We start from the raw sequence: 71,454 nt of genomic DNA, 5'->3' as shown, positions 1-71,454 counted from the left end.
TTACAGTCTTGAGAATGGCATGCACTGTACAAAGGTCATAGATCACTTAATTTGGCCAACTCACAACTTTCAACACCGTCCAAAAATGAAATATGGTGCTACCCTGACTAATGTCTTTAGCTCAAATGGTAAAGTGTGGCACTAGTAGCGGCGCAAAGGTCTATTCCCAGTTATTCAGTTTCCAAAAATGCATGAGCTGATCATTTTTATTTGAATCCAAAGTAGCTTTGGGCTACTTAGAATGAATTTTGATTTTACTGTCAACCCTATAAAACAGAAATTGCAGTTTAACTGGATTTTATTTATAAATAAATTCACGTTAGTTTCTCCATGATTGCAACTAGAACTGTTAATACTCGTGTCTCAACAAGCTTGTGTGTCTCATTAAAGGATTAAAAGAAACTACTTAAAAAGTGTTTTTTGTTAAAAATAAAAATAATTATAATAGCATGCTGCAGGGATGCCGCATTTTTGCAATGCCAAAACTCGCAAATGAGCTAGCATTTTAACATTTCAGATCCATCATCAAAGTCAATGCGTTTTTAAATGGGTTTTTGGTTAAATGCGTTTTTAAATGGGTTTTTGGTTAAATGTCTAAAATAATGCCTGTGGTTAACACAATAACAAACTACTTTCACAATTTATTCTACAACATAAAATACATCACTAATACCCCTGCTTTTACAGCCTTAAAGACTGAAAGAGATGGTGACGTTTGAAGTCATGCGACCATAGTCTTGTTCGCTTAAACAGTTTAGCTTTTTACTTCTGCCAATTTTATTTAGGCTTTAAAATTCATAAAAGTTGTGTTCATTTGTGAAGATTATCATGATGAGCAAATTGTGTAAGAATCATACATTTTTGTTGGTCAACTTATTTTATGCAATAACCCAAAAGCTAATGGAATATTGGGTTTTTGTCCAGGAAATCAGGGTGATCCCAACTTCCGGGATGGCCTTAAAAAATTGTCACACGACACGTCTGTTTTGGTGTTAATGAAGCCTTTGAGCCTTTCTGATGGGACAAATAAAACTGACAAGGTAGGGAAACACTGAAATAGAATTGAGGATGCTGCCCTCTTGTGGTAATGTGATGTCACTTGTATGTGGGTTCCCAAATGCCAATCTATGCCTTGCATTATAGGATGGCGTAAAGCTAACTATGAAAACCATTTAATTTAAAGAGACTCACAGATATTATGTGTCCTTTCAGTCCATGGGCCGAGTCAGCACACTCAATAACAGCACTCAGTTGAGGATAACCCACACCGGTCTTAATGCGTGTGGTGCACACAGAACCTACAGATCACAGTTTTCAAACTTTTAACATGCTCCAGATACCGCAAGGAATGCTATTTAATATGAAGGACGATTACCTGGCCCAATGCCCACTTTTATAATATCAGCTCCAGACAGAATGAGTTCCTCCACCATCTCTCCAGTCACCACATTTCCTGCCTAAATGATCAAGATCCTTTTGTTATATGACATTTGTTGTTCAACAAATACAAATAGATAGCCTATACTTATATGATGCTTGTTATTATGTTTGGGCATAAATCTTACCATGATGGTGTGCTTCGGAAACTTTTCCCGGACTTTTTTGACAAACTCCACAAAGTGTTCTGAGTAGCCATTGGCCACGTCCAGGCAGATGTACTGGATGAGAGGAATGGCCTCCAGGATGCTGGACAGTTTTTCCAGATCCGCCACTCCACTTCCTGAGCTGGCTGCGACATGCTGAGGACGAAACGGTAGATATTTGTTTGTATATAAATGTGTCTTTGCAGTGCGTGGACACAACCACCATGAAATTTAAAAAATCCATTCACCCCTTTTTTTTAATCCTCAAAAAGCCTAAACACTCTCAATAATCAAGCCATTTGAATTTTCTGAGCAATATGATGTCATATTACTCATGCTCCGCCCACGACCACTGACGAACTGTCCCGTATTAGCATATTTCCAAGGCAGCACTTGTGTGGACAAGCCCCAGGGAAGAAAGAGGTGGGGTGAGCAGTTGCTCATTATCATTTAAAGAGACATGCACCGAAATGGGTTGCTGTGAACAGAGCTGTTTTTGAGGAGGAAAAAAAGGTGTTGTTTTACACAACCATTGAGAAATTTTAACTGAAGTATGTTACAAACTTTACATGAAGACCCTAAAGAATCATACCAACTTGTGGAAAATGGGCATCCGATGACGCCTTTAAGGCTTCATTGATTCACTGCAGGAACTTTGTGGAGAAATAAGAAAGTTTCAGTCTAGAAAGCTAAATGTGCTAAGTTACATGTGTGTTAATATGGAAGGTTGTTTCCGCCATGGAATAGAAACATTTAAAAGATGATTGCGACTTTATAACTCACAATTCTGATGACTTTCCCCCCCTCAGAATTGTGAGATATAAATTGCCAAGATATAAATCACAATTGCCAGTTATAATGTCAGAATTGCGAGTTTATATCTCGCAATTCCGACATTAAAACTGGCACACAAAAAAAAATTTCCCCTCGCAATTTCGAGTTTATATCTCCAATTCTGTCAATTGTTTAGTCAGTGGCAGAACAACCGTCCATAGTCTGTTGAGGTTATTATAGACAGATTTGAAGTCTGAAAGAATATGCCTTGTTATTGTTTCTAATGTTTTCTGTGTCTGCTATGAAGAGATGTAAAGTCCAGGTTCAGAAAGTAAAAGTACTCCTCAGTATTTTGTTCCAATCACCTAGTTTTGCTAATTAGCACAGCTTTGAATTAATGGGTGAAATAAACATATGGCAGAACCTTTACTTTCTGACCCCTGGACTTAACACCTCTGTTGCAAAGGTTGCTTAGCTGTTGCTCGATTGTTGTGGCTAGTTGCTTGGTGGTTGTTAGGGTGTTTTGGCTAATTGCTGCTATTTCTTTACTAGGGTGATCGGAGGATAATAGCTGGGGGATGCCAGGCCTTTTCGAGGGTGTTCTTGGTTCTTAGTGTTTTGTCGACATGACAAAAGTTTTTTTTTCACGACAAACGTTTTTTCCTCTGTACAAATAAAAACTTTTATCAAAATGATTCCCGTTCACACGGATCCGCGGAAACGACTTAAAACGCTGTATTATGCATGCCAGACAAGTAATTGGCGATGTCGCCTTGTAAAGACTAGCCTACACGCCTGCGCACATACGCATTCAAACGCGCATGCCTATAGAACACTTAATACGCACGTGCATGCCGTCGCCGTTTTCACAGATTGATTTTTTTTACGTTTACACGGAGATGATAACGGTATTGCTTTCAAACCCCATTTTCAAAGAAAATGGTCAACGAACCCGGGAAACACCCTTTTACGCCGACAAAAGGAATGCCAAAGAAACGCACAGACAAAGACAAGTATACCTCCAGACTCTTAGCTGAACTGGTGCATTGAGATAAAATTGAATGACTCGCCTACGAAACGATAGAAGGGTTAAAATAATGATTGATGGTTCGTTCAGGTCATGTGCATATAGAAACTTGGGATTTCACTATCTCACTCTTGAACTCATTTTTCTTTCCTCACTCTCTTTCTTTCTGCAACTCGTATGAATGTGTGTGTGCGCTTGGGTTTGTGTTAGATATTAGTTTTATGTTTTAGAATAATCAATAAAGTCTTGTTTATATTTTAAAGATAATTGTCTTGTGTTATGTGCTTACAGATTTAATGTCTTAAACTGCTGCTCTGCTAATAAATAGTGTTTCACTATAGTTTGGATATTTATTTCCGTTTTAGAGCTGATAGTTACAGCCCGTTCAAATGAACGCTGGACGAGTCATTTGCGAGCCGTTTATCCCTATAAATTAATTATTAATTCCTTTTGAGCTAAATTTACCTGTCTAACCCAGACACGTTACTTACTTAGTTCCTTACAGTATTGTAAAACGAGCTATATAAATCAATGTGATTGTTAGGCAGTTGATAGACTATACCTTTTAATTAAACTGCTTTTGATTAAACGAGGCTAGAAAAACATTTTTGCCCATTCACCTCAAGGCACTCTGGATGACTGGCAGCAAAAGTCTTCCACTCCTCCAGGGAGTAGTGCTTCTGGATGGCTGTGAAGAGAGTGTGCTGAAAGACAGAGCAGAGAGACGTCTGAGAGACCAGCGAAGTGTCTGGCTCCAAGACAGACAGAAATATAAGAGCCTCTTGATCCCAGTGCATGGAAACAGGACACAGCTAATTATTTTTCAGTGATAATCACAGAGATAAAACACAGTAAAACAAATCTTTTCCTGGGTTATATTTCAGACACAGGTGCTGTGTTTCTTCAGTTAGTGTGCTTTGTTTAAAGAAGCACTCACCTTGCTGAGCACCTGTGCCATCTCAAAAGTGCCGGTGGTGTCCATGTTAGCGGCGATGATCGGGATGCCATTGTATGTCTGCTTTGAGTTCCGGAATGTGAAGGTCCTCTGCAGGTCAACCTTCAAGAACAAAAAATAAAGAGGAAATGACTTTTCAAACATACAAAGAGTACATGTGACCGTCTGAAGAGCCTCATTTTAATGGATACACCCATAATCAACCCAAACATCCTGTGTTCCTATATCCTGTTCTCCTGTCCCTATAACCCATCATAGCATGAACTAAAGATATTACAACTGAAAGATATTTAGACCCGTCTAACTGTAACAACTGAGCTGGAGTCATTCTCCATGTCTGGTGGATGTCAAATGCAGTGTTCAAAGTGCAGTAGTGCTTTCTCTGAATTAAAAAAAGGAGTATCCGTCTGTTCTAGTTTGAGATTTGAAACAAAACATATTGATACATTACACAAGAGAGAGGCAAGCAGTCATATTGCATACAGTATAGCCTATATTTTGCATCGTTTTTCTGATTAAGATCCATGCTCTACAGCCATTGGATTATTCCTTCACATGTAGTCAGTATATTCAGAATAAATACACATTCAATGGATATTACTGTATTTTTTCCCAAACCAAAAAAAATGTTTGTGGTATTTTTAAGCATTTGATAACTGGTATGAAGAACCAATAAGCAGACGATTTGTAGTTATTATTTTAATTCTGCTGTTGCCATTATATCTGCTCTTTTGTTGAAAAACATCCAAAAATGTGTTTCTTCAATAGCTTGATACAATTGTCTGTATATAATACACCCAGATTTACCTTTGTTTGCACGTTCAGATAAATGTTAATGTTCAAAGGATATTCTGAATAAGGTGTTATATTAGCAAATATTCAGATGAATTTTTATTAGATTAGTCATATATTTACTTATAATGGACATGGTCAGAGGTCAATATTCCATTTTAATAATACAGCTTGAATGTTTACTTGACATTTACATGTGCATTAACATGCGTATATGCCAAGGCTTAAGATTGCTCTACTCTATTGCTCTACTCTGACGGTAGTATATAATCAGAATATGACCAAATTCTGATTAATATCATCCATCCAGCTGAGAGACTGTGGTGGGCTTAAGTGAAATTGTGCTGAATCATTTTAGTTTTGTCTGCTTGCAAAAAAAAAATATTGCAAATTGATATCTCTCTCTCTCACACACACACACACACACAGACACACACACACACACACACACACACACACACACACACACACACACACACACACACACACACACACACACACACACACACACACACGTTCTACGAATCAGTATTCGGTGATTTCCAGTTCCAGTAACTGTTGCAGTCACACTACACTGCCCTATGAATAATCATCCTGCCGCTATTTACTGAACTGCCGTGGGGAACACATTTACCATTCTCCTGTTAGAAGAGACATTTCACAGGCATTCCAGGCATAAGATTGGGATCCTTTCGTTAATTGTTGATGTTTAAGACTAGGTCAGTGATAGATTACTGCAGGTTATAAAGAGAATCTCAGCTGCTCTTCTATTTTAATAAGCCTGTACAGTATATCATCACACCACTGTTCCTGTCCGTACAGTGACAGCCATCAGATTAGCCAGACGCATCGAGATCTCACCCCGGCACTTTACGTCATCCTGCACTGAAAATCTCCTATGAATTCATCAGCCAGGACACACATAGGAAAAAAATTAAAGAATATACAGTAGATGATCAATGTTGTAAACCTGACAGATTAGCATGTGGATTTTGAAAGCAGCTGTTTAACTAAGAAAACACGTTAACTGGAACAAAGATAATGTCTGGGTGAAATATGAAAGAATTACGGGCATACAAACCATGTAGATAATCATATGTTTTGGTATCATTATGTGTCGTTGTGTGGACCTATAGTGTGATCAAGAGTTACACCACAGTGGAATCTGCTTCTGTTCATGTTTAAAAATAGGCCTGAAGCATGCCAACATGTTTTGAAAGCACTAGCTCTCAGGTTGCTTTTCCTTAACCTGTTCATTTGACCCTGAAAACCACTGGACTTGTTTCAAGACACATCAACACCACAAAATAAAAGAGAAGCCAACACATACTGGAGCACTGTCTGCTGATCAAGCTTGATAAACTGCTACTGGTTGAAGCTTAAACATGGGCCCCATAAAAAACAGATGAACTTCATCAAGGTCATCATAATTTTCAGTTTCATTCTTTGCCCAAACATTCATGCAGCTCCCTTGGTACTCAGTTTAAATGTATCTTTCAGGTATAACGAGACAAGGCCAGTCGCACAAATTTATTTTAACAGAGACAGCAAGCAGATGTTCTCACCTCAGACCTGCTCTTCAGACTGCTCCTCTTTGGTCTGAAAAGGACATCTTTAAAGTCCAGTTTGAGGTCAGCATCCACCCGGGGCATAGCGACAGGACTGAGAGCGGATGAGAATCTCCTGAGACGGGCTGGTGCAGTCACTGGTCCAGAGCTCCAGGCACCAAACCCGAACCGCCAGAAGAACAGCGTATTTATAGTGTGGAAAGAGCCGTCACTGCCCAGGCCCCCATGGCTTTATTTGGCAAGGCCTGTACGCACTCTCCTTTCCTCTCTCTCCTCTCTCTATTTCCCCCCTCCACCTGCATTCAGTCTAGAGTGGCAGAAGCAGTAGCAGTGTTAAAAAGTGTTTCCTATGGCTGTCTGACACACACACAAGCGCAGTCACTGCAGCTCTGCTAAGCTCAGCACTGCAGTATGTGCAGAGCTCCTGCTGTCCAACAGAGGTATTGCTCCTCAGAATCAATGAGTGGACTCGTGGGAAATGAGAGAGAGAGAGAGAGAGAGAGAGAGAGAGAGAGAGAGAGAGAGAGAGAGAGAGAGAGAGAGAGAGAGAGAGAGGATGGAGTAGTAGTAGAGGAAGGACATGAAATACATTTTACATGTCCTTCACTTTTTTATGTTGTCTAATACAGAAATTATGGGCAAGTGACCCTTGAACCCTTGAACTTAAAAAGAATAAAAATTGCTGCTAATATCCACATGGTACACTAAAAATATAATCATGTAACTGTATTTAAGATGTACAATTCCTGTAGGAAATGGCTTATACTTCAAATAATTTTCCGTTACCTGTTTTTTTTTGTCATTTTCTTGCTATGCACCATCTACAGCTTTATTATTGCACATTGTATGCTCACTGTATATCCCTGACTAATGTTTTTTTTTCTTGCATTTAATAATTTTTTAGTATGTATATATCATCATTATTCAGTGCCTGTTGTTTCTTACTGCAAGCACTGCTTTATATTCCTTATTTTGGATGGGTCCCCCCCATCTTTTTTAAACTGTCTGATTGTAGGACTTATTGACCATCCATTGAAAATTAATAACAATAATTTGTTACATTTATAGTGTTTTTTTAGCACTCAAAGTGCTTAACATAGAAGAGGGGGATCTCCTTAACCACCACCAATGTGCAGCATCCATCAGGAACACCCACCACACGCCAGCTTAGGTGGAGAGGACGGAGTGATGAAGCCAATCATTATTTACGGGGACGATTAGGAGGCCATTTTGGTGGATAGAGGCGAATGGGCAAATTTGGCAAGGATGCCAGGGTAAAACCCCTACTCTTTTTTAAAAAAGGACATCCTGGGCTTTTTAATGACCGCAGAGAGTCAGGATTTTGGTTTAACGTCTCATCCGAAGGATAATGCTTGTTACAGTATAGATAATGCTTGTTACAGTATAGTGTCCCCATCACTATACTAGTGTGTTAGGACCCACACAGACCACAGGGTGAGAGAGCGCCTCCTACAGCAGCAACCTAGTTCTCCCAAAGTCTCCCATCCAGGAACTGACCAGGCTCAACATTGCTTATCTTCAGTGGGCAACCAGTCTATAAGCTACAAGGTGATATGGCTGCTGACATTGAATTAGTGTTCAAGGAGTATGTTGTTTACATGCATCACATATGTAATTAGACGTGTTAAAATGTGGCATGATTAGACCACATATCTGAGAAGAATGAAAAACAAAATTATAAATACATGAAGCGCAAACGCACATCGTATGTACCTACTTTGCTCCTGAAGCTTCGAAGTTATCAGCCCACTCATCAGGGTCAAAAAACTGCGCGTGGAAATCAGGTGCGAAGTCCGTGTAACGTTAGCTGAATCCCGGGGGGTATTAATCATGAACTGGACATAATCAGACTCGTGTGCGCCTCTCCAGTACCACCAGAACCACTCGCTGCCGCAAGCGGGCACTGAAAACACCCCCCAATGAACAAAGATCCCGAACTTCACCTCGTCGTACCATTCAGGCAGAGGACAGGTCTGGAGTCCAGACTGGCCCAGTCTGGTGTATATCGAGCACCGAATGATGATGCGCATGATATAAGACAAAGAAGCAGCGATATCTGACTTATAGTCACTTGCATGATTGATCACTGTGATCAGTAAAATTGACGAATGCATGAATGGTCAGTATGCAGACATTTCCGCATTAGAGATTTCTGCCGACTTAACTTACGATTCAGCATAACGCAGACCCAAACAACCAGCTTTTTTTTTTTTTTTTTTTTTTTTTTTTTTGCTGGTTAACCATTATGCCATCAAACATGTGACTACAACACATGACTTCCCTTCTAACCACTCGTAACAAAGGATGGGGAACCAAATGACTTGAACGTTTGTTCGGGAACGGGAATCGGTCTATTCTGGTGAAAGAAAAAGCTTAATCGTCCAGTTAACTGATCCCTGCCACTCTGATCCTTTTGTAAATGGGGAAATGCCAGTTTTACTATACCTTTAATGTTATAAAACAAAATATTTTATTGCCTCTTCAAAGACAAAGTAAATAAGCAACATGACTTGAACAATTTCTTGATAAGTAGAAAAAGTAGCCTAATGTTTATAGGATAGTCTACAAATAACGTAGGCCTACATTATAGCCTAAATAAATATAGACATAAAAAAGTTCAGCTCAGCATGTTTTTAGGTTCACGATGACAGACATACTCATAACAGTTAATTCATTAAACAAATTAATACACAAGACAACTGACATGGTCCCTAAAAAGTGTACTTTAAAATATACAAATATTTATTAAAACATAATCCATAATAAGCCACTGCAAATGTATACAAAACACTAAACATAACATTACACAACTTTCCCAGTTGTCTAATATTTCCACACAAAAAAAACCTTTTTAATTCCAACAAATAATTAAATAATTTCCAAATAATCGTTTCTATTCCACAAATAATATAACTAATACAGTTAGTAATACAGTAAGTAATACAGTAATACAGTAACTAATACAAATAATATTAACTGATACAGTTGAAAAGAAGCTGGATAAATTTGGGGACATCATTTACGCATATGGAAGTGAGAGGTTTGGTGTGGAAAAAAGGAAGGAAAAAGTACAAACTACTCCTGCTGTATCTAGACGGCAGAAGAAAATTGAAGGGTTAGTTAGAGAAAGGAGACAGCTGAGGAAGCAATGGAAAAAAGCAGAACAAAGTCAGAAGGAGAGACTCAATCTCTTACAAAGTGCCATAAAAGATAAGCTTGCAACATTGCGCAGAGCTGAGCGCCTACGGAAACGCTACAAAAAGAAGGAGCGTGCGAGGGCTAATTTCTATAAAGACCCATTCAAATTTGTAAAGAAGTTATTCACCAGTGAGAAGAATGGCACTTTAAAAGCATCTAGGGTTGAGCTAGAGAGATATTTGGAGGAAACGCATACAGATGCAAAAAGGCATGAGCCTATGTCAATTCCGTCAGATATCCCACCTATCAATCCACCAGAATACCCAATGGAGGTCTGTGCACCTAAGTGGAAAGAGATAGAGCAGGTTGTGAGAAAGACAAGGGCTTCATCATCTCCAGGGCCTAATGGAGTTCCGTACAGAGTGTACAAGAGTGCTTCAGGAGTTCTACGAATTCTGTGGAAATTGATAAAAGTGGCATGGGAAAAGCAGGTTGTACGTAGAGCATGGCGCCGAGCAGGGGGAGTCTTTATACCTAAAGAAAAAGATGCTGCAAGCATCAGTCAGTTTCGTCCTATTTCACTATTAAACGTTGAAGGTAAGATTTTCTTCAGCATTATTGCGCAGAGATTGTCAACCTACCTATTAAAGAATGGCTTCATTGACACTTCAGTTCAAAAAGGGGGCATTCCAGGGTTCTCAGGATGCTTAGAACACATCAATGTTATCTGGCAACGAATTCAATCAGCTAAAAAGGAGAGGAAGGAGCTCCATGTGACATTCCTGGATTTGGCTAATGCATATGGTTCAGTGCCACATGAGCTTCTTTGGGCAGCATTTGATTTTTTTTAAGAGTACCAATGTCAATAACAAATTTAGTGAAAGCCTATTTTGGAGATTTGCAATTTAGTTTTTCAACTCCAAAATTCAGCACCGCATGGCAATGCTTAGAGGTTGGAATAATGGCAGGATGCACCATTTCTCCACTGGCTTTTACCATGGCAATGGAAGTAATCATTAGGGCATCAAGATGGGTAGTAGGAGGAGAGCGCTTGGCTTCTGGGATGCGACTACCACCAATCAGAGCATACATGGATGACATGACAACCATGACTACAACAGTAGCCTGCACTAATCGGTTATTGGGGAAGTTAACAGATAATATTGAATGGGCACAAATGCATTTTAAGCCCTCTAAATCAAGGAGCATCTCGATAGTTAAAGGAAAGGTAGTAGATAAAACATTCTTCATTAATGGTGAGCCAATACCAACAGTTTCTGAGAATCCAGTGAAGAGTCTTGGGAGATGGTACGATGGGGATCTAAAGGACACAGTTCGAGTGGGAGAAGTTAGACGACAAGCAGTGGAAGGGTTGAAGAGCATAAACAGCTGTGCTCTACCAGGCAAACTAAAACTATGGTGCTTTCAGTTTGGTCTACTGCCAAGGTTGCTGTGGCCACTGATTGTGTACGAGGTTTCTTTGACAACAGTGGATAAGCTGGAAGCGTTAATAAGTTCATACATCAGGAAATGGTTGGGAGTTCCACGCTGCCTCAGCAGAGTGGGACTTTATAGTAAAGGAGTATTGCAGCTGCCAGTCTCTGCTTTAACCGAGGAGTTTAAGTGTGCCAAGGTCAGACTGGAAATGACTTTAGCAGAGTCACGCGACAAATGTGTAAGGGAGGCAGCCCCTGTGGTAAAAACTGGAAGAAAGTGGTCAGCAAAGAAATCTGTAGTAGAAGCAAAGGCTGACCTTCAAATTGGGGATATCGTGGGACAGTCAAGCATGGAAGAGGGGTTTTGGGCTCAGTTTAGCTCCTCCTAAATGGCACAAGCCAGGCCCAGCTCAAAGGAGGAAGCTGGTAGTCAACGAGGTGCGAAAGCAGGAGGAGAGGATGAGATGTATAAAGGCCATTTCCCAGGCCAAGCAGGGAGAGTGGATGAGATGGGAGAGTGTGGAACAATGCAAAATGGGCTGGCAACACCTTTGGTCACTGGAAGAGAGTAGGATCAGTTTCCTTATTAGGTCAACATATGATGTTCTCCCATCACAGCAGAACCTAAACCTCTGGGTAGGAGAGGATCCCTCTTGTCCTTTGTGTTCATCACCTGCCACATTAAGGCACATTTTGACAGGATCTAAGGTGGCTTTTAGCCAAGGTCGGTTTACTTGGCGCCATGACCAAGTATTGCGATATTTGGCTTTAGCATTGGAAGGCAAGCGTAGTATGACCAATAAGTTGCCGCCTGTTCTAGCAAAACATTACATGCAGAAGACAATATTCCTCCGCCCAGGCGAGCAACCACCAAGAAAAGGTGCTAACACCAATTCTCGCCCAGGACAACTGGAAGCTGCTAGGGACTGGAAGACGCTGGCAGATCTTGATCATCGGCTTATTTTTCCACCTGAGATTGCCACCACTAATCTACGACCAGATATTGTTTTGTGGTCTGGATCAGCACGCATTGTTCAACTGATAGAGTTAACAGTGCCATGGGAGGATGCGGTAGATGAGGCATATGAGAGGAAGAAACTGCGGTATGCTCATCTGACCACTGAAGCAGAACAGCGAGGATGGAGAGTCCAGGTTTATCCAGTGGAAGTGGGTTGTCGAGGTTTTGTGGCACACTCTACAACCCGGTTCCTCAGAGACGTCGGATTCAGTGGCCAAGAGTTGCGTCGCACAGTAAAGAACTTATCTGAAGCAGCAGAAAGGAGCAGCAACTGGCTGTGGTTGAGACGGAAAGATTCTAGCTGGCTGTGTACAGGCCGCCATGCTACGGTTTCGTAGAATTCTTGAAAACTTGAAGAGTCTGTTGGTTTATTTGTATAGGTTGTATAGTATTTACAGTCATTACGTTCCTGTGTATTTTGCGTGAATGACGGGTGGTTGGGCAGATATTGTGTTTTGCGGTAGGTGGTATGCCATACGGAACCGTTGCCAATGAAACTGCATATTAACGCACCAGTGGGGCTCGACAGCCTTAGTCAAACGGGTTGGCGCGTATGGTTGGGTTGCAGAGAGATTGTGAGATTGTGGTTAGGTCTCAGCAGCAGGAGGGATGTAGAGGTCAGTAAGCTGGGCTCAGTTGAGTGGGGGACGGAGGGGGGTGACTCTGGGAAGCCAGAGTCACTGTCGAGCCCTCTTGAGGTGTCATGGGCTAGTCGACGAAACACTGAGGACGGAAGGTGCCCACTTGAATACCCTAGAGATGTCCCCTACTCAGCTCAATCCAGACGGTTGTCATGGGGGGACCGCACTGTGGTTGCAGCCGTTGTGTGTGCTGACGTGTGTTAACACCAGACAGAAGGAGATTTACATCACCATATGGAAAGAAGCGTAAATGGATGGAGAAGCATAGGTTACTGTAAAGCTATGTCTTAGTTGGTGCTTATCTTGGCGAAAGCCGAGTACAAATCAGCATGAAGTTTTAACATCTACTCTCGTGTAATGGAAATCATAATCATGAAGGAAAAGTGATTAAACTGGTAGTTAGTTACCAGTGGAACATTAGGCACACCCTGCCTAACCCTCTTTGTCTTTTACAAAGATTTTTTTTCTCTTCATTATAAGTGTATTTTGGGCAAATAATAAAATGACACTAGCATCAGTTGAAATTATGTTTCCATTTTAGCCCTGGGTTCCAAGGTATCTAATATGCAATGCTATAAGATTGTTAAATTAACAATCTGAAAATGACATTAGGTTAAGGTGTGTCATTCGGTTGGTCATTTTTTATTATACAATCATATAAAATAGTCTATGATCAAATTAAAAAACCTAATTTATACAAAACTTTCTTAAAAAAATGCCATTAAAACCTTTTTTAAACGTTTTAGGCCACCCCGTCCAGCTTGAGTGTCCAGGCTTAAGCGGGTGAGAAAGGCAGATCAGGCAGGAGAATTATCAGTCCTGTTGATTTCAGAGGAGCCCATTTCAAAGGCTCATGGTTCCCCAACAAAGTCACCTGAAAAGAGTTGCAACAGATAATTCATTGATGTCTTATAAAAATAATGTTAAAAAAATATTCATAAATATTTACCACTGTGCTGTCGGAGGTTTTGGGCATAGAAAGCTGAAAGGTGTTTTGCATGGGATTGGAGGTGAAGATCGCATACACAGTGCTGGTGTTTTTTGAAGTATACCTGAAATTAAAGTAACATTTAAACCTTATATTAAAGCTGTGAAAGCTTTATTAATTGTAACTACATCAAAGGCTAACTAACTAAACTAAAACTCTAGAAACGGGCTGAAAAGAAAGCAAAACTACAGTTGAGGAATCCAGGTTAATTACAAAAAGACCAAGAATGGTCGGTAACATGTCAACATTTCAGGGTAAAAGTTTGTGTTCACTCTTGATTTCAACTATTTCACTTCAACCTACCTCTATCAGCTTGGCTCATGAATATAAATGTAATTAAGTGAGGCACTTATAATTGGCAATAATTTTATGCAGTGGCCTACGAATCTTAAATTATAATTTTCTCACATGCTTCCTGTTATACTGATGAAGGTCTCTAGGTGACACTGCTTTCACAGCTGGAGCTTCTGCAAGTTTTTCAAAGGAACTGTGAGGAATATAAAGATAAGAGGAAGTTTAAAAACATCAACACACCAGGAAAGAACAGAGCATTCTCAGCCTGAACTCTCCAAGGTTTAGTTGCATAGATGGCTTCACCGTTGATCTTCAGCCAGACTCCAATTCCTCTGAGATGCTCCTCAAAGACAGGTGCAATCACGCTGTCTGTTGTGGGTCCCACATTCAACAGGTAATTCCCCCCTAAAGCCACGGTGTAGACCAGGTCCTGCGGTCACAACATATGAGAGGTTAAAAACTTTCTTGACTCATTAGACACCACATGAACTTTTATACAATTTTGTGTCCATGTTTCATTCATATATATTATTTACAATCCAGAATCTAATAATATCATCTGAGGAAAGCACTTTTGTCAATAGCAACACATCGCACCTTTATGATGGATGGTAGATCCATCAGTTCAGTTAGTTTCATATTTCGGCGATAACCCCATGATATTGTGTCCACTGACTGACATTTCTCCCACTTGTGATTGGGCAGATGTTCAGGAGTGAACTTGTCAGCACAGTTGAAATAACCTCCATGTTTACAGTAACAGCCATTCCCCCATCTGTCATTGGTCACCACCAAATCCTGTAAGGAGCACAATAATGCAGTCATTATGATCAGAATTACAATTTGAGACAGTTCCAAAATAAGAATGACATGAACCAATGATCTCACTTTGACCGGACTGTCGTTGTAGAGCCAGGCGAGGAATTCTGTAGAGTTCCAATAAGTGTCAGGTGCTTCCCAGTCCCCATCTGACCAAATCAAGTCTGGCTTGTACCTGAGATGTTAAAAACATCACCAATTCACAGTTTCATAAATGTAAAACCATATACACGATGTAGGCTGTAAACATTGATTTTTACACAAACAAATACAACAGAACAATCAGGCTTATGTCATAAACAATTGTTCTTCCTTCTCCAGTCTTTATCATCACATGACTGAGGCAAATGTACCTGTTCACCAGTTCGATGAATTCTGGCATAGCTTTTTTTGCAACATAATCCTGAGTCTTGAAACCAGCTTCCTTGTCACTCAGATAGATGGGATTTGAACATTCATACAGAGAGTTGTAGAGTCCATAATGCAGAGACCTAATAAAAATGTTTCAATTCAAGTATTGAATTAGGGATAGTACACTGGCAAAGTTATTGCTAAGGAAAAAATATATAGTTCATTGAAAATGTATGGAGAAAATTGAGGGTTGGGGGCTGCATTTGTTGCAATTATCTACAGAATACCTCTTTCTTATTGCATTGCCCAAATCTCCAACAAGATCCCTGTGAGGTCCGTTATCAACAGAATTCCAATACCAGGAATACGGGGAGCCCCAATTTGTGAAGCCTTCATGGTGTTTTGATGTGAGCACCATATATCTGAAAATAATGAAAAACAAAATTATAAATATTTAGAATAAACACGAAGATATCAGCCCACTCATCAGGGTCAAAAAACTGAGTGTGAAATCAGGTGCAAAGTCCGTGTAGCTGAATCCAGGGGGGTATTAATCATGAACTGCACTTAATCAGACTTGTGTGCGCCTCTCCAGTACCACCAGAACCACTCACTGCCGAAAGCGGGCACTGAAAACACCCCCCAATGAACAAAAATCCCGAACTTCACCTCGTCGTACCATTCAGGAAGAGGTCTGGAGTCCAGACTGGCCCAGTCTGGTGTATATCGAGCACCGAAAGATGATGCACATGATAGAAGACAAAGAAGCAGTGATATCTGACTTATAGTCACTTGCCGGATTGATCACACCTCACAGACGTGAGCGCGTGCACTAATGTAAAAGTGAATTTCTGCACTAGAGAGATTTCTGCTGACTTACATTAACACTTGATAATACATAATGCAGCTCCAAAAGCCAGAACAACCAGTTTCTATTTCCTTGTTTATCATATGACTAGGGATGCACCGATATGGAAATTTTGGCCGATACCGATAACCGATAACTCTTTATATTTGGAAGCCGATAACCGATAAATTGGCCGATAAATACAAATCCTGATATTATTTTCTCTGTTTACAAAAGCAAAACGAATACAGTGAACTGCTTTTTTTTTTTTTTTTTAATTACAGCAGAAAACAAGGAAACTCCAAGGAAACATCTCGATCTTTCTTTACCTAAATTCATTCACTAAATGTAGCCAACTTATATTTGGAACATATTTCATAACTTTTCAAATTAATTATACAATTATATCTTTGTACAATATTATTTATACAAATATATAATTTGCCTGATAAAAAAAATAATAATGCATAAAACTTACTAGTCACTGAACAACATTAACAAAGAATCAAAATGTGCCATGGATAAATAAAGCATGACCTTGCTTTGTGTGCATTTAAGAACAGTTAGGCCAACTAGAAATTATATGGGATTGATTTGGCTGCTACTTATGTGAATGTAAGAGTGGAATGTTTTTTTTAACGAAGAGAAGCATTTCAGCTTTCTCACACAAAAGTCTGTTTCTCTTTTCATCAATCACGTTTGATGCCGCTGAGAAGAGACGTTCGCTGTCGACACTTGTACAGGGAGCTGACAGGTATTTGCGTGCAGCTTGGGCCAGGGCTGGAAAACGTGACATGTTGCTTTTCCAAAACTGCAGTGGGCTCTCATTCCTGGAAATGGGTGGCTCGCTTAGATATGCATTCACCTACAAAGAGGCACACAAAGTCTATTAAAATCTTTTCTTCAACATAACACAAATAAGCATGTAAAGTTGTATGCATGTAAGCACTGTAAAAAATTAAAAAAAAAGAATACTTGCTGCCTTAAATTAAGTGCAGTCAACTTGGCTGTTAAATTTAGTCTTAAATTATGTTAAACTGACTTTAATACATGAGTTTAATCTAGTATAACTAATAAAAAAGTTGAACATTGCTTAACTTATGAGTTAAAGTAATGTAAAAACATGTAATGGCTTATTAATTATATTTTTTACAGTGAAGTCCTAACATGAATGTTTTGTTTTCTACTCTTTATAACTGTTGTCAAATAAAATTGTATTTGTTGTAATTCTGTTTTTTTTCTTTGTTATTAAATGGTTAGGTACAGCACTTTTTAATATGATCATTTTTTACCTGTTGTCCTACTGGAGTGTCTTCATATGTCTGATGTTCCTTAGTTGTGTTTTCTTCAAGAATTTCACCATACATGTCAAGCAGGGATGTTGCGCCTCCGTCGCTCTCTGTGCGTCTTTTTTATAAAGGAGACTCTGTCTCGCTCGTCTCTTTCTCTGCATCTTCTGGTGCTGTCATCTTGTTCAGTTGTCTCAGCAGCATTTCTGTTGCTCGTTGTTTAGTGGCTTGATCAAAAAAGCAATCTTTGTACCTTGGGTCCAAGATCGTTGCCACGACGTACAAAGGCTCTGTGTATATGCTGTTAAACCGCTGCTTCACAGCCTCGAGCAGAGTAGCTTTTGTCGTCTTCACTCCGCTATCTGTACTGAGACTCTTGTTCAGTAAACGTTTCAGAGCCTCAACAGAGGGGATAACATCTGAAGTCGTTGCCTTGTGTGAACTTACTTCTCTCGTCAGTTCTTCGAAAGGTGCAAGGAGTGTTACTGCATTTTCAATAAGGCCCCACTGGTATGCGCTGAATAATGCGGGAAGCTCGTATTCTGCCCCATAGGCACCAAGTGCACGCTTCTGCGCGATCAAACTCGACATCATATAAAATGTACTGTTCCATCGTGTCGGAGTGTCTTGTTGGAGCATCTTTTTTGACAATCCTAGCACTGTCTGTATCTCTCCGAGTCGGGACATGGCGACCTGAGAATGTTTGAAGTGTCCGACTATCTTTCTCCCTATCGCCAAACAGTCAGAAATGCTGCGCTGGCTCAGAACTCCTTCGTGTACGGCTAACTGAAGAGTATGAGCCATGCAGCCAAGACTGTTCAAACCACAATCTTCCATGGCTTTTGCCATATTTCGGCCATTATCTCGCATGACAACATGAACCATATCTTTCGTTATGTTCCACTGAGCTAACATGCTCTCAAATGCACGCGCTATAGCAGCGCCGGTGTGAGAGCCTGGGCATTCTTGTGCGTGAAGCACCACTCTCTTCATCTCAAAGTTTTCCTCAATCCACTGAGCAGTAAGGCTCAACATACTCACTGGACTTACGTCGGAACTCCATATGTCAGTAGTAAAACTGATATGAGTTACATTTTTGCTCAAAAGCATGTGGATGTGTGTTGCTACTTCATTGTATAAAGCAGGGAGCGACACATCAGAAAAGTACCGCCGGCTAGGGAGGGAGTAGCGCGGTTCAATAAACTCAAGTAGCCGACGAAATCCTTGGTCATCAACAATGCTAAAAGGTTGGTCATCAACTGCTATCATTTCCATAACTTTGCATGTGATTGCTTTTGCTTTGGCACTGCTCTTGTCGAATTTCCTTGTACTGTCAAGTGTTTGTTGTACTGGCTTGTTGGTAAGGGCTACCGCTGTTTGTTTGCTGGTCACTTTTGTCTGATAGTCTTTATACATTTCGGAATGGCGAAACTTCAGGTGGCTAATTAAATTAGTTGTATTGAAGTTTTTTGTTCTACTGCCTCCTCGCATTACCTCACATTGACAGCTGTTGCAAATTGCAATTTTGATGTCCTCTTTTTTCACGCTGAAGAACTCCCACACCACTGATATTTTGTCTCCACTCTAGCATAAACACTTTCAAATGCGCGCGCGTCTGTTGCGTGTGACGTCATGCGGAAGGCGCCAATTTATCGGTTTTGATATATCGGCCAAATTTTCTTATCAGGCCGATAACGATAACACTAAAAATAATCATTTATCGACCGATAACGATATGGCGCCGATATATCGTGCATCCCTACATATGACATTACACATGAGACTACAACCCATGACTTACCTGCAAAACCATCGGAGGGGCAGTTTGGACAGGTGAAAAACACATAGACTTCTCGTTGGCCGCTGGATCGTACGTCAACGGCGCCGCCATATTGGTCCGGGCAACTTCCCATTACTCTCATAAGTGGACTGAAAAAAACATCCCTGACTCTATTTTATATATCTATGGGGAAGGGGACAGCAATTAACAGTTGTTCCCTATTCTAATGTTTTTATATATTTTTGATTCACTAAAATAAACTGGCTAATATAGGTCCTTCTCAAAAAATTAGCATATTGTGATAAAGTTCATTATTTTCCATAATGTAATGATAAAAATTAAACTTTCATATATTTTAGATTCATTGCACATCAACTGAAATATTTCAGGTCTTTTATTGTTTTAATACTGATGATTTTGGCATACAGGTCATGAAAACCCAAAATTCCTATCTCAAAAAATTAGCATATCATGAAAAGGGTCTCTAAACGAGCTATTAACCTAATCATCTGAATCAACTAATTAACTCTAAACACCTGCAAAAGATTCCTGAGGCTTTTAAAAACTCCCAGCCTGTTTCATTACTCAAAACCACAATCATGGGTAAGACTGCCGACCTGACTGCTGTCCAGAAGGCCATCATTGACACCCTCAAGCAAGAGGGTAAGACACAGAAAGAAATTTCTGAACAAATAGGCTGTTCCCAGAGTGCTGTATCAAGGCACCTCAGTGGGAAGTCTGTGGGAAGGAAAAAGTGTGGGAAGGAAAAAGTGTGGCAAAAAACGCTGCACAACGAGAAGAGGTGACCGGACCCTGAGGAAGATTGTGGAGAAGGACCGATTCCAGACCTTGGGGGACCTGCAGAAGCAGTGGACTGAGTCTGGAGTAGAAACATCCAGAGCCACCGTGCACAGGCGTGTGCAGGAAATGGGCTACAGGAGCCGCATTCCCCAGGTCAAGCCACTTTTGAACCAGAAACAGCGGCAGAAGCGCCTGACCTGGACTGTTGCTCAGTGGTCCAAAGTACTTTTTTCGGATGAAAGCAAATTTTGCATGTCATTCGGAAATCAAGGTGCCAGAGTCTGGAGGAAGAGTGGGGAGAAGGAAATGCCAAAATGCCTGAAGTCCAGTGTCAAGTACCCACAGTCAGTGATGGTCTGGGGTGCCATGTCAGCTGCTGGTGTTGGTCCACTGTGTTTTATCAAGGGCAGGGTCAATGCAGCTAGCTATCAGGAGATTTTGGAGCACTTCATGCTTCCATCTGCTGAAAAGCTTTATGGAGATGAAGATTTCATTTTTCAGCACGACCTGGCACCTGCTCACAGTGCCAAAACGACTGGTAAATGGTTTACTGACCATGGTATTACTGTGCTCAATTGGCCTGCCAACTCTCCTGACCTGAACCCCATAGAGAATCTGTGGGATATTGAGAAGAGAAAGTTGAGAGACGCAAGACCCAACACTCTGGATGAGCTTAAGGCCGCTATTGAAGCATCCTGGGCCTCCATAACACCTCAGCAGTGCCACAGGCTGATTGCCTCCATGCCACGCCGCATTGAACCAGTCATTTCTGCAAAAGGATTCTCGACCAAGTATTGAGTGCATAACTGAACATAATTATTTCAAGGTTGACTTTTTTGTATTAAAAACACTTCTTTTATTGGTCGGATGAAATATGCAAATTTTTTGAGATAGGAATTTTGGGTTTTCATGAGCTGTATGTAAATTGTCAGTATTAAAACAATAAAAGACCTGAAATATTTCAGTTGGTGTGCAATGAATCTAAAATATATGAAAGTTTAATTTTTATCATTACATTATGGAAAATAATAAGCTTTATCACAATATGCTAATTTTTTGAGAAGGACCTGTAAGAGTCATCTGCTCAGGAATCGGACTACACTAGTAAAAAGAAAAGGGTTCCCATCAGTACTGTTGAATACACTGTAAAGGTTTTCTTTTATAAAGAATATATTTTAATTGCTTTCTCAAAAACAAAATATAATAAAAAAATCAAGCATTTTTGTCTTTCATAACTTCTTGGCAAATAACAAAGGTAATTATCTAATCATACAAGTGAATTGACAAGACCACTGAAACAGTCCCTCAAAGTGTTAAAAGCAGATCACTTTTTTTGCGCATAGAGATCAATGTATTTTGTCCACTGCAAAGGAAAGCTTGTTTCAAGGAAAATTAGGTTGTAGCTGCGTCTATGTTACGATTAAAAAGAGGTGTTATTTGTGTAGTAACAACGTTTAGCTCACAAGTTATTGACCCAGGAAGTTCGAATCTGTGAATTTATTGCCAACTTTACTCAACTCAACAACACATGACTTCCCTTCTAACCACTTGTAACAAAGGATGGGGAACCAAATGATTTTAACGTTTGTTTGGGAACGGGAATCGGTCTATTGTGGTGAAAGAAAAAGCTTTCGCTTCCCGCTCGAACTTATTCCTGCAAATCTGATCCTTTTGTAAAAGGGGAAATGCCAGTTTTGCTACCTTTAATATAATAAAACAAAATATGAATTGCCTCTTTAAAGACAAAATGAAAAAATAAGCAATATGACTTGAACAACTTCTTGATAAGTAGCAAAAGTAATGTGTATAGGTTAGTCTACAAATAATGTAGGCCTACATTATAGCCTAAATAAATATAGACTAACTGTAACCAACTTTCTTTTTGCAACATAAAAAAGTTCAGCTCAGCATGTTTTTAGGTTCACGATGACAGACATACTCATAACAGTTCATTAAACAAATTAATACACAAGACCACTGACATGGTCCCTGAAAAGTGTACTTTAAAATAAAAAAATATTTATTAAAACATAATCCATAATAAGCCACTGTAAGGGCGTGGCCAAGAACAGGCAGGTCACAGCCACTGGAAATGTATACAAAACCCTAAACATAACTTTACACAACTTTCCCAGCTGTCTAATATTTCCACACAAAAAAAGTAGTTAATATGGGGTAGCTTGTGTCAAGATGATTTACGACTTTGACCTTTGACCTAGACCCGCCACCTGTCCTTCCGGTGAACCCTTTGATCTAGGGATTGCCTTTGCCCTTTTCAGCGATCGATCATCCGGTTGAAAGGAATTTTTTGACAGCTAGTTTTGACCTGTTGACGTGGAAATGATCCGTCATTTTGACAGTTGGTTTTGATCCGGGGGTATGATATATGACAGTTAGTTTTGAACTATTGACCCGGGTATAATAAGTTATTTTGACAGGTGGTTTTGATGTAAACATAATTAACATAAGCTTTGATGATAATGGTTTATCAGAAGTGACAGAAGGTTTGAGATTTATTGGCTTTGATGGTTTTGATGTTATTGGCTTTGAAAAGCCGTAATTCCCCTCCCACCTACTCAAGTTAAAAAGCATTGTTAATTTAAAATGGTTATAAAATGTACATTTAGTCATTTACAAAATATCTTACACTAAGTAGATTTGAAAAAGCATTGATCTTTAAAAGTGTATAAAATATATTTTCAAAATAAAAATCATCCGTCATGTTTTAGAGAGATGAAAAAACATACAGGTTATGAATGGGTCCTTTAAAATAAAAAGCGACTGAAGCATTTATTTTAAAAACAAAAAATAAAATCAACACTTACTTTTTCACACTGTTGAAGAAAAGGGGTTAAAGTTGAAAAGCTCCCAGAGCATTTCTCTCTCTCTCTCTCTCTCTCTCTCTCTCTCTCTCTCTCTCTCTCTCTCTCCGAGTCTATGAGTTAAATCTGTGTGTGTGTGCACAAGGATGGTATCTGTTGTTTTAGTGAGTCCGTCGTCAATTAATTACTGTAGCCTACTCCTCTCTCAAATTTGCTCATCCTCCTATCTTAGTCAAAAGAACTGCGCGCACTTATTTTCCGTGTGTCTGTGTGTATGTATGAGAGGACAATAAATTACTTTAGGCCTCTGAATCCTGAAAACCTCTCTCTAAGTCAGAGGGAGCGTGCACTTATCTGTATGCGTGTGTGTGTGTGTGTATAAGGGGATGATTTAATGGAAGTGTTTAAGGTTTTATGTATGAACTTTGACACGCGGCTTCATCGGATCTCGCTCCACATTCCAGATATAATATTTTCACACTAACTACAGTTGAAAAAAATTCTGTTCTTTAAAAGTATGTAAATGAAACAGTTATAAAATGTACATTTAGTCATTTACAAATATAATATTTTTCATACTAACTAAAGTTGAAAAACATTCTGTTCATTTAAAAGTATATAAATGAAACGGTTATAAAATGTACATTTAGTCATTTACAAATATAATATTTTAATACTAACTAAAGTTGAAAAAACATTCTATTCTTTAAAAGTATATAAAATATCTTTTCAAAATAAAAATCATCCTCCATGTTTTAGAGAGATACATACAGGTTATGAATGGGTTTACAAAATAAAATCAACTGTTTCACAGGGATGAAAAAAGACCGCATTCGTTTCTCTCTCTCACACAGTCTCTGATTCAGAGGGGAGGGGTGAGTGTTCAGTGTTCAGGATGTGACATTGTGAATGTTTTTCTAGTATTTATTTCAAAGTATAATCTTAAAATTTGAAATTAAATCTTTTATAATAAAAGATTGTTTAAATTATATCTTTAAACATAGAGCCAACCGGTGTAATCCTCAGAAAAGTTCTGGATGTGATCTGTGCATCTAGTCACGAATTTGGAGTCGACGAACTACTCGATATTTGTACGTTTGTAACAGATCTCTGTGTGTCACTGGTGTCAAAAAATGCCAGAACAGATCTTGGCGAAATAGTTGAAGGCCATGTCAACTTTACCCTAGACCAAGACATGGTAGTGTGCAGAGACTTTCTATTCTGGTTGGATCACAAATAAATGGAGTTATTGTCTACTTTATGTATATGTAATGCCGATCAATCATAATTTTGTAAAGACAAATACTATTGAAATAAAAGATTGTACCACTTAACTCATCATTCTTTTACCATAAAGTGTAGACCATGCTAATAATAATTAAAGCGGTTTTAATCATTATAAAAACAAGTACTTTGGGGATGCATTGGATGCGACAAAACCAATAAGAGTCTTTACAGAGTAAAGATTTTGTAAAAGGTTATCTTATTAGTAGTGGGGGGCCGTTATCGGCGTTAACGTGCTGCGTTAACGTGAGACTCTTATCAGGCGATAAATAAAATATCGCCGTTAATCTATTCTCAAAAGTTGGGTTGGGATCATAAAATAGCTTTTTCGAATATCGTTATATTTTCACGCAAATCGCGCAGCAGGGTATTTTCCTGTCAGGGACACAAGGTGTATACTTTTAGGCTACATCAGGGGTGCCCAACCTTTTTTGACCCAAGATCTACTTTTCAAGTAGCCAACCTCCCGAGATCTACCAGTCCAGTGTCAACATCGCAAACCCACACACATCGTTTCCAGCCTGCAGTAACTAATCTCACAACACTTTTTCTTAATAATAATAAGTTTATTTTTTATAGTGCCTTTCAAGAACCCAAGGTCGCTTCACAAAATAGTACAAACAGTTGACAGACAAAGAGACAAGCAATCTGCTTATTATAACAATTAAACAAGCAGAAAAGCAGATGGAGACAACCAATAACAACAAATAATTAACATGTTATATAATCAAAGAAAACAAACACTTTGATAAAGAAAGCATGTAACATAAAAAATGAAAGACAAGTAGTTATTGTTGTCACACAACTACTAGACATCACAACACACACAGACAAATTCATCTCACACAGTTGCCAGTTTGCATAGTGCGCTGTATCTCTCTCTCTCACACACACACTCTCTCACACTCTCTCTCTCTCTCTCTCTCACACACACTCTCTCTCTCACTCTCTCTCTCACACACACACACTCTCACACTCACACACACACACACACACTAGAGCTTAGATCGGGCCCAAAAAATCAAGCCCGACCCGACCCGAGCCCGTGCACGTTGTGTCCGAGCCCGGCCCGGCCCGACACATTAACTGTGATTATGAGCCCGAGCCCGATTTAAACCCGACCATTTTTAATGTGTGGGCCGTTATAACCAGGGGCGACGACAGATAATTTTTTAACGCAGGTGCTGAATGGGTGCTAGACCATTGACAGTGTGGAGCTGCGCAATTTATATATATATATATATATATATATATATATATATATATATATATATATATATATATATATATATATATATACACTATTAATAAATGTGCAAAAATGGGCCACTTAATATTTAATATTCAATTATTTTAATTATCACAATGCTAGTTTTAATTTTATTAAATTGAACAATTAGTAAATTCGATGACAAGCGTGCCGAGAATTGATTTAATTTTATGATGAGATGCTCCAGTTCACGTGCTATGGTGAACACGGCTCGCCGGCGCCTCCATGTCATGAATATTGCCTGCTATATTTGCTTCTTATTAATGCTTCTTCTTCTTCAGGCAATTGGTTGATGAAAAATGTATTAAAATTAAGATACAATTTATACAAAACGAAATTCACTTTAAAGAAAGGCTTTCTACAAAACAAAACATAATGAAGTGGTCAAAATCATGCCTGAACCACTCCATGTCTCCTGATATTGCGCATCCTCCTATCTACTCTGTTCACTTTCATAATCAACATAGATGGAAAAAAATAACATTATAATATTTTAATAAATATGAAACTAAATGCGCTTATTTAATGGCTACAACACATACAGACTCTCTAGCAGCGCGCCGCACTTGGACTCAACAAAGCCAACACATATATTGTCACTGCCCACGAGTTTAAAATATTTCCATACCTCCGACTTTCCTTCATACTTGCTCAAAGTTAATTCTCCTGTTTTAATTTTTTTCTTTCCTTCTTCAAGCTCCATGTTGCACTTAGGCTACACAATACAGCACAGCGTGCGAGTGGAGGAGACACTGCGCGTGAAGTGCTTGATCAAGGGCCCGACCCGACCCGAGCATAGTGGCGGGAAATATCGGCCCGGCCCGGCCCGCGGGTCGGGTCGGGCTCGGGCAGAGAATCTAAGCTCTAACACACACACTCTCTCTCTCTCTCTCTCACACACACTCTCTCTCTCTCTCTCTCACACACACACACACTCTCTCTCTCTCTCTTGTTGTAGTTGTACAACGTTGTAGTTCTGCTTGCATGTGAGGAAAGTTGCGCAGGTTACCACGCTGCAGCCTGCTTGACATCAGCTTTAGCTTGCTTTTAAATGTTTTCACTGTACTCATCATGTTGACTACATCTTTATCCTTACTGCACGTTCACACCGCCGCCGGCGAGAGCGGCAAAATTCGCTCTCGCCGCCCTGCCAGCGACGCCGTGGAAAGATTCGTGCACGCTCTGATGCTCTGACGTAGATCAAACGCGTGGTCTTTTTTACAACTGTATTTAAAGGGGCCACAAAGCAAACAAGCATGTCGATTGTTATTTTTGCAGAAAATTGATCGATGGAAAAAACTTAACTATTATAGTGACATGTTTGCTAATGAAATAAACAAATTAAAAGCCATTTGTGTGGTGTGGCTTTTGTGTTCATGGTTAAGTGCTATTATAATTTGCATTCCCGCTGAAAAACAAGCGTTCTAGTGCGAAAATATTGCCTATAAATACTAGTGTTGCACGCCTTATCAAATTCAAATGATCAACCTCCTCAATTTTGCTTGGGAACTAATGTGGTCAGAACCAAAATTTACAGGACTGCGTTCTCTGGACTCCTCTCAAACGGAGCACTTCTATATTCCGATTGGTTGCCGCCGGTTGCCGCCGAACCGCGTCATTGCTTATTACCATAAAGTTGACTTGACTTCAACTCTCCTCGCCGCTCTCACCGTCCAAGACGCGCCGCGCCGCTCTCGACGGAGCTCGCCGCCGGCTCTCATTGACAATGAATGACTTCCGGCCACTTTGACGTTCTCGCCGGCGGCGGTGTGAACGCACAGTTACCCTGCAGCTCTAAATTCAATTCATTGAGCTCGCCAGTGAGATCAGTGAGGAAAGATAAATCTAAAAGCCACTGGTGGTCCTCTAGCTTTGTATGGTAATACACATGATTTTAAAGCGTCAGGAAGTCCTTGATTTCAGGCAATAGCTCCGTGAATCTGGCGAAAAATTTACCTCTGCTTAACCACCTAACATCCGTGTGAAGCAGCAGGTCTGTGTGCTCAGCATCATTCTCCTCCAAGTAAGCACGGAAAAGCCTTCTCTGCAGACTCCTGGCCCGAATTGAACACACAATCTTCATCGCAATATCTGTTGTAAACTTCTTCCTTCTTCAGTGTAGAAAAACTCAGAAGCGAAAACCAGGAGACTTATTTAAGCAGGATTCTTTATTTGCTGTAGTCTGCTCCGTACCCAAGTCAAGTGAAGTCTAACTAAGGCAGTATACATTGAGTTCATATATACATTTCAAGGGGGAGGGATTACATTGTGATGTAAATGAGCTGAGACAACGAGAACAGGAAAAGGCATAGACTTCTCGTACTGAGATGAGACAAATGGTCTCAGTAATAAAATAACAGGTGTTCAAACTTGCTCAGCATGACTCTTCCCCCGGTAAACAACGAGAACAGGAAAAGCCTAGCCTTCTCGTACTGAGATGGGACAGTCAGGAATATCCCGCTGAGAACCCCTACCGTTTGCAGAGATTTCCTGGTCTCATCATTTCTAAACTTTCTCAATATAAAATACTATTGTATTGGAAATCTAAATTAAACATTTAAATAAATTTGTAATCCTACATTTCCCCCTTTGACAGTTCTAAATAACTCTCACAAAATACAAATTTAGACACTTAAAAGTTAAATTCTTGTAACTTGTGATCATTACAGGCTCATGCTTCTGTGTTGCTGTTTCTGCAATTGCATGCTGACACAGAAACAAACATGCAAATTTAGGGTCCGTTAAGTTCTTAAGGGTAATAGTCTTTTCTGTTTGGGACTGTCATTTCTTTGTGAGGGGCGTGAGTCATTTGTTGAATGAAACACTTGATACTGTGGACGCATAGATAGTACGCTATTAGAAGAAATAACAGCAGAATTGCTATTTCCTTTATCCACAGCCAGGGTTTCCCAATCAAGTTTCCGAACCATGAAAAATTTACTTCAGTCATCTGGTGTAATTTTGCTGAAAGATCAAGAATGTCTTGTTGGATTTTGTTCAAGTTCTCTGTTGGATCCATTAAAACCCGGTGCAGCACTCAGGTCCGATGATGGTGCAGGCTCCTTCCGTTGCTAGAATGTAATCTAAGGCCACTCTGTTCTGTAAGATCATTATCTTGTGCGAAGCGAGAGTGTCTGTGATGTTACTGGTACGACAATCTTGATCATGTTGATGGATGACTGAAGGTTTCGTATGTGAGTCTCTGCGTTGTGTATTTTTTATCCTTTTGTGATAGTTGGCTCGGAAGAGGGTCAAGTTGTTTCTTGAGGTTTTCTTGTGGCTTCATACGCAGATGACGAGGTCAGTGCGTATGGGTCTCGGGAAGTCATCAGTGGTATCTGCACAGAGTAAGAAAGAAAACAAAAGACAGGAGAGCAGTATTTGTTCAAATACTAGGGTTGTAAACTTTTCCGAGTCTGCTAAGCAGTAGAGCAGTATTTGTTCAAACACTAGGGTTGTAAACTTTTTCTGGGTCTGCTATTGTCGTTCCATCTCTCCCTATTTCTTAATTCCTTGGACACCTAATGAACAGTGAGGTAAGGATGGACTAGGATAGGGCCTATGAGGGAAGTCTTCACCCCAGGGTTAACCCCCAAAGCCTATTGCATTCGGTTCTTCCCGGGGCTCCTCACTGGTTCTGTGTCCTAACCTATCCCTGTTGGTGCAGGAACAACCTTACAGTGTGACACATGAGTCTAGGTTTTCCTTCCCTGACACAATACTGCAGCTGCTGTAATCAACATCACTTGATGTGGCCCATTTCACTTTGGTTCTAATGGAGGAAACATCTTTGTACAGATCAATTATTGATTCAGGAGGCATCATTTTCTTCTGTGCTGCACTACCTGAACACACTTGTACAGTTGCATAGAAACAAGACTGTTTACCTGCCATATCAGCAAGAGCATTACCTTTAGCTTCTGTAGTATTAGTTGTGAGATATGCTTTCACTTTGATCACTGCTAATTTCTTTGGAAGTTTCATGGAAAACATTAGATCTTTCACTAATTCAGCATGCTTAATGGGGGATCCAGCAGAAGTTAGAAACTGTCTGGTTTGCCAAATGACACCAAAATCATGAATTACCCCAAAAGCATATCTGGAATCTGTGTAGATATTAGCAACTGATCCTGAAGCTAGCGTGCATGCTCTTGTTAGGGCTACTAGTTCTGCAGCTTGAGCTGAAAAATGATCTGGAAGACGTCCTGAAGCTAACACTTCCGGGATGGACGTTACTGCATAACCTGCTCGTCTGTTACCTTTTTCTTTCACTTCACTCATAGGTGTATACGTAAGCGTAACACAATCGTGAGTAATTTCTCCTTCATCCTCTAACAAAACTTCAGTCATAGCAGACATCATACATGAGGACGGATTTGTGACAGGTGCACGCTGTAAGACAATATTTGGCATTATTTTGGACACTGCATGAGGGCTTTTTTACGTTTACAGTCTGACCTAACACTATTAATGATGAAAGGCCTGTGCTGTAAAATAAAATTTAAGGCTGTGAGTCTACTTTAACCAGAGTCCCCCAAAGGAAAAACTGAGATAGTCACTTTCCTTTTGTTCTATTAAACAAAAACAGAAGTCTTTTATCTCTGTTGCAAGTTAGTGGGGAAATAAAGCACTCACAGCCCAAATGGTTAACACGTCAACCAGCTGCCCCAGTTTAATGATGAGGGGAGGGGCTGCTTCATAGTAGCAAGCAGACTGAGTAGGAGCTGAGTAACATTGTTAACTTGTTTAAAGTTCTTTTTGTTTTTCCTACACTCTTTTCCCCAATGTCCATGTTTACCACAATAATAACAACTACTGCCCTCTCTCTTAGGACATTTGCGTTTCTGTTGATTCTCTGTGTTGACCTTAAAGGATGCTGTTGCAATTTTTACTCTTTCCTTGACATCAGAGTCTCTTTCCCATGCAGCCAAACTGTCTAAGTTGTTTTGTATGGTTCTAGTGGACCATGTTAAGTCTAAGAAAGGCAATGCTTTTCTATGTTCTGACAACAGACAATCAAACCATGTGCGAACTAGGGGACCATTATCTTCTAGCACCTTCTCTGAAGTGTCAGCTATACCACTGTATGCTGCTGCTGACTGGCAAAATCTTTGAGTGTACTCACTAACAGTTTCACCCTTCTTCTGTAAACAACTAGTGATCTTCGACCAGTCAATTTTAGGTCCAACAATGTTCTTCAACGCTTTCAGAACTCCCTCTCTCAATTCATCTTTTCTGGCATGTTGTAGTTCAGAAGTAACAGCAGACTCAAAACTGTTGAATTCAGATTCAGTTAGAATTTGTGACATCAGCTGTGTGACTTCTGCCAACGACATGTCGTAAAGACGCATTTTACTGATCAATGCCCTTCTAAATTCAGAAACATCAGTGCGTACTGAAGGTAAGCTTTGGGATAGTCTTTCTATATCTCTAGGTCCGAGTGCTTTGGCAACAGTTTGGTTTTGGACAACAGAAGAGTTGGTAGGAACACTTTCAGTTCCCTCAATTCCCTGAGATCTTCTTGCAACACAAACCTTTACTGAATCTACAGGCTTATCAGTTACTGATGGGATGTCTACATCTGTTTCAAAGAATGCTTTTAAGTCAGGATAAGTTTGATCTGACTGTTGGTCTTCTGAGTCACATTTGGTTGAGGCCTTGTTATGGCCCACCTTAGTGTGCATTTGTTTGTTCTGTTCTTTTAATTTAGCTATACACCTAGATTGTTCTTGTGCAATGGATAAGCTAAATTCCCTATGGCAACAGATTATGCCTTTCATGTTTTTCTTTCTGATACATGCACCTAACACCTTCTTGCATTCTTCAATAGACCAAATCTTATCTGGATGAATCTCATATTTCTGTGTTAGTTCTTGTCTAACTTTTTCAGTGACTATTAGATCCATCTGTTCTCCTAACAGTGTTTTAAATTCGCTATCTGACCACAAAGGATTAGCAAGACCACCTTTTTTAGTTGTGGAGATTAGTCTAGCACTTTTCTTAATCATTTTGTGGATTTCTTTGTTACCACACAAACAAACACTAAACTTCTCTGATTACAGAGGGTACGCTTGTTAACACAAATCAACTATTGTTAAACTTCCTTGTTACCAACACATCACATTTAACTTCCCTGCAAGAAACAGAGGATGAAACACAAAATATTAGCACGTTACGCTAATCTTCCCTGAAAGAAACGGAAAGGATCTTTCACCTTCCTAACTTTTTAGAGGATAAAACAAAATTACTAGCATGTATTGCTAACTCTTCCCTGCCTGAAACAGAGGATCAAACTTTCCTCTCTAAAAGAAAAACTTTTAAAAGGGTAACCAAAATAAATAGCCTGTAAGACTACCTCTTCTCTGCTTGCACAGAGGCTAACAATATTTTAACTTGAATGCTAAAATCTTCCCTGTCTGCACAGAGGATACCAACAACTTCCCTGACTATTCAGAGGATCAAACTCTCTTCTCTAAAAGAAATTTTTTAGAGGGTAACACCACAAGGTAACAAACAACAAAACAAATAATTAGCAAAATAATACTAATCTTCCCTGCCTGACACAGAGGATATCTTTTTAACATGTGATGTTAAAAACGTCCCTGCCTGAACAGAGGATATATTTTCATCTTTAAAAGACAACTTTTAAAGGATAACTTTAGGTAATCAAACACTACAGCTGTCTGATAACTCTTTCTCTGACGGCACAGAGGATAATTTTTTACTGGTTTTTCAACGGTTCTTTGAATGGAGTGAAACTCACCAAATTATTGTTGTATGGAAAAAATTCCGTCTGGAAACTCAGTCAGAGATCTTTGTTGAGCTTGGTTCTGGAACTCAGTTAGCTTTGTTGAGATCTTTGTTGAGATTCAGTTCTGGAACACAGTCAGCTTTGTTGAGATCTTTGTTGAGATTCAGTTCGCGAACTCAGGCAGCTTTGTTGAGATCTTTCTGGATTCAAAAGATTCAGTCTGGAACTGGAAAGTAAGATCTTTGTTGAGATCTTTGAGCTTTGAAGTTTCAAAAGTTCATTCTTTGTTGAGTTTCAGTTTCTCCATCCGGGTCACAGGGCACCATCTGTTGTAAACTTCTTCCTTCTTCAGTGTAGAAAAACTCAGAAGCGAAAACCAGGAGACTTATTTAAGCAGGATTCTTTATTTGCTGTAGTCTGCTCCGTACCCAAGTCAAGTGAAGTCTAACTAAGGCAGTATACATTGAGTTCATATATACATTTCAAGGGGGAGGGATTACATTGTGATGTAAATGAGCTGAGACAACGAGAACAGGAAAAGGCATAGACTTCTCGTACTGAGATGAGACAAATGGTCTCAGTAATAAAATAACAGGTGTTCAAACTTGCTCAGCATGACTCTTCCCCCGGTAAACAACGAGAACAGGAAAAGCCTAGCCTTCTCGTACTGAGATGGGACAGTCAGGAATATCCCGCTGAGAACCCCTACCGTTTGCAGAGATTTCCTGGTCTCGTCATTTCTAAACTTTCTCAATATAAAATACTATTGTATTGGAAATCTAAATTAAACATTTAAATAAATTTGTAATCCTACATATCCATAACTTCTTTCATATTTAAAATCTTTCCACACAACGCTTGCTGGTGAATTATACAATGATAATTCAGGATATCCGGGAAAGATTCACTTTCTTTGCACACTGCAATGAACCCACAGGTGCGGCCCATCATAGCAGGCGCCCCATCAGTTGTGATGGAGATCAGCTTAAAGAGCGGCAGTTTTGTCTCGCTAACAAATCCCATGAAAGCATTAAAAATATCCTCACCTCTGGTGTGTCCTTTTGATGGCAAAATTGTGAGTAGCTCTTCCTTGGCGCTCATGTCTCCAAAAACCATCCTGATGAAAACAGACAATTGTGCCACATCCACCATATCAGTCGACTCGTCAAATTGGAGGGAAAAGCACTCGCACGCGTCAATATCCTTCTTCAGTTGCTCCTCTACATCCACAGCCATTCTCTCAAATCGCCTTGTTGTAGTATTCCGGGAGAGTTGCACTTCTTTAATGGCCTTCACAATCTCTGTTTTATTTTTAAAGTCGTCAAAAAGGCTATCCGCTGCCTCGAGAAAGGCTTCCTTCACCATATCGCCGTCATTGAATGGCTTCTTGTGTTTAGCAAGGAAGTGACTGACGCGATAGGAAGCAATAGTTGCGGCTGGGTCTTCGGTTTGGTGAAGATTGATTGCCGCGCAGCAAGCTGTGCTTTCAAATCCCGCACTTTTGTGGTACGTAAAGGCGTTTTTGCAGGGAAATCCCTCTCGTAGCTCCCGTGTATGGTTTTAAAATGCCGCTCCAGATTTCCTTTTTTTGCCAACGCCACCGTTGCATTGCAGATCAAACAAACAGGCTTTGAATGAGAATAAACAAAAAAATAATCTTCCTCCCATTCAGGGTGAAAATGGTAGGTCTTGGCTCGTTTCCCCTCAGCCATGTTTACGTTTAGGAGCGTGTAACCGCTGTTCGCTAGCTTCTTGTTACTGTTGACAACTGTCAAACTCCTGTCATGCATGTCACGCGCGACCTAAAAACGCGCGGTTAAACGTGACCTACTTTTTTCTTTTTCTCTTTTTTAAATACTTTTTTGTGGACGTGTTGGCAAGGACTAGTGATATAGGCTGTAGTGTACATTTAATAAAAAAAATAACACGCACATAAAAAAATAGATACCAGTAGACCGCGATTGACTGGTTGGGCACTGATGGGCTACATGTTACGTTGGACGACGTTCCTCTCGTTACTTTACATGTTGTTAAATGAGTTTATTCCAAGCGCGCTGTATCTTTTTTATGGGCATGAGCGATGCTCAATTTACAAATGAATCACTCTTTTGGGTCGATTCTGTTCAAAGACTTCATCAAACAAGTTGGCAGTTCTGTCTAAATCGGTTCGTGAATCAGTTCTGTTCAGTTCCTCATGCACTGAATCACTGAAGCGCGTTCAATCACACTCGACTCAGAGTCGTAACATGAAGATTTAAGAACATCAAGAGCTACAGTTTAGTCTAGTGAAAGCAAATCTGCAAATGCATCATATTTTTGCCAGCGATGAAGATCTTTATTAGTTGAACATCTTCGTAAGCTGTCTGTGAATGATTCCACAGGACGATACATTCGATTTCATTTCATTCAGGTAATACATTTACAACCAAACAGATTATTACGCCACGATAGCACTACTAAAAAGTATGACATTATCCGTTGGACATAGGCTATACATTAATTTATAGGCTACAAAAAAAAAAACGCTTCAGAGCGTCGGCGCACTGTCAAAGGTTAACAGGTTTAAGCTACCGTTGTGTACAGTTTATGAAATGAACACCCGCCATCCCTCGGTAATGTGTGTGTGTATTGGGCAGGGGCATAGTCACACGAATAGTTTACATTGATTGAAACTAATTTGTTTAAAAAGGAGGAGGCTATTGCCGGTAAAGGCAGGTTCACATAAAATCATTATGACACATGAATTTATTTTTTGATCTAACGATCGCATCTGTTTTGGCGATGCAAAAACGGGCTACGTCATGCTTATTGTTTTTTTCTTCTTCCAATTAGCCTACTATGTTTAAAAAAAAAAACGACGAAAACATGTTACTTGATCAATTAATAAACAGTTTGTTTGATGACAAATCGCTAAAGATGAAATTGGCCTCCCTTTCTGTCATTGTAATTGTGCGTTTTATTTATTTATTTTATTTTATTATTTTTTTGAACGATATTCGACTTTTGCTCCTCTATTGTCGAATGGCAGTTTTGGCAGTAATTCACATCCCTACGCGAGGCGAACTATTCTCAAAGACTTACTTTTAGTCATTATTTGGGTAGCACACATATTCTGAATGCCTTCGGCAGAATTCAAATGAGCAGTTTTAATCTAGATTAATCTAGATTAATTCCAAGATTCCAGTGAGATTAATATAGATTAAAAAATTAATCTATGCCCACCTCTACTTTTTAGATATATTTGTAAAGGTAGTTGAACACAATCCCTAAATAAACAAAACAATTGGATTATTTGTTTTAATTTTTGTTTGATATTAATTTTAGGATAATTGAACTTAATAGTTTTGGACTAAATTAAGAATGTTAACCTGATTCAACTAAATGGTATTGAATTAATCTTATGTAATAAACTTAAGTTTACTGAAATAAACAATGTTAATTAAATGCGACATTACCCCGCTATGTAGAACCTGTTGACAAAGTTCAAAACGTATGGAGATCGCAATAAGCTCCGTAACAAGCGTTTAGAAAGTAGCTAGGATGTATTTTATTTTGCGCAAACTTTAAGTGGACTTTTACCAACTATTAAGATGTTAGAGTTCAGTTATATACATTTAGCGCATTCAAATGTATTGAGTTTTTATTGAGTAACCGAATTCATGGTTTTTCAATAGTTATCAAGCACCCGCACTTGGTGAGATTATTCAGAAAAAGCGACAAAAGTAATTTTCTGATAAATCATCGTACAATGATGCACTGTGTTTGGTTGTATGCACAGATGTTGAGGGTCACTTATAGTAAGATGTCTTCATTCTTTGTTTTGCTGTATTTTTAAAAACATAGATAGATCTACATAGACGTTATACACAAAAAATATTTCAGAGATCCCGCATAAAGGGTTAAAATATACATTTAAGCGCTATTTAAAACTAGGATGGTATAATATAATGTAAATTATAATGTAAAATAAATTTACTATATGTCTGAATAAGGTTTTTTATAAGATGTCTTTATAACTACCTGAATTTATTAAATTTACTCACACTTTCTAAGTGATCTTATGAATCACTTATCAACTCCCAAATAACTGGTTTGTACATAATGCTATACTTCATTTAGAATTTATAAATTGATCATTAACAAAGTATGAAAATACAATTATTAAACACATTATAGATATGCTTATAAATCAAGAATAAATCATTTATAGCTGTATTTGTAAACTGCTTATTAATGTTTATTAATGCTTTATAAATTATGAATTAACTGTTTACTAATGCTTAACTAATGATTAATAGCATGCAGTTATTATAAAGTGTTACCAAAATGGGGTATAATTAATAAATATGACTACATCATTCATGATTACATTATTATTAACATTACAAAATTCAATTCGAAGATAATTGAATGTGACTCATTGAATCATATGAAATCAAGATGAATGACAGCAAAAATATGGCAAAAAAACATACAATTATGTAAATAATGTTAATGTTAATAATATAACTAAAATAACTATGCCTAAAAGTTTACAAATTTTAATTAAAAACTAGATTGTTACGTTTATGTCATTCTGGATAACGGATGACATGTCCTGGCTAACAAAGGTTTTTTGTTATTCAAGAATGACATGTTGTTATCCATGAATGACAAAACAAATATATTTTCTTTATAATCAGGCACTAACTTAACCACCATGGAAAACTACAACTTAGATATTATCGCTATAAGGTAATCTTTTGGATCAAATAGATAGTTTTTTAATATAAAAACATTATAAATGTTTTATTAGTGTTATCCAAAAGGACACATGATATTGCTGCAAAGTGCACCAGTGACCGAAAAGCTCAAAATATCAACATTTTAAAAGAAGCTTACTCACATCTGCACATGTTCTGGTGCTCCTTCAGGGTCTTCTTTCTGATACAATATTATGTCACTTGACATACCAAAATAGATTATGGTCCAAAATGGTAATTTATGTCTGTTATCCAGGAATGACATTAGAGAAATCACAATTTGGAGACAAAAGTCTTTGTGTCATAAAAATGTAAATAAACTTAGTATTATCACTATATTTGTAGGTTTCGTTGAAAACATCAATACAATTATGCCCAAGTAGATTATAAATACTTTTATTTATTTATTTTACATTTTTGAGGTATTTTTGTATTCAGACTTTAAGCCGGGACAGTTACCCGGAAATGTCATTTTGGGACTTTTGAGCTCAATAGTTCCTTCAAGATTAATTATTTATATTGAATTCTCACATGAGTAATTAAAGAGGGGGAAGTTGAGTCATTTAATGAAGTGCATTTAAAAATGTATACATTCAAAAAATGTATACATTTTTAACGTAATTAATATGCTTTGGACACCGGAATTGACACACCACGTCATTGACCCACCTACTTTCTCCTGAAGCTTCGAAGATATCCGCCCACTCATCAGGGTCAAAAAAACTGAGCGTGGAAATCAGGTGCGAAGTCCGTGTAGCACATAATCAGACTCGTGTGCGCCTCTCCCGTACCACCAGAACCACTCGCTGCCGAAAGCGGGCACTGAAAACACCCCCCAATGAACAAAGATTCCGAACTTCACCTCGTCGTACCATTCAGGCAGAGGTCTGAAGTCCAGACTGGCCCAGTGGTCTGGTGTATATCGAGCATCGAATGATGATGCGCATGATAGAAGACAAAGAAGCAGCGATATCTGACTCAGAGTCACTTGCATGATTGATCACACAGCACAGACGCGGGCGCGTGCACTTAGATCGGTAAAAGTGAATATCTGCACTATAGAGAGATTTCTGCCGACTTACCTTAACACTTGATATACATAATGCAGCTCCAAAAACCACAACAACCAGTTTCTATTTCCTGGTTTATCATATGACAATACAAATGAGACAACAACCCATGACTTACCTGCAAAACAATCGGATGGACAGGTTGGACACGTGCAAAACACATAGACGCCTCATTTGCCGCTGGATCGTACGTCAATGGCGCCGCCATATTGGTCCGGGCACCCTGCCATTGCTCTCCTAAATGGACTGAAGAAAAGATCATTGACTAGTTTATATATCCATGGGGACGGGGACCGCAATTAACAGTTGTTCACGATTCTTATGTTTTTATAAGTTTTTATATATTTTTGATTCACTAAAATAGCCTAAACCGGCTAATAAGAGTCAACGGCTCATGAATCGGACTACACTATTAAAAAGAAAAGGGTTCCCATTACTGATCAATACACTGTAAATGTTTTCTTTTATAAAGAATATATTTTAATTGCTTCCTCACAAACAACATGTAATAAAAAAACAAGCTTTTTGACATAACTTCTAAGCAAATAATAAAGGTTATTTATCTAATCAAACAAGTGAATTGACAAGACCAATGAAACAGTCCCTCAAAAGTGTTTAAAGCAGATCACTTTAAAGCATAAAAATATTTATTCACACAACTGCCACAACACATTCGAATCTGTTGTGCCCTCATTGTCATACAGCAAATTATGTTCATAATCCACAATTTGCTACTGTAGATTTGTACTAAACCCAAACATAATGTTTCAAAGCCCTCCCAGCTGTGTGATGTTTTGAATACAAATTAATCTTTTAATTTCACCAAATAATTAACCGTCTTTTCTAATCCACAAAAATATATTAAAGAAAGCGACTAAACCGGTAGTTTGTACCAGTAGAATGTTGGTCACAACCTGCCTCAGCCTGTTGCCATTTTCCCCAAGCTGCTTTGCAACATTCTGCTTATCATCCTGTCTAGAACTCGCCTCCGCTTCATCCCCTTCCACTATAAACATGGGCCAATCAGAGTCTCTAGCGCTCCTCTCCATAGCTTCAGACTGAATGGTGAGGTTCATGGAGGAGGGATCCTCATTAGTTGAAGTAATGACAATTTATTTTATTTTATATAGCACTATAATTATAGCACTAACAAAGGTGCAGCCATCGCAAAGTCCAAAACGCTTCATTCCCTGGGACACAATGCCTGAGAACACTCGACTAGGCTACAACCTTTGCAAACAATGGGCCATGTGGAGCAATGGACCTTCAAAACAAAAAAATATATAGATTTAAATATACTGATACATAAATCAATTTAATCAATAGATTACAATTATTGATCACAATCCACCTCAATTTGAATTGGCTGGAATTTGCCTGTATTTTTAATGTAGTGCATTTGTATTAATGGATTTATTTTTAATAAATTTATTTTTTGTTACATTATTAAAATGTATTTTTAATAAATATTTTAAGGAAGCAAATTCCAAGAACATATCTGTACCACAAGTCATCAGCAGTCAACTCCTTAACATAGGGAATCTTTCATGCTTTTTAGGCTTTGATTAATTAAATTATATCGTCATTTTTTAATTACCCATTTATATAATTTTTATGGTAGGTATTGTAGTATGTATTCAAAGATTCTTATGCACTTTTTTGTATATTCTTTATATTTTCAAAACTGCTCAGAATGCCATAGGTCTAAAACTGTAATTCCTTTAAATGTATTATTCTTCGATTAATGTTATGTTTGAGGAATAGAACAATTCAACTGAACAAAAGAATGTTGTGACATTGTCTATAAATTATGATCAGTACAATGGCATTTTTGTGTATAGTTGCAGAATTTAAACTGTTACCGACCAGCGATATATTTAGTTAAATGCATAGTACATCAAACTAGCTGCATAAATACAGTAGCCTACTCACATGAAGCAATATATAGCCTACTATAGAACATCTCGACTGCGATTGCTTACAGCGTCACAGAATATTCTCTATATAAAGTTGAATATTCAAGTATATCCAACTTTATTCGCATACATGCTGTATATAATAATGTAGGCCTAAATTATAGCCTAAAGAAATATAGGCTAACTGTAGACCAACTTTTCTTTTGCAAACTAAAAAAGTTCAGCTCAGCATGTTTTTAGGTTCACGATGACAGGCATAGGCCTACGGTCAGGGCTGCTATTATGGCGTTAGTTTTTAGTCAAAAGTTATGAGCGTGTAAGACATGCTCACGAGCACATTATGTTATTTCACACGCGCAAAAATGAACCTTCAGCTGGAATGATAGAAGTACTCGCGCACAAATTCAACAACCGAGAGGTGTACAGGTAGCTGCGAGCGAGCGCCTGATACTCTCATAGGTTAACTCTGCTTGTACAGTGGAATCCTGCTCGCGCGCAGCGGCTTCTGCTCGCGGAGTGCTGTTTTGCTCGCGCAGTGGATTTCTGCTCCCTCGAGTATTCATGACTTTTGACAATTTGGGGGCGGAATCAAGGAGGGCACTGACCCTCTTATGATTGGTCACTTTCATCGTAATCACAACCACAGGGACATCCTTGTACCTTGATTGACAGCTCTCATTACAGGAAGCACGGAGTCAGGAGTTTTTATTTTTTATGAATTTAAACTATATAAAATCCTTAAAAACTTTAAAAGGTCCTAAAGCACAAAAATATAGGATACCCTATAAAACACTTCCCAACTGAGATAAATGGATGAACAAAGACTGAATTCTCCCCTTATGTCATGTTATGTTATATTATAATTCCTTACCGTTTGTTTATTTAAATGTTTATTTTCCTTACAAATATCCTTATTTTTGTACTAAGACTACATTTATATTCTTGTTGTATTAAGAGCTGCTCCCTCTGACTATATTTTCCTTGTATCCTATTCTAAAGAAAAGGAAGTTATGCAGCCATGTTTGTCTGTAAATCTTGATCTTTCAATAATTTTTTTTAAAAAACAACAACAAAAAAAAACTCCGTCAGATACTTTGACTCCGTGCTTCCTGTAATGAGACTGCTGTCAATCAAGGTACAAGGATGTCCCTGTGGTTGTGATTACGATGAAAGTGACCAATCATAAGAGGGTCAGTGCCCTCCTTGGTCCCGCGACCAAATTGTCATAAGTCATGAATACTCGAGGGAGCAGAAATCAGCTGAGCGAGCAAAAATCCACTGCGCGAGCAGAATTCCACTGTACAAGCAGAGTTAACCTATGAGAGTATGCCAGGCGCTCGCTAGCAGCTAACTGTAGCTACACCTCTCGGTTGTTGAATTTGTGCGCGAGTACTTTTATCATTCCAGCTGAAGGTTCATTTTTGCGCGTGTGAAATAACATAATATGCTCGTGAGCATGTCTTACAGGCTCATAACCTTTGACTTAAAAATAACGCCATACGCAAACTCACTCATTCAGTGCGAGACTCACGCAATTGACACTTTCCACGCGCTCTCACGCCACACATCCATTTTCTCAAGCAGAGAAAAATAGCGAAGCAAATAGGACATTGACACCGACAGACAAGACAGAGCAGGTTACTTTTGATATGAAACAAATTCTCAGCTCTCAAATTCTGTCAATTATATTACGAAATTCAAACAATAGGCTAAATACCGTTTTGGCGCTTTTAAATGTGACGTGACAGATAGCTAGCGCCTGGCGGCACATGAACCGATCTCTCTTTACTACTAGTTAAGGTGTGTCATTCAGTTGTTCATTTTTATTATACAATCATATAAAATAGTGTATGATCAAATTAAAAAAACATAATTTATACAAAACTTTCTAAAAACAAATATCATTAAAATCTTTTTTTAAAGTTTTAAAGGCTTTAGGCCACTCCATCCAGCTTGAGTGTCCAGGCTTGAGCGGGTGAGAAAGGCAGATCAGGCAGGAGAATTATCAGTCCTGTTGATTTCAGAGGAGCCCATTTCAAAGGCTCAGGGTTCCCCAACAAAGTCACCTGAACAGAGTTGCAACAGACAAATCATTGATGTCTTCAAATTTTTTTTTATTTTTTTTTAAATGATTCCTAAATTCAAACTAATTCATAAATATTTACCACTGTGCTGTCGGAGGTTTTGGGCATAGAAAGCTGAAAGGTGTTTTGCATGGGATTGGAGGTGAAGATCGCATACACAGTGCTGGTGTTTTTTGAAGTATACCTGAAATTAAAGTAACATTTAAAACATTATATTAAAGCTGTGAAAGCTTTATTAATTGTAACTACATCACAGGCTAACTATAACTAAAACTCCAGAAACGGGCAGAAAAGAAAGCAAAAGAAATCCAGCCTAATTATAAAAAGACCAAGACTGATCGGTAACATGTCAACATTTCAGGCTAAAAGTTTGTGTTCACTCTAGATTTCAACTATTTCACTTCAACCTCTCAGTTTGGCTCATGAATATAAATGTAATTAAGTGAGGCACTTATAATTGGCAATAACTTTATGCAGTGGCCTACGAATCTTAAATTATAATTTTCTCACATGCTTCCTGTTATACTGATAAAGGTCTCTAGGTGACACTGCTTTCACAGCTGGAGCTTCTGAAAGTTTTTCAAAGGAACTGTGAGGAATATAAAGATAAGAGGAAGTTTAAAAACATCAACACACCAGGCAAGAACAGTAGCATTCTCAGCCTGAACTCTCCAAGGTTTAGTTGCATAGATGGCTTCACCGTTGATCTTCAGCCAGACTCCAATTCCTCTGAGACGCTCCTCAAAGACAGGTGCAATCACGCCGTCTGCTGTGGGTCCCACATTCAACAGGTAATTCCCCCCTAAAGCCACGGTGTAGACCAGGTCCTGCGGTCACAACATGTGAGAGGTTAAAAACTTTCTTGACTCATTAGATACCACATGAACTTTTGTACAATTTTGTGTCCATGTTTTATTCATATGTATTATTTACAATGCAGGAATCTAGTAATATCATCAGAGGGAAGCACTTTTGTCAATAGCAACACATCGCACCTTTATGATGGATGGTAGATCCATCAGTTCAGTTAGTTTCATATTTCGGCGATAACCCCATGATATTGTGTCCACTGACTGACATTTCTCCCACTTGTGATTGGGTAAATGTCCAGGAGTGAACTTGTCAGCACAGTTGAAATAACCTCCATGTTTACAGTAACAGCCATTCCCCCATCTGTCATTGGTCACCACCACATCCTGTAAGGAGCACAATAATGCAGTCATTATGATCAGAATTACAATTTGAGATAGTTCTAAAATAAGAATGTCATGAACCAATGATCTCACTTTGACCGGACTGTCGTTGTAGAGCCAGGCGAGGAATTCTGTAGAGTTCCAATAAGTGTCAGGTGCTTCCCAGTCCCCATCTGACCAAATCAAGTCTGGCTTGTACCTGAGATGTTAAAAACATCACCAATTAACAGTTTCATAAATGTAAAACCATATAAAAAGTTGATCTTTACACAGACAAATACAACAGAACAATCAGGCTTATGTCATAAACAATTGTTCTTCCTTCTCCAGGCTGTATCATCACATGACTGAGGCAAATGTACCTGTTGACCAGATTGATGAGTTCTGGCATAGCTTTTTTTGCAACATACTCCTGAGTCTTGAAACCAGCTTCCTTGTCACTCAGATAAAGGGGATTGAACCATTCATACAGAGAGCTGTAGAGTCCATAATGCAGAGACCTAATACAACAAATTGAAAATTTTTGGTTAAAATTCAGAAAATAAAATTTGCTCAAAAAAACGTACTGAGATATCCACCTCATTTTTCACATAAGAGCAGTCACAACCATTTTTTATTTTAATGTGCAAGGCTTTGTGTCAGTTGAAGTTGTAAAAGCAGTATGTCATGCTACTTGATGTTGTACACTGGTATTTGTTATCATAATATTTTAATTATTATCGTAGTCATAAACACAGTTATTTTGCAGCGTAAATTGCTTTACCGCTTACTTCACTTTGTTAATATTCTAGTATTTTACCTACAGTGCAACGGTTGGGTTCTGGAAATAAACATCCCATTAATTTTCTCCATAGAGGAATTGATTTTTATCAATAACTTATAACCTTTAAAGACAGACCTACTGCAAGCAATTTTAAGTGTGTTAATCAATGCTATATCCCTTTGTTCAAGCCACCTGCCTGCATTATTTCAATTTGTTTTTTTTTAAATAATCACATTTAACAGATTATTGGAGAAAACTACATTACCCATAATTCTGCAATAGCGTCCCAGTCCCATGAAGCAAATTATATTATATTCAGTTTTCTTATGCACTCAAACTATGCATCTTTCTCTTTTTTAAGATAGACTGGTTTAACAAAAGTAAAAATGTTATTACAGCATATTCAGTTATGCAGGTGATCTATGGTGAATTTGTTAATATTTTGGCTGGAAATGCATCTAAAAAAAAGACTATTTATAATGCATTTGTCAATAAATATGTAATTCCAAAGAAAGTCAAAGAAACTCAGTTTAAAATAAGAAATCAACATTAATGACTTTATTAGTATGTTCAAGGAAGGGTTTTCTTAGCTATGTTGTTTCTGTAAAGAGTCAGAAACAATTTAACACTTATTTTTCAGTTGTATTCATACTCCGCTAAATATTTTTTTTATGATGCTTTAATTACTATAAAGAACAACAGTAAAATACATCTCTGTTGCTGAAAAATATAATTTTGTAATACTGAAATGACTGAATTTTGTGATCTATCTACTATGCATATAGATAGATGGCTATATGCTTTGTAATGGTTTCCCCTGATGAAAATATTTGCAGAACACAGCTTATTTCCGCGTTGGAAAAATAATGTAGCATTTGTTACCAGGCTCTACTACAGGCACACATAGCTACCTCTTTCTTATTGCATTGCCCAAATCTCCAACAAGATCCCTGTGAGGTCCATTATCAACAGAATTCCAATTCCAGGAATACGGGGAGCCCCAATTTGTGAAGCCTTCGTGGTGTTTCGATGTGAGGACCACATATCTGAAAAGAATGAAAAACAAAATTATAAATACGTAAAACACAAACAGGAAGCGCAAACGCATATCGTATGTAGCCTAAGTTACCTACTTTGCTCCTGAAGCTTCGAATATATCAGCCCACTCATCAGGGTCAAAAAACTGAGCGTGGAAATCAGGTGCGAACTCCGTGTAACTGAATCCAGGGGGGTAGTTTTTAATCATGAACAGGATATATTCAAGATTATGTGCGCCTTTCCAGTTCCACCAGAACCACTCGCTGCCGAAAGCGGGCACTGAAAACACCCCCCAATGAACAAAGATCCCGAACTTCACCTCGTCGTACCATTCAGGCAGAGGTCTGGAGTCCAGACTGGCCCAGTCTGGTGTATATCGAGCACCGAAAGATGATGCGCATGATAGAAGACAAAGAAGCAGCGATATCTGACTTATAGTCACTTGCATGATTGATCACTGTGATCAGTAAAAGTGACGAATGCATGAATGATCAGTATGCAGACATTTCCGCATTAGATATTTCTGCCGACTTAACTTATGATTCAGCATAACGCAGACCCAAACAACCAGCTTGTTTTTTTCTTCCTGGTTAATCATTATGCCATCAAACACGTGACTACAACACATGACTTCCCTTCTAACCACTTGTAACAAATGATGTTCCCCAAACGAGTTTAACGTTTGTTCGGGAACTGGAATCGATCTATTCTGGTGAAAGAAAAAGCTTTCGCTTCCAGTTCGAACTGATCCCTGCCACTCTGATCTTTTTGTAAAATGGAAATGCCGGTTTTACTACCTTTAATATAATAAAACAAAATATTTAATTGCATCTTCAAAGACAAAATGAAAAAAATAAGCAATATGTCTTGAACAACAACTTAAGTAGCAAAAGTTATGTTTATAGATTAGTCTACAAATAATGTAGGCCTACTTTATAGCCAAAATAAATATAGACTAACTGTAACCAACTTTTCTTTTGCAACCTAAAAAAGTTCAGCTCAGTATGTTTTTAAGTTCACGATGACAGACATGCTCATAACAGTTCATTAAACAAATACACAAGACCACTGACATGGTCCCTAAAAAGTGTACTTTAAAATATACAAATACTTATTCAAACATAGGCTAATCCATAATAAGCCACTGCAAATGTATACAAAACCCTAAACATAACATTACACAACTTTCCCAGTTGTCTAATATTTCCACAAAAACAATTTACTTTTTAATTCCAACAAATAATTAAATAATTTCCAAATAATTATTTTTATTCTACAAATAATATGAAGGAAAAGTGATTAAACTGGTAGTTGAACATTAGGCACACCCTGCCTAACCCTCTTTGTCTATTACAAAGATTTTTTTTTTTCTCTTCACTATAAGTTTATTTTGGGCAAATAATAAAATGACACTAGCATCAGTTGAAATTATGTTTCCATTTTAGCCCTGGGTTCCAAGGTATCTAATATGCAATGCTATAAGATTGTTAAATTAACAATCTGAAAATGACATTACCTTAAGGTGTGTCATTCAGTTAGTCATTTTTTATTATACAATCATATAAAATAGTCAAATTAAATGATCAAATTAAAAAACCTAATTTATACAAAACTTTCTTAAAACAAATATCATTAAAATATTTTTTAAAAGTTTTAAAGGCTTTAGGCCACTCCATCCAGCTTGAGTGTCCAGGCTTGAGCGGGTGAGAAAGGCAGATCAGGCAGGAGAATTATCAGTCCTGTTGATTTCAGAGGAGCCCATTTCAAAGGCTCCGGGTTCCCCAACAAAGTCACCTGAACAGAGTTGATAAATCAATGATAAATAGATAAATCATTGATAAATCAAACAGATAAATCATTTATGTCTTGTTAAAATAATAATAATAACAATAATAATAATAATAATTCCTAAATTCTAATAAATTCATAAATATTTACCACTGTGCTGTCGGAGGTTTTGGGCATAGAAAGCGTAAAGGAGTTTTGCATGGGATTGGAGGTGAAGATCGCATACACAGTGCTGGTGTTTTTTGAAGTATACCTGGAATTGAAGGAAAATAGAAAAATGAGGATAATTAAAGGGATAGTTCACCCAAAGATGAAAATTCTGTTAGTATTTACTCACCCTCGTGTTGTTCCAACCTCGTAAGACCTTCGTTCATCTTTGGAACACGAATTAAGATATTTTTGATGAAATCCGAGCTGGATCACTCCTCCATAGGCTTCTTAAGGGATTGAAACTTGCCAGCCCCGAAAAGTTATTAAAGACATCGTTAAAATAGTCCAAGTGACTACAGTGGCTCAATCTTAAGTTTATCAAGTGACGAGAATACTTTGTGCGCAAAAAAAAGAAAAATAACGACTTTATTTCAACTATTCATTTCCTTCTCTGTTGGCCTCTAGTCAGTTAACTTAGTATGATTGGGTAGAGCTACATCACGCTACGTCACACGGGTGATGTGGGTGATGCGTGTGACGTACAACAACAGAAGAACTGCGCTATATCACTAGTAAACTGACTTGAGGCCCACAAAGAATGAAACAAATAGTTGAATTAAAGTCGTTATTTTTTTTATTTTTTTGCGCACAAAAAGTATTCTCGTCGTTTAATAAACTTAAAATTGAGCCACTGTAGTCACTTGGACTATTTTAACGATGTCTTTAATGACTTTTAGGGGCTAGCAAGCTTAAATCCCTTAAGAAGCCTATGGAGGAGTGATCGAGCTCTCAGATTTAATCAAAAATATCATAATTCGTGTTCCGATGATCAACGAAGGTCTTACGAGGTTGGAACAACATGAGCGTGAGTAAATACTGACATGATTTTCATTTTTGGGTGAACTATCCCTTTAAGGCCAAACTAACATTACAGAAAAAGTGCTAGAAGGAAGCAAGGCTATAGTTGTCTCAAAGAAATCCAGGCTAATTATATAGAGCAAGAAAAATTCAAATCCTTTATGACAATCATATGACCGGTTCACTGACATGTCAACATGTGAACAAACATTTGCCCTAAAAATATTTGACATGTACAGCCTTCCATCTGGAGCATTGGAATAATAAATACTGAGGAGCAAGGAGCACACAATATAAATCAGCTTAGCTCATAAATATTAATTAAGTGAGAATAAGTACACAGTAGTTCACAGCTGGAGCTTCTGAAAGTTTTTCAAAGGAACTGTGAGGAATATAAAGATAAGAGGAAGTTTAAAAACATCAACACACCAGGCAAGAACAGTAGCATTCTCAGCCTGAACTCTCCAAGGTTTAGTTGCATAGATGGCTTCACCGTTGATCTTCAGCCAGACTCCAATTCCTCTGAGACGCTCCTCAAAGACAGGTGCAATCACGCCGTCTGCTGTGGGTCCCACATTCAACAGGTAATTCCCCCCTAAAGCCACGGTGTAGACCAGGTCCTGCGGTCACAACATGTGAGAGGTTAAAAACTTTCTTGACTCATTAGACACCACATGAACTTTTATACAATTTTGTGTCCATGTTTCATTCATATATATTATTTACAATGCAGGAATCTAGTAATATCATCAGAGGGAAGCACTTTTGTCAATAGCAACACATCGCACCTTTATGATGGATGGTAGATCCATCAGTTCGGTTAGTTTCATATTTCGGCGATAACCCCATGATATTGTGTCCACTGACTGACATTTCTCCCACTTGTGATTGGGCAAATGTCCAGGAGTGAACTTGTCAGCACAGTTGAAATAACCTCCATGTTTACAGTAACAGCCATTCCCCCATCTGTCATTGGTCACCACCACATCCTGTAAGGAGCACAATAATGCAGTCATTATGATCAGAATTACAATTTGAGACAGTTCTAAAATAAGAATGTCATGAACCAATGATCTCACTTTGACCGGACTGTCGTTGTAGAGCCAGGCGAGGAATTCTGTAGAGTTCCAATAAGTGTCAGGTGCTTCCCAGTCCCCATCTGACCAAATCAAGTCTGGCTTGTACCTGAGATGTTAAAAACATCACCAATTCACAGTTTCATAAATGTAAAACCATATACACTATGTTGGCTGTAAAGTTTGATCTTTACAAAGACAAATGCAACAGAACAATCAGGCTTATGTCATAAACAATTGTTCTTCCTTCTCCAGGCTGTATCATCACATGACTGAGCCAAATGTACCTGTTCACCAGTTCGACGAGTTCTGGCAAAGCTTTTTTTGCAACATACTCCTGAGTCTTGAAACCAGCTTCCTTGTCACTCCGATAAAGGGGATTGAACCATTCATACAGAGAGCTGTAGAGTCCATAATGCAGAGACCTAATAAAAATGGAAAAGTTACTTTATTAAATTAGGGATAGTACACTGGCACAGTTTTGCCAAGATATAGTTCATTGAAAATGTATGGATAAAATTGAGGTGTGGGGGCTGTATTTGTTGCAATTATCTACAGAATACCTCTTTCTTATTGCATTGCCCAAATCTCCAACAAGATCCCTGTGAGGTCCATTATCAACAGAATTCCAATTCCAGGAATACGGGGAGCCCCAATTTGTGAAGCCTTCGTGGTGTTTTGATGTGAGCACCACATATCTGAAAATAATGAAAAACAAAATTATAAATATTTAGAATAAACATGCATATCGCATATCGTATGTACCTACTTTGCTCCTGAAGCTTCGAAGATATCAGCCCACTCATCAGGGTCAAAAAACTGAGCGTGGAAATCAGGTGCGAAGTCCGTGTAGCTGAATCCAGGGGGGTAGTTTTTAATCATGAACTGGACATAATCAGACTCGTGTGCGCCTCTCCAGTACCACCAGAACCACTCGCTGCCGAAAGCGGGCACTGAAAACACCCCCCAATGAACAAAGATCCCGAACTTCACCTCGTCGTACCATTCAGGCAGAGGTCTGGAGTCCAGACTGGCCCAGTCTGGTGTATATCGAGCATCGAATGATGATGCACATGATAGAAGACAAAGAAGCAGCGATATCTGAATCAGAGTCACTTGCATAATTGATCAATTACAGAAACGCGCGTGTGCACTGTGATCAGTAAAAGTGAATTTCTGCACTAGAGAGATTTCTACCGTCTTACCGTAACACTTGATATACATAATGCAGCTCCAAAACCCGAACAACCAGTTTCTATTTCCTTGTTTATCATTTTACATACAGAAACAACCCATCTTTTACTGTCTATGCCCATGACTACTACTACTACTACTTCTTCAGTGAAGTTTATTGGCAGCTCGCAATCTTGTGCATTGCCGCCATCTACTGAAAGGTGTGATCACATTGGAACGTAAAAAAAACTAAAGTCTTCTTACTAGTTGTGATTCTTTTAGAAACTCTATCACTGCTTTAATTGTTGACTGTGTTCCAGGTAGACTCAACAGGTTAACATGACTTACCTGCAAAACAATCGGATGGATAGGTTGGACACGTGCAAAATACGTCAACGGCGCCGCCATATTGGTCCAGGCAACTTGCCATAACTCTCATAAGTGGACTGAAGAAAAGATCGTTGACTATTTTATATATCCATGTGGACGGGGACCGCAATTAACAGTTGTTCCCGATTCTTATGTTTTTATAAGTTTTTATATATTTTTGATTCACTAAAATAAACAGTCTAATAAGAGTCAACAGCTCAGGAATCGGAATACACTAGTAAAAAGAAAAGGGTTCCCATTACTGATCAATACATTGTAAATGTTTTCTTTTATAAAGAATATATTTTAATTGCATTCTCAAAAACAAAATGTAATAAAAAAAAACATTTAGACTTTCATAACTTCTTTGCAAATAACAAAGGTAATTATCTAATCAAACAAGTGAATTGACAAGACCAATGAAACAGTCCCTCAAAAGTGTTTAAAGCAGATCACTTTAAAGCATAAAAATATTTATTCACACAACTGCCACAACACATTCGAATCTGTTGTGCCCTCATTGTCATACAGCAAATTATGTTCATAATCCACAATTAGCTACTGTAGATTTGTACTAAACCCAAACATAATGTTTCAAAGCCCTCCCAGCTGTGTAATGTTTCGAATACAAATTAATCTTTTAATTTCACCAAATAATTAACCGTCTTTTCTAATCCACAAAAATATATTAAAGAAAGCGACTAAACCGGTAGTTTGTTACCAGTAGAATGTTGGTCACACCCTGCCTATGCAAATTGCCTTTGTACAGTACAGTCCTTGTTTTTTTTTTTGGTAAACAAGTGCAACTATGGCAATGAACCTACCATGCCATTTTCCCCAAGCTGCTTTGCAACATTCTGCTTATCATCCTGTCTAGAACTCGCCTCCGCTTCATCCCCTTCCACTATAAACATGGGCCAATCAGAGTCTCTAGCGCCCCTCTCCATAGCTTCAGACTGAATGGTGAGGGTCATGGAGGAGGGATCCTCATTAGTTGTAGTAACAAAGGTGCAGCCATCGCAAAGTCCAAAACGCTTCATTCCCTGGGACACAATGCCTGAGAAAACTCGACGACAACCTTTGCAAACAATGGGCCATGTGGAGCGATGGACCTTCAACACAAAAACATATAGATTTAAATATACTGATACATAAATCGATGAATTCAATTGATTAAAATACTTGATCACAATCCACCTCAATTTGAGCTGTATTTGCCTGTATTTTTAATTTAGTGCATTTGTATTAATGCATTTATTTTTTTGTTACATTATTAAAATGTATTTTTAATAAATATTTTAAGGAAGCAAATTTCAAGAACATATCTGTACCACAAGTCATCAGCAGTCAACTCATTAACATAGGAAATCTTTCATGCTTTTTAAGCTTTGATTAATTAAATTATATCGTAATTGTTTAATAACCTATTCATATAATAATTATTTTTTATGTATTGTAATATGTATTCAAAGATTCTTATGCACTTTTTGTATATTCTGTATATTTTCAAAAAGGAGTGCCATAGGTTTAAAACTGTAATTCCTGCAAATGTATTATTCTTCGATTAATGTTATGTTTGAGGAATACAACAATTCAACTGAACAAAAGAATGTTGTGACATTGTCTATAAATTATGATCAGTACACAGGCATTTTTGTGTATCGTTGCATAATTTAAACTGTTACCGACCAGCGATATATTTATATTTATATACATAGTACATCAAACTAGCTGCATACATACAGTACTCACATGAAGCAATATATACTATATAACATTTCGGCTCTGATTGCTTATATCGTCACAGAATATTATTGCACAGTTCTCTATATAAAGTTGGATATACAAGTATTTGAGTATTTCCAACTTTATTCACATACATGCAGTATACTTACATAAAGCTATGTATTCAGTATAGCAAAACTACCTGCTTGTTAATTTTGTTGCAAAATATAAACTATAATATCACACAGCTCTATATATGAAGTTGAATAAATAGGTAATTTAAATGTACCTGCATACAAACAGTATACCCACATAAAGAGACATAGGGCCTATAGCCTAACATAGTACATTTTAACTTCTTGATTGTTTATATCAATGCAAAATGTAAATTATATTATTGCCAAGCTCTAATCTGCTAAATGCAACTATAGGCATCAAGAAAAGCGCAAAACAAATAAAATGTACTTAATTTCAAGCGTGACCTTTTCTGAGTGATTCAAAACGGTTGAATGCTAGTGTATGTATAAAATGTCACCCTGTTATTAGTAAATAAACGAGAGCTCAGTAACAGGATTACTGTGTGCATGTAATATTAACATTGACACCTGCTCATGTTCTTACTCTGGCCAGTCTTCAGAACAAAATGAAACAGATTTATAGCAAATTCGATAAATGGGTTAAATGTATGCAATACTTTTAAGCAATCTTTGGCAGCTCTATAGCTACACATAATATTCCTCAGGGCTTATGAAGACTTACAGAAATTGCATGAGTGCGAAGATGTTCTTGTCGTGTGAAGCGTTTGCCGCACACCTCACAAGGATACGGCCTTTCTCCTGTGTGGCAGCGAATGTGCCTTTTCAAAATGCCCTTCTGTTTGGCCGTATATGGGCAGAACGGACATTTGTGTAGTCTCCCTGTGTAAACACACATATAAATTAAAACACAAATCAAAAATGATTGTGTTACTGTAGCAATTTTATCCAGCATCCCTCACCTGGATCATCCCCATACCAGTCATTCTGAATCTCCATCCCACAGGGGACCGCAGGACCAAGTACATCATCACCACGGCCGAATCCAACGTACCCCAAACTCTGGGAATAGTGTTCATCCCGGTTAGGGTTCATCCCCCCTCTGTACACCACATCTGGAAACTGCTTCATAGGACAGTTAGCAAATGATACGGAGGAGTGCTCAGTGCTTGGAGCCGGGCTAGTGTTAACTGTTCTCTCTCCATCGTGATTTGGGCCTTGATAAAGAGTCGTTTCTTTGGATTCCTGTGAAGATTCGCCCTCTTCATCAGGGTCATACTCTATTTTGGGGTGCACCAACCCCAGAAGCAGACCTGGGGTGGATGAGTTGACTAAATCCGGGCCTGGACTGACCTTCAGTGGAGCATTCATGGGATGGTGGTTGAGAAATGCTCCTTGAGAGTTTTCGCTTTCTGAGTCTTTACTACTGGTGGCCGCTGGTGTGCAGATAGCAGCCGTTGGGGCATCATCAGGGCTGAGGGCTTCGGTGACCTGACAGGTCCTTTGGTCGGCTTCGGAAGTGGATGCCACAGGGGCACTGGTGACCGAAACTGGGGTTGCACTACGATCCAAACCCTCCCTGTCCTTGTGTCTCTCCCTCTCCCTGTTACAGATCTCCAGGGATGATTTAATGTAGCCCTTACAAAAGTTCACCACATCGGTCATCTGCAGGTAGCTCGCAGCTGACATTATTTCAATGACATTTTCACTGCGCAGGTCCAGGTGACCCGAATACAAAAAGTCCAGGATGAAGGAGAACGCCTCGGCTGTGACGATGTCCAGAGAGGCCGTGCTGTGTCGCTGGCCATTGTCTTTCAGGTAATGCACCAGCAAAGCCCGAAAATAACCACTGCTGGCGAAGAGAATATTACGATGTGCTTTGAAAACACGTCCCTCTACTATGATGCTGCAGTCACAGAAGAAGTCCCTCTTACGCTGTTCGTTCAGCTCAGTCAAGAGCCTGGACAAATAGGAAGGAACCTCCATATTCACCATAGGACAGCCATTCGTTTTCTCTGGCACGGTAGAGGTTAAAAAATAAATGAATCAATGATCATGAGAAAGATATCCTATGAAATAATTGCATATTCTCAAACTCTAATAAGCTTCACAAACAGATAAAATAGGGTGACAAGACGACCCCGTTTTTTGTCCCACATCTAAACTACAGTGGGGGAAATAAGTATTTGACCCCTTGCTGATTTTGCAGGTTTGCCCACTTACAAAGAATGCAACGATCTATAATTTTAATCATATGTACATTCTAACAGTGAAAGACAGAATCCCAAAGAAAATTACAGAAAATCACATCATATGAATTTATAAAAATTGATAACCATCTGATGAGGAAAAACAAGTATATGACCCCCTACCAAACAGCAAGTATTCTGGCTCCTACAAGCCAGTTAGTCTTTCTTTAAGACACAGCCCCAATCCCAACCAATTATCTACATCAAATACACCTGTCTCACCTCGTTACCTGTATAAAAGACACCTGTCAACACCCAAACAACCAGCATCACCACCATGGGCAAGACCAAAGAGCTTTCTACGGACATCAGGGACAAAATTGTTGATCTGCATAAGGCTGGGATGGGCTACAAGAGAATCGGAAAGCAACTTGGAGAGAAAAGATCAACTGTCGGTGCAGTTATCAGGAAATGGTAGTGATGGCGAGATGAAGCTTCATAAAGCATTGAAGCATTCCATCCAATTGGTTCACTCATGTGCCGAAGCTTCATGGTGCTTCATTTGCTCTATTGTGCCATCAAGTGGACAATAAATGTAAAACGTGCAGTGTGAGTATAATGACATCGCATGGTTCCATCGCAAAAAAGAAGCTTGATTAGATCGCTAACAAACTCGCAAAGTCCCAAGTCCACAAAATGTGAGGGGGAATCCATTGCATTTTGCTGGCCCTTATATTTCAAATAGACCGCCAAACCGCGAACCACTTCCTGAAGCAGTCACGTGGTACAGGCGGCTCGCGAGGCTTCAAACGTCACCACATACGTTACCGACACAAGCCTCGATACGGGAGGACACATCACTAGGAAATGGAAGAAGCACCACACCACCGCCAACCTCCCTCGGTCTGGGCCTCCACACAAGATCTCGCCTCGTGGGGTGTCCCTGATCATGCGAACGGTGAGGAATCATCCCAAAACCACAAGGTGGGAACTGATGAATCAACTGAAGGCAGCTGGGACCATAGTTACAAAAGAAACGGTTGGTAACACACTACGCCGTCATGGATTGAAATCCTGCAGCGCACGCAAGGTCCCCCTGCTCAAGAAGAAACATGTACAGGCCCGCATGAAGTTCGCCATTCACCACCTGGACGACTCAGAAGAGGCCTGGAAGAAGGTGATGTGGTCAGATGAGACCAAAATAGAACTTTTTGGCCTCAACTCGTCGTGTTTGGAGGGCAAAGAACACCGAGTACAACCCAAAGAACACCATCCCCACCGTCAAGCATGGTGGTGGTAACATCATGCTTTGGGGGTGCTTTTCAGCCAAGGGGACGGGACAACTCCGTCGTATTGAGGGGAGGATGGACGGGGCCATCTATCGTGGAATTCTGGACCAACATCTCCTTCCCTCAGTGAGAGAGCTGAAGATAGGTCGAGGATGGGTGTTTCAGCACGACAACGACCCTAAGCACACCGCTTAGCAACAAAAGAGTGGCTGAAGAAGAAGCACATCAAGGTTCTGGAGTGGCCTAGCCAGTCTCCAGACCTGAATCCAATTGAAAATCTTTGGAGGGAGCTTAAAATTCGAGTTGCCAGGCGACAACCTCGGAACCTGAAAGATTTGGAGGCTGTCTGCAGGGAGGAGTGGGCCAACATCCCTGCCGAAATGTGCACAAACCTTGTCACCAACTATAAAAAGTGTTTGACATCTGTGCTGGCCAATAAGGGCTTTTCTACAAAATATTAACATGCTGTTTGTCCAGGGGGTCAAATACTTGTTTTTCCTCATCAGATGGTTATCAATTTAAATAAATTCATATGATGTGATTTTCTGGAATTTTCTTTGGGATTCTGTCTTTTACTGTTAGAATGTACATATGATTAAAATTATAGATCGTTGCATTCTTTGTAAGTGGGCAAACCTGCAAAATCAGCAAGGGGTCAAATAATTATCTCCCCCACTGTAGTTGAGTGGAAGTAAACCCTGATATTAATTTAAAAATAAATAATAATAATAATCCTTAACTAAAGTCTACTAACACTTGCAACAATTACATTTGCAAAAAGCACATAATTAGTGCTTTGAGCCTAAAATATACAATGATAAGCCCAATAAGAGAACGATTTCCAAAAAGCACAAAACATAAAATAACATCTGAAAATGTCAATTTAAATTAATACATAATCATATTTATATTTGTTACGTGTTTAAGTAATTTTCTTAATATTCCTTAATAATATATGCTTTGTGTGTGTGACCAGTTATGGTCAGTTTAACCTGCAAACATTAATTAATTAATCCAAATTGTATATGGATTTTTTTTATATCAAATAAATAAATACATTTGAAAAACGGTTGTCCCCGTTTTAAATTCATAGATAATTTTAAGCAAAATTGCACTATCTTGACCACTGAACTACGAAACGCAGTCTGACATACCAATGTCACACTGTTACATTAATGCACAATTCACCATAAACATTTAAGGTGGAATATTTAAATAGACAATTGAATCACTTTCACAATAATATCAAAAGTTGAAAAAATCGAGCTCGTGCTACACATCAGTGGTTATAATTCACGAATAACAAAATGCTATTTTACCACACGTGTGAGTCTTCAGACATGCTGGTTTTATGCTCATCTTCAAGTGTCATCTGATCAATCTCATCATCTCTGCTACATCTTATGTTTTACAGCAATGGAGTTAAGTAATAACCGAATTATGGGAAGCAATCCGTGCGTGCACACGGAACAACAGAGTATGTAAAAACATGAATATCTTTGATGCTAAAAACTGAATTTTAGACAACAATGATTTTTTTATACTTACATTCAAGTGTATGTTTTGTTTTTGTTCATGATGGTCTTTTAAAAATGTCTCCCTGAGGAGCTGCTTCCTGATTTCTACGTTATACTTCCTGTCGCTGCCATAGTAGCGGGCGCCGAAAATCCCCGAAATCGCTCCCTATCCCCTATGTAGTGCAGTGCACTACTTTGGGTGTCAGCCACTTATTTATACCGCCAAAGCACTCTGATTTAGAGTGTACAACCGAAGAGAGGACTGACGAACAGAAAGAGAGAGAGAGTTTGAAGCTCCGTTATCGAGTCATTTCCATGCCATGCTGATTATAGTATTATTAAAAATAAAAAAATATCGTCATGACTCATCACTTTATTAAAATATATTGAAAAAGAGAGACCGTTAATATATCATTAATTTAAATTAAATGATATAGGCCTAGATAAATTAGGCTAAGTGTGGACTTTTTTGGTATTAACTCTTAAGCTTAAGTTTACTTTCTTCACTAATTCATAGGAAGAATGTTTAATTTGGTGGATGAAACATGGATAAAAAATATTCAGTAGCCTAATCACTTATAGCTTAGCTATTATAGCTTATAGGCTATATATTCCTGCCTGTACCGAGTCTCTTTCACTCTCAAAATCTGACACATGTCAATTTACTGGGCTAAAAAAATCTGGAGTTGTTTGTGATTTTTAAGCATTTTAAGGAAATATTCTCTCAAAAAGTATTAGGTACCATTCGTCTCCTGGCCTGACCTAAAAAAAAATAGTCAATGGTTGCAGTCAACATTCTTTAAAATGTCTTATTTTGTGTTCAACAGAAGATAGAAACTCATACAGGTTTGGGTCAACATGGGTGATTAAATAAAATATATTTTCAGGTGAACTATCCCTTTAAAAAATAATTTGGATAGCTATTATGAAAAAAGGGCAATGAAGAAAGTGCAATAACCACTATCACCAGACGAGGGAGCAAAATCCCTGAAACAGTTGGTATTATCAAGTGATTCAACAAGTGCTAATTTACAGCACTGTTACACAGCCGACAGGGTGATGAACAGCACATTCATGAGAAGTAGTTTATTTTTCAGCATAGTGGTCAACCACCATTGTGAGACAAGATGATAAACTCACATGCTCTGAAATAGATCCTGCTCTGAGTGAGGACTGATGTCTTCACAATGCCCAAATCCTAACATGCCCGTACTGCCTGTACATGTCAGACCATGTGCCTACCCCCATTGTCTGCAATGGAATGTGTGTTTATTTGCTCTCTTTAGCCTGAAAATAGCTGTTTTTTAACATTTGGACCAAGATAAAACAAACATGCAGTTCCTGAAGGCTGCACCGCACCCATGCATCACAATTCACAGTGCTCAAAAGTGATTTTTAACTCTGATGGGTCACCGGGTGAGTTATTTGTTTGCAGAATTTTCCCATGGTAAACCCACAGAACATAAAGGCTTCATGGTGGCCCCTCTAAACCGCAGGGTAGGCGAGTGGACATAAGCCGCCATACACCCTCTTTTGAAAATGAAATTTATAGCACCTCATAAAACTCTATTCATCCTTATAATTCCTATATACAAGCTACAGAGTTGTCCACAAATCCTGTAAACTTGAAACTATACGTCTAAATCAAATGCTGATACTCCTGCTTCAAAATGGAGTTCCCCCAAAAGAACCAAAAACTTGTGCATTTGATACGCCGCTTTTGGATTTTTCATAAATATGGCTGGGGACTTTTGTTTTTGACGTTTTCAGATATCCTATATCTGAAAATACAAGAAAATATTAAGTTGCATTCTTCAATCTGTGAGAGCACCCTATAAGATATCTGAAAACTGCAAAAACAAAAGTCCCCAGCCATATTTATAAAAAAATCCCAAATTAAACATATCATGTGAAGAGACAGATAGTGCAGTGCAATAGTGTGTAGTTTCATAAATAAGGCTGCTTAAAAATCTGCTGTGCAATCACAAAAAATATTGAATTTCAAAATATATTAGAATGCAAAACTGTTATTTTAAATTTGTATAACATATTATAATATTGCATAATTATATATATGGAGCAGTGATCTCGATGAACTACTGTTGTATGACAACAAAAATTCTTAAAATTTATTTTCTTTTGGGGTCTATGAAAAAATTATAGCATTTGGGGTTTTGAACAAAATAATAATATATATTACTATAAAATATAATAATGATATTTTCTTTTCAGGGTAAACTATTCCATTAACCATGCCTTAGTTCTGTCAATGAAACACATTAATTATATTATGACATGTACAGTATAATATGTGTCTGCTGTAAGACTTTAAACTCTATTCATCCTTATGATTCCTATATACAGACCAGAGTGTTCTCTGAATCCTAAAACTCCCCTAAATCAAATGCTGATGCTCCTGCTTCAAGATGGAGTACTCCCCAAAAGAACCAAAATAAGTGCTTTGATTCACCATTGGATGTGTCATAAATATGGTGGACCTTTGTTTTTTGCCATTCTCAGATCTCCTAAGGTGCTCCTAAACATTAATATTGATGAATGCAAGTGAAAATGTTCCTGTCATCATATGTGAGGAGAGAGACAGTGCGGGTGTGATGGCACGTATTTGGGACTGAGCGGGGCAAAGAGCTGCTTTTTCCCAGGCGTAGATGCACACCACTGGGATATTTAGAGCCACAGAAGAGCACTGATTAAAGAGAGAGACAATGGGGAGAGATTGCCATGACATGGTGGCATTTTCCATTCCCGAGCTCTGCCTCTCATGTGCGCAAAAACTGAATTATCGCAGAATGTGAGGAATTTATTTTGTGGCACCAGCGCAGACCCCTTGCACACTGATCACAAGATCTGACACAGAGCCTTGACTGTCTCTTTTGTGTGCGTGCGTGTTGTGGGCGGGTAGGTGGGTGTGTTTGTTTGAGGTGGAACGGTCATAATACACCACAAAGTGTCTGGAGGATCTAGACATCAGATGGGGGGTGTAGTTGGGGGTCTTGGTGATATGATACCAATTTTGGGGGCCTTAATAGGACCGGCGCCCCTCTGCAGTCTGAAGACACCACTCTCCTCTGTGGTCAGAAAGGAAATCTCGTCTCTCTGTAATTACAACTTAATGTCCTTGTGTCATTCAGAGACGATGTCTCATTGTGCCCTACGCGTCTTCTTTTTCTCTCCCAGCCCGGCGACTGCCAGAAATAAACATGTCAGCCTTTTTATTATCATTTATTTGAGGCAAAAGAGAGTAATAATTGCTGTCGCTACAACCACATGCTTCCGGCCACAAGCAGAGCTTAGTAGATCTGCAGCACTCATTGCCTTCCTTCTCATTCCTCTGTTTATTTAAGGAATAGTTTCACACAAAAACAAATTTAATTATCATTATGTTCTGTATATTTATTCTGTTATTATTATTTTAAATATGTATTTACAGGAATAAATTACATTTTTAACAGTTATTTTAAAACTTTAATAATATTCTTATTTTCTGTGTGTGTGTGTGTGTGTGTGTGTGTGTGTGTGTGTGTGTGTGTGTGTGTGTGTGTGTGTGTGTGTGTGTGTGTGTGTGTGTGTGTGTGTGTGTGTGTGTGTGTGTGTGTGTGTGTGTGTGTGTGTGTGTGTGTGTGTGTGTGTGTCTGTGTGTAGTAACCGAGTATTCAGATTTTCAGAATGAAGTACTTGTATATTAGTATTAGTATATTATGTTTTAAAATGCTCATAATCAGATTTTAGTAACTTTTTCATTGATTACATGATTACATTATTTACACAATGGCAGAAATAATTTATTCATAATTTATTGATTTACCCCAATTAATCTTTTTCACTCTAAAAAAAAGCCTATACGATCGGAAAGTTAAGTACGCATGTTTTTTTTTTGGAAGCTTACAAACACCTAGTTAGGTCAAAATGAATCTAAAAGTAATCAAAAAGTAGTCAGATTATATTACCTAAAATGTGTAATGTAATAGATTACATTAAGAATTACAATTTTCATAATGTAATTTTGAAATCAGTTCTGAGTACAATTTCTAAGTAATCTACCATTATACGTGTGTGTGTGTGTGTGTGTGTGTGTGTGTGTGTGTGTGTGTGTGTGTGTGTGTGTGTGTGTGTGTGTGTGTGTGTGTGTGTGTGTGTGTGTGTGTGTGTGTTTGTTTGTTTGTGTACACAGCAAATCTTAATTTTGTTCCAATAAATAGCATTTAAAAACAAATTGTAATATATAAATATATATAATAACATGATTTTAATTTCTGATTCAACTATTCTGTTTATTACACCACTGCTCTGTCAATGAAACACCTTTGATAGAGAATGATTATTTTATGATTTATGATTGCATGATAATCTGTGTCAGCTGCAAGGCAAGGATTTTGTTTGTGTTGATGTGGAGTGCGTGACAATGGTCTTCGCTTGCATCTGTGTTTCTGTTTGTGTCTGTGTGGTTTGGACACGTCCGTGTCCATCCCAATGTGTGTTTGCTCTGCCCAAGAGAGTGTGTGACTGCACGCTGTTGTTTGGGATTCTGCCGCCACTACCTACGGGCCGGCTGTCGCTCGGCTGCTCTGGGCTGTAATGACAGGGCCGACTGGTTGTAATTAAGTTCAAACATAGCAGCGTGGTGGACAGAGCCGGAGGCCTATAGCCCTCAATATCATGCAGGCTGACCACAGACTGACAGCTTTCCAACACCCACCACCAAACACTGAAACTAGACCAAACTACATGCTGAGCTAATCCTAAAAAAAAGGCAGACTAAAGCCATTTAAATTGATTTTACATAGGCTACATCAAAACTCTTGATAATAACTGCGCATACATGAGCTTTCGAAACTGTCTGTTTTTCTCAATTGACAGTGGATTTGAAATGGTCGGTTTATTCTGACATTAAATGGGTGGTATGATGCCCCTTTTTTACAAAATGTAAAATAATTCTCTGTTGTCCCAAGAGTGTGTATGTGAACAGCATGTTTTTTTTACATCATGTTAAAATTGTCCCTTTTTTTAAGTGCAGTAAAAACGCGTCATTTTGTGTTTCCCTTTAAATGCAAATGAGCTGCTGCTCCCGGCACAGAGGGCAGAGCTTCAAGTGTGTTAGCAGCTCCGATTACCTCCGAACAATGATGGAGAGACTCAAGAAGAAGTGACAACATGTCGAATGCAACAGGACGTTTCTGAATGGTTAGTTAATGAATTTATGTTGCTGATGTGGAGTTAACTATCTTCAATTAGCATATTCTGTCATGATAATCTATAAAATTGCTTGTGTGGGAACTGTTGTAAGATGCCTACAGAGAGACATGCTATTGCATTTGTGTTATGTAGCCTACTGCATTGCATGTGAAAAGACGGATGTGACCGCTTGAGCTGACTTACAAATGTGCTGTACTAACTCTTCCTCCTCTCATGGACTGCGTGTTCCCGGGGGCGGGGTTTATGTACATTTTAGAGTAAGTGATGTGACGTACCCGGGAGGAATGTCGTGTAGTCCCTAGCAGCCATTTGTTGTAGTCCTTAAAAAATATTTATTTAAAAGCAAATATCTTCCTTTGCTTTGAAATTTGCATATATTGTTTATGCTCAAACAGCAACATTAGACACTAACTAAAGTTAGAAAAGTGAAATCATAATCAACCACCCCTTTAAAAAGTAAAGATATGCACAAGACATGCACATATTGAATAACTTACCAAACAAGCCATTACAGAAATCAACTATACTCAGATAAAGATTTTTTTTGTGGCTATTCATCAGTCCCAAACTGAACAACTAGCGCTAGCTTTCAGTTAGCATCTTAAGCTGATTATGTCAGGCGTAATATAACATTTGCCCATCCTTTCAACAACACCTCCTGTCCTGAACACTACATAATCCTCTTCTTCTTGGAAAGCTAAAATTAGCTCTCTTTGGAATGCTATGACAGCTTTTCCAATGCAAAGTATTAGGACAATACATCTCAGTTAAATGTCCATGTGTATTGGTGTTTTTTTTTTAGATTTAGAAGCAACGTGTGTGTATGAAATGAAGGCAAAAGGTAAAATAAAAAAACGCATGATACATTCACATTCGTAATTATAAAATCTATCCAATTCAAAATGTTGTTTACACATCATTTACTTAAATCATTCATACATAGGCCAACATACATCACTATTAAAATTACATTTATTTATTCAATTTCATAAAAATGAAAATGTTATCGACAGCTAAAATTTTGATTTAGAATATAATTTAAAATAATAAGATCTCCTAATCATGCTGAAAATACAAGCTTCCAGGCTGTTATCCAGGCTGTTTAAGTTGGTCTATCTGCTCATTTAACTTGCGTGTCTGTTAAACCAGCATGGTCTCTCTCTGTTAAACAAGCAATGGTTAAGCATGGTCTTTACATTGGTGTTAATAGCACAATAATGTTCATTGTGGAAGACAAATAGTGCTGAGTTTTGTGAATAAGACACAATCTATAATGAGCTTAATTAATACAGAAAGGAGTCTGTTAAATAGAAATGTTTGCAATCTGAATTAATGTTAATACTGGTCCTGCCAACCTGATCTCATGAGAAAGCAACTATTTTACAAAGTGGCGATTTCTTATGAATTCATGCAATGTGATTTGAATCGACACATAGTATTTTTTAGTAGAAGTAAGCATAAAGGTCCACCGCTAACTCTAACCATCAGTTGGGCGGAAAGCAGATTGTAGAAAATGTACAAATGAGATTACAAATTCATAAGAATAAGCCACAGATTCGCCATAAACATTTCAAATTTCAGCTTATTTAGCATAGTTGCTAGAGGTAAAAAATAAGGGGCTAATCACACGACACCTTTTTCAACTAAAATTGTAATGGCCATTAATTTAGATGACAGCAGCGTGTTGGGGACCTAAAAATGCAAACTTTTGAAATCGTGTTTCAAAGTGCAAGTTTTTGAAAACAATACCGATATCATCTCCATGTCAACTAACAAAATGTGAATTTGTAAAACGGGTGACATCATGCGAATGCTTATTATGTGTTCAGTCTATAGCCGCATAGTGTTTCTTTACACAGTGACATCGCCAACTACTGGCCTAGCACGTATATTACAGCATTTTTAATAGTTTTGTGAATGAAATCGTTTTCATAATGGTGTCATCTGCATGTGAAAAATGCAAAGGAAAAACTTTTCGGTTTTTAGTACCCTGTTGTCATGTAAACATACCCTTGGGTTAGGTAAAGTAAATAAGATGTAGGTTTTTGTGCCAAAATCTTGTGCGCGCAAAAGTTTGGCAACTGTTTAGTGAGTCATAAATTACTTGAAAATTTAAACACAAAACCAAGAAGATATTTCAGCTATAAAACATCCATTTTAAGATAAACAATGGTTGCAAGCGAATACCGAAGAGCATTTAGAGTAACATTGCCAAAACAATGCTGTGGCACTGGCTACGAGCGCAATATAAATTATTCTGACTTTCGTTTCCCCTCCTCTTGCCCAGCTCATAAAAGATGGCGTAGTTCGTGTGATGTGGTTGACGATCTCAGTCAGAATGAACTGATTACCATGGAGCTGCAAATCCTTTGAGTCATGGCACACAGTGACATTCTTTAGACTCTTAAAAATAGAAACACTTCTCTTTTTTTACAGATTTGTTTTTCTCATTCGATGTCTGTGGGGCATCCTCTCTTAGTTTAGAGTCTCGAATCATAACCAGATCTTCTCTCTTTTCTCCACTTTCTCCTTTTCCTTCTGTTGTTGGAGCTTGTTTAATCTAGAGGAGAAAATTGGCTTAGCGTGGGAACGACAGAATTCTTTGGGGATAGGTTTTGTTGTTTTTGAGTGTTTTCCCCCCCCCTTTTTCAAGTCAGAAAAAGTATGAGCTTGTGCCAAAACCTCATAAAGTAAGATAAAAAAAAAAATGAGAGAGGCAGGCCACAACACCATGACAAAGATGGTGCCTGCCTACCGCTCAAGAGCTTTACAAATGACAATCTTTTGGAGGAATAAAGAGAGATGGAGCAAGAACGAGAGGGAGGAGGACAACATTTGGAGGGAGAAGAAAAAAAGGGAAAGAAATGTGGATGGGTTGGGGGGAGAAGGGGAGGAAACATTCCCCTGGCCACATTAAAGACAAAAAAAAGAAAACAAACAGAAAAACATGTCTGACATGAAGACGCTGGTTTCTGTGGCGACAGACAATGGCTGCTTGTGGCCTAGTGAGGCCTACCCGGTCCGTCTGGGCACCGGCACCAGCGAGAGTTACCGCAGTCAGGCCCTCTATCGGGGGCTCGGCGCTGTGGGAAAACAGCTTGAAAGGGACCTCGCTCTTAGCCACAAAGGGCCCTTTCTGCTTCCTCTTGTTGGCTTTTGCCCTTCTTATTTATCTTTTGGGAGCCGGATGAGGCGGGCATGACTGCGTGAGTAAACAGAGTTGCTGTCTTCCTCTGACAGAGATGGAAGGAGGAGGCCGCCTTACTCACTGCCTGAAATCGTAGGCCTTTTGATAGCAGGAGACGCCGGCTGTCGCCCTGTCATCATGAACGTGTAAATCATGGTAACACGACTTTTCACTGACTGGATGGGACCAATGCTATTACATTTTTTGCAGCACATACATCCATAGTTAGTTACATAACTTTGGTCAAACTTAAGCCTTGTTCAGACTGTCAGTCGAAATCCAATTTTTGTGCATATCCGATTGAAATCTGATCAGATTTAGCAAGTGCGAATGTCTAAAATTACATGAAATGCATTTTTTACAAATCCGTTTCGAGCTACATTCATATGAGACTTGAAATCCAAAATGCCTTTGTAGAAAACGATTTCAGTCTGACTGCTCTGATTGGATTTCACGTGGTTTAGTTTCTCACGGCACGTAAAATGTAAATGTCAGACGTTGTTATAGGAAACATGCTGAAGTTCGCTGCAGACACAAGGTTGTGTTGTGCTGGACGAGCAGAAAATTAGAATATAACGGAGACGTATTTTGAAACCGGTGGAGACATCAGCACAGAATAAAGACGTTCATACCAGCCTACGTTTCTGTCAATGCCTCATAAGTCGCTGTAGCCAGTCCAGCGTGGCGGCTACACATTGTCATGTTGTAAATAACATCTGTATTGCAAACCCCTACATGTTGCGGATGTTGTTGTTGTTTTTGGCATATACCTACAAACGTAGGCTAACGTCATTGCCATAGAAACCAATGACAATATTCCGGAAAACGAAAGAGTGCAATGGGACAAACAAATTGGATCAGAAAAGTTGTGATACACAATGTGGACATCAATAATTTTAGATCAGATTCCAATCGGATTCACAAATAATCGGATTTGGACTGACAGTGTGAACGTAGTGTACCGTCCAGTGTTGTTATTATTAACTGAAATTAAAATTATTAGAAATCATTAGCATTAATTGAAATACAGCTGAAATGTATTGTTGGCTATTTCCACAAATATACCCATGCTACTTAAGACTGGTTTTGTGATCCAGGGTCATAAATATCACTGTATGAATTAGTACAAAATTAGGCCTACTAAAACGAACTAAAATGAAAATGAAAACTGCAAATATAAATAACTAAAATAACACTGGTACCATCTTACAAAGCTTTATAAAAATACAAATGTCAATGTCTTGTTTCCTGGTAAATAGTTTTAAATGCATGTGAAATGTAAGAAGTCAATTTCTTACAAAGAAACAATATTAGGAAGTGGAAAGAATAAACTTCAGGTAAGGAAGATAAAGGAGGCTCATAGCAGATCTCAGGAGATAAATAACAAAGAAAGTAAAAACTATTGCTATAAATAAAAATAGAAATATACAATTTAAAAAAAGGAAAAAAGGGCAGTAACCATAGAACAATAGAGACCATAGATAGACCAGAGATGCTCAATCACAGAAACATGGAGCACAGAAACTTCTTGTCAGCGCTGCCCCGCAACTTTTATTAATAAAATAACTTTACTGAATTGCTATGTTATATTACTTAGCAAAGAGGTTTAGCAACATTGCTGTTTTTGAAGTAATTAAACTCACAGCCTCATTGCTGGTAGAGGGAAGCTGCACAGAAGCAGGTAATTCACACAAACACATATTTCTCTCTCGAAAGACTAATACAAATACATGTTTTAATTAAATCAAATAAATGTAGTCTTAACGCACTGCTTTATCTCTACAGTATGTCTGATTTAAAGCAGTGAGACCCTTCCAGTCAAATTTAGTGCTGCAAAAATCATTAACAGCTTTAACTTGCCAATGCTGGCAATGACCATGGTTAAGCGGGATAATCTATGACTAGCAGTGCATTAAATCATTTGAATGCACTGTGCTGAGGTTCTTTGCCTCCATGTCATGCATTAAAATCATAATGCACAGCTAGACATGGATAATCCCTTACTTATATAAAGAATAAGAAATAAAGAATTCTTAAAAAAAAGAATGAAAACAGTTATAAAAACTCTAAATCTATTAAGAGATGAATGAATTTTCATGTGATTGCAAGCATACCGTAGAGGCTCCACCTCAATACCACGATCAGTTGTGACATGTGTCATGCATTCAGGGCATTTGTTCTTGAGGACACATGTCCATGAATATACACAGATTCATGCAATGCGACCTGTGTCATCTGTGGGCTTTAAAGTGGGCAGGCCTCAGTGTCTGGCATTCCTCTCGTGGCTGGAAGAGAGATAAGTCCCTGTGGGATTTGCCAGCGCTTGCAGAGGGGCCTCAGCTCTCCAACACTCAGAGAGCCAAATGAAAAGGAACATCAAAACACGGGCTGATTTTGGGGTCAGCCGCTGAGATTTACACATAAAGGGAGGAAAGTCGTGCAAGATGTGGTAGAGCATGTGGGTGTGTGTGTGTGTCAGCATGAATTAATACATGATTACCGCTTGAGGAAGAGCGTGTGAGTTTGGCTGCTGTCATTTGGCAGTAACATTTAATATGCAAGTTGCACATTAACTTGCGTGCGCGCGCGTGTTTGTGCGTGTGAATCCGACTCGACTGTATGTGAAAAACGGAAAGCGGGCGGTTGTGTGTGTGTGTGTGTGTGTGCATGCTCTTCTTTCTATGAGAGAATCGTAAAAATATGAGCTTGTTAATTTCAATTGTGGAGCTGTTCTTGTTGTGGTGAAGAGGGAGGGTTTTGCTAAAGCACTGAAGTGGCCAACCAAGAGCGTAAGAAGCCGCTTTGCTCAAAACCAGCGTTCGCTTTGTTCTCTGGCTCTTGTTCTCAGTTTTCCCCCTTCAAACTATTTTTTACAGATCAACTTATTTATTTACTTAATTCCCCCTGTTGCTCTCATCCATTTTCCACTGTGATTTCCACCCCCCCCCCCCCCCCTTAATTTGTCATCAGTGGAGGAAGTGTGCCATGACAAAGATCAAAAACCCAGAGGAAGAGGAGGAGAAAGGGGGAGAAGCGAAGGATGCAGAAAAATCTTGAAAAAGAAAAATATTCAGAACGGGAGAATGAGAAGAAAGCTCGGCTTTGAAGCGGGTGGACAACAAAAATAACAGCATAGACACGGCGAAAGGCCCGATTTTCTCTTGAGCTCCATTCTTCATGCTTTCTGGAAATGAGATCCAGACCCGAATAAAAGAGGGATTGGTAATGAAAGGAGATGGAGTCGGGGGAGGATGGAGGGATAAAGGGATCTCTTACACTCATTTTGACTCACACATCAAACCATAAGCCTCCCGCGACGGTCAAATGCCACACGTCCGCTCGATGCTAATTGCTGCCACCTTCCATCTCTAAAAGCACGAGGAGAGATGAGGCTTTTGAACAAGAACATGCGTTTTATACGGCTCATACCCTGGGAAAACTCATGGACAGGCGCACACATACATGTACAGTGGCCCCAAAAAGTATTTGGACACTTAATTTACACTTAAAAAAGCATGCTTTTTTGAAATCATAATAAAAGTATGAAACCAAATGGCAACAAACTCTTTTTTAGCGGATGTATGAAGTAATTTTAAAATTTTTCAAGGTGAAAGTATAGCACAGAGTTACTGTGTAGTGTAATTACATTACTGTGTGGGCTAAGAAATTAATGAAATGTACTCATCTTAAGAGTCTTCTGTCAAATTATTCAAGTGAATTGATTCATCATAAACAGTTCTCTTTTTCTCCTAGCACTGTTGCAATTCAGTGAATTAGTTCGTTTAGGTATTCACTGTAAACCCTAACGCTCCAAATAATTAATTGGTTAAACTTAAATTAAACTAATTAGTTCAGTCAAATTAACTTTTATGAGTATTTAGCACTTTCTTTTTCTTTCAAGTTCACAGAATGGATTTATAAACTGAACTGTTTCATTGTTTTGAGTTTTAAGAAATTATTTCTTTTAATTTAGATGAACTTAAGTTTAACTGATATTGCTGGGATGTCTATTTCCCAGCATGCTTTGCCGATGGCACTCGAAAGGGAGAGTAAAGGCTAAAATTAAGTGTAATATAATGTTTTTTGTGTGCAAGATTAATGTTAAGTGGGTGATTTAGTAATGATTAATGTTTTGTAATGCTAATTTAGAAGAATTTCTGTTAATGTTGGATTTAGGATGTTACCATCATGATGACAAGTGGTGCATGCAGCTCGATTTGATCGCAATTAAGAACCTTCATAATGCTGCAAGTGTTACTGTATAACATACTATTGTTAACATGTTAACAAATTAGTATGTTAGGAAACTATCTTGTTAAAGCTAGCCAAATTTATACTAATAAAAGTATTCACATTGAGATTACATGAAATTTTAAGTTAAATGTATGAATTAGTGTACTCAAACATTAACAAGTTAAGAACAATTAAAATGTATAAGTACAAAATAAAAATCTTCCAATTATGTCTACTTGAATTTCTTAACTTAAAAAATTCACCCACAATTGTTCTCTTTGTCATGTATCATTGAAAAGTCCAGTTTGCTTGAACTGTTTTACATGGAAATAAATAAATTGAGATACATTTTTTGTGGCTGTATTTGGTAAAATTTACCAATCTTTCATACTGTCACCTAATTGAGACTGCTCTTTTATTTAATCCCCCTCATTGTTTTTGTGTCAGCAAAATTATGGTTACCTAATAAATCAAAAATTATATAATTGTAGTTATATTTTTATATTTGAACAAACATATATACCCCCTTGTGAAAAAGTACACTTTAGCATGATTTAAAAGAGTACTTATTCCAGAAGTAATATAGCTACTTCAAAAAATATATATTAAATGTGAGCTAAATGTAATGTTTAATCAATAACACACTACAGTTAAAATTACAATCATGCACTTTACGTGTGATTGCAGCCCGATCTCATGAAAGTTCCTATCTATACAACGAATGTTATTTCTCGTGCCATTTATACGCAAAATGCAGTTTTCGTGTGCATATGATACTCACTTTATGGCTTGCGCATGCACTCCCCACCCCTAATCCTAACCAAGGGTTTTTCAGTGCGTAGCTGCTCAGAATAAGTGGACTTCTTTAAAGCATGACAAAAGATTATTACAAATGTTTCTAATGTACTTCAGAGAGTAAAACTTTTAATTTGACATTTTTCAAAAGTGTTCTTATGAGTTAAAGAGACAATGTGTAGTTTTTTGGGTATTTTATTATCTAAAATCAATATTTTTATTCATAAATATGTCCTCAATGGTGTACAAATACCACTTCCAATTATCAGACTGATCCTCGTAAATGAAGAATTTATTATCAATTTATTATTTTTTATATTACTGTCTCTCTCTTGAAACCAACACGGAAGTGAATTAAACTGCAATTCATCGCCTGGCCGCTTGAGGCTGGCAGCAAAAGTGAGTCAAATCTGTATCTCCCCCATGTTAAAATGCCCAACTTTACCGCGGAAAAAAATATGTTTACAGCCTGGTGTCCTAAGTTGTTTTGGTCTATACAGCTAATTTTGCCCTTCATGACAACTGTGAGGGGGGTGAATTTTTTTTAGAACTCGTCCGTTTAAATTATATTAAGCCTTAAAATGCTGCATAATCAAGGGCGTGGCCACTTGAGTGACAGGTGGATTCCCGCTGCTGTTACTAGCCGTTTGTCTGCTCTCTGTTAGCCATCATGTCACCTCAGCTGATTCCAGCTGCTGAACTTGTCATCTCTGCCGTGTTTGTACTTTTTTTGGGATTATTTCATACAGTTTATTACACGCCGCCCTTACCTTCGCCCACGCCGTTGGATTCCGTCGTTGTCGA

General features: G+C 38.4%; 4 protein-coding genes and 1 pseudogene across 9 annotated transcripts in view; all 5 read right to left on the bottom strand.

Moving 5' to 3' along the window:
- Positions 1–8,930, bottom strand: part of gmpr (guanosine monophosphate reductase) — a 10,802-nt gene extending 1,872 nt beyond the window's left edge. Inside the window, exons 1-7 of the mRNA XM_077196279.1 lie at positions 8,438–8,930; positions 6,697–7,006; positions 4,322–4,441; positions 4,005–4,088; positions 1,566–1,739; positions 1,376–1,457; positions 1,192–1,298 (exon numbers count right to left, since the gene is read on the bottom strand). Of these exons, the coding sequence (XP_077052394.1) occupies positions 1,192–1,298; positions 1,376–1,457; positions 1,566–1,739; positions 4,005–4,088; positions 4,322–4,441; positions 6,697–6,783 (654 nt within the window). The 5' untranslated portion in view covers positions 6,784–7,006; positions 8,438–8,930. The remainder of the gene's footprint in view (positions 1–1,191; positions 1,299–1,375; positions 1,458–1,565; positions 1,740–4,004; positions 4,089–4,321; positions 4,442–6,696; positions 7,007–8,437) is intronic.
- Positions 8,931–13,509: 4,579 nt separating this feature from the next.
- On the bottom strand, positions 13,510–16,209 carry LOC143702660 (tissue alpha-L-fucosidase-like; annotated as a pseudogene). Its single transcript, XR_013190495.1, has 7 exons — positions 15,693–16,209; positions 15,408–15,545; positions 15,124–15,229; positions 14,833–15,033; positions 14,476–14,665; positions 13,903–14,005; positions 13,510–13,827 (listed from the first exon to the last, which is right to left on the bottom strand). The product of XR_013190495.1 is annotated as a tissue alpha-L-fucosidase-like (transcript).
- LOC143702415 (tissue alpha-L-fucosidase-like) lies at positions 13,510–45,671 on the bottom strand. Of its 2 annotated transcripts, XR_013190439.1 has the most exons (9): positions 45,151–45,665; positions 44,929–45,063; positions 43,617–43,754; positions 43,348–43,453; positions 43,057–43,257; positions 42,698–42,888; positions 42,143–42,245; positions 41,847–42,043; positions 13,510–13,640 (listed from the first exon to the last, which is right to left on the bottom strand). XR_013190439.1 is itself a non-coding variant. In XM_077196274.1 (8 exons), exons 1-8 carry the CDS (start codon positions 45,501–45,503, stop codon positions 41,912–41,914), a joined length of 1,359 nt encoding a protein of 452 aa, XP_077052389.1. In that variant the 5' UTR covers positions 45,504–45,671; the 3' UTR covers positions 41,647–41,911. The 2 variants fall into 2 exon arrangements, 1 of the variants encoding a protein (XP_077052389.1); XM_077196274.1 differs by lacking the exon at positions 13,510–13,640 and having other exon boundaries at positions 41,647–42,043; positions 45,151–45,671.
- Positions 45,672–45,837: 166 nt separating this feature from the next.
- On the bottom strand, positions 45,838–50,441 carry LOC143702416 (tissue alpha-L-fucosidase-like). Of its 3 annotated transcripts, XM_077196277.1 has the most exons (9): positions 50,133–50,441; positions 49,697–49,967; positions 49,491–49,625; positions 49,215–49,352; positions 48,931–49,036; positions 48,640–48,840; positions 48,281–48,471; positions 46,994–47,096; positions 45,838–46,849 (listed from the first exon to the last, which is right to left on the bottom strand). In XM_077196277.1, the coding sequence occupies exons 1-9, from the start codon at positions 50,149–50,151 to the stop codon at positions 46,718–46,720; spliced, it is 1,296 nt and encodes a 431-aa protein (XP_077052392.1). In that variant the 5' UTR covers positions 50,152–50,441; the 3' UTR covers positions 45,838–46,717. The 3 variants fall into 3 exon arrangements, with proteins under 3 accessions (XP_077052392.1, XP_077052390.1, XP_077052393.1); XM_077196275.1 differs by having other exon boundaries at positions 49,697–50,245; XM_077196278.1 differs by lacking the exon at positions 49,215–49,352 and having other exon boundaries at positions 49,697–50,244.
- A 469-nt stretch (positions 50,442–50,910) lies between these two features.
- On the bottom strand, positions 50,911–57,458 carry zbtb8b (zinc finger and BTB domain containing 8B). 2 transcript variants are annotated; one of them, XM_077196269.1, is made up of 4 exons: positions 57,256–57,458; positions 53,192–54,244; positions 52,954–53,111; positions 50,911–51,581 (listed from the first exon to the last, which is right to left on the bottom strand). In XM_077196269.1, exons 2-4 carry the CDS (start codon positions 54,222–54,224, stop codon positions 51,276–51,278), a joined length of 1,497 nt encoding a protein of 498 aa, XP_077052384.1. In that variant the 5' UTR covers positions 54,225–54,244; positions 57,256–57,458; the 3' UTR covers positions 50,911–51,275. The 2 variants fall into 2 exon arrangements, with proteins under 2 accessions (XP_077052384.1, XP_077052383.1); XM_077196268.1 differs by having other exon boundaries at positions 53,192–54,252; positions 57,263–57,456.
- Between the last annotated feature and the right edge of the window lie 13,996 nt (positions 57,459–71,454).

The sequence above is a fragment of the Siphateles boraxobius genome, unplaced genomic scaffold (assembly GCF_051911475.1).
Source record: "Siphateles boraxobius isolate OS27281-9 unplaced genomic scaffold, OSU_SipBor_1 35, whole genome shotgun sequence".
Taxonomy (NCBI): Eukaryota; Metazoa; Chordata; class Actinopteri; order Cypriniformes; family Leuciscidae; genus Siphateles; species Siphateles boraxobius.
This window is presented reverse-complemented; position numbering and strand designations above follow the sequence as displayed.

Bases quoted from the DNA above. Each gene is read 5' to 3' on its own strand.
- LOC143702416 (XM_077196275.1), bottom strand. From the start codon at position 50,049: ATGCAAGTGACTCTGATTCAGATATCGCTGCTTCTTTGTCTTCTATCA. The intron at 49,353-49,490 runs GTATTCTGTAGA...CATTTTTATTAG, and splicing joins GGCAATGCAATAAGAAAGAG to GTCTCTGCATTATGGACTCT. The intron at 47,097-48,280 runs GTGTGTTGATGT...CTTCAATTCCAG, and splicing joins AATGCTACTGTTCTTGCCTG to GTATACTTCAAAAAACACCA.
- zbtb8b (XM_077196269.1), bottom strand. From the start codon at position 54,224: ATGGTGAATATGGAGGTTCCTTCCTATTTGTCCAGGCTCTTGACTGAG. The intron at 53,112-53,191 runs GTGAGGGATGCT...GTGTTTACACAG, and splicing joins CTGGTATGGGGATGATCCAG to GGAGACTACACAAATGTCCG. The intron at 51,582-52,953 runs GTAAGTCTTCAT...TTTGTGTTGAAG, and splicing joins TTCGCACTCATGCAATTTCT to GTCCATCGCTCCACATGGCC.
- LOC143702415 (XM_077196274.1), bottom strand. From the start codon at position 45,503: ATGCAAGTGACTATAAGTCAGATATCGCTGCTTCTTTGTCTTCTATCA. The intron at 43,755-44,928 runs GTAGCTATGTGT...TTGTTGTATTAG, and splicing joins GGCAATGCAATAAGAAAGAG to GTCTCTGCATTATGGACTCT. The intron at 42,044-42,142 runs GTAAATATTTAT...AACTCTGTTCAG, and splicing joins AAACCTCCGACAGCACAGTG to GTGACTTTGTTGGGGAACCC.